Below are 60,948 nucleotides of genomic sequence, written 5' to 3'. Positions count from 1 at the left end.
TTGAATTGTCTTGCATGCATTTACCTTTTCTTTTCTTTTTTTAATATTTTTGTTATTGTCAATTAAGCAGAACTTAAATTGTCTTGCATGCTTTCACCCTTTTTTGTAAATTTTGTATTCTCAATTAAGCTTAAGGTACTCGATGTTGGATTGTCTTGCATGCATTCACCTTTTCTTTTGTTTTAATTCTCAATTAAGCTGAATGTACTAGATGTTACATTTTTTGCATGCATTCACCTTTTCGTTTTTCTTTTTTTTTAATGTGTAATTGTTTTGCTTGCATGCTTTCACCTTGTTATATTTTTATATTTGAATTCTCAATTAGTTAAACTTTTATCGCATGGTTTACTTTTTGTATTACAATGAGCGCATCTATTTACATTGAGTGTATTTCCTATAATATTAAGCACTATTAGATCTACTGGGCATCTCGCTATTGGGTTTCAACTGTATTTAGCTGGTTTTCAACTGGTAACTTAACTGGTATTCTTTTCAACTGTTTTTTAACTGGTAAGTCATCTGGAAATATCAACTGGTCTCAGATGTCAACTGGTTATCCAACTGGTTTTTCAACTGGTCCCAGCTAACATTGTTTCAATTTCCATATTAAAAACCAGTTGAATATATTGGTTTCAACTGGTACCAGTTGACCAGTTGCCTACTGGTTTCAACTGGTTTTACGACCTGGGAATCCGACGAAGGAGCTGAGCAAGGAGGACCGGTAGGCCAGCCGTCTCATCTTACTCCTAACGCCTTTTGTTGAAGAGGTATGTTTCATATGTCTTGTTCTTCTCTCCAATGTCCGCAGGTGTTTCTTGGTCAGGATGTTTACACTTGCTCCACTATCCACCAGGATTTTACTGGTGAATTGTTCTGTGCGTACACCTCATCTCCTGGCTGCAATGAATTAACTACTGCCACCATATGAGTTGCATTATCTCTGACATGCTCCTTTTTGCAGTACTTTGCAGGTTTTAGCTCCTTTGGTGGACCTACTTTGACTATTCTGGGGCCGAGGATGTGCACTAGTTCTGCTTTGATTATGATTGATGCATGCATGGTCCTCTTGATCATGTGGACTGTGGCAGCTGATGTACCACTTCTACTGTTTAATACTGTACGCTTGGAGATGGGACTCGGCTGTCTCGGCATATGTCAATGCAGCTGTTAAGAGTGAGTTTCCTCATTTGTAGGAGACGCCCTCTAGTTTGTGAGTCGTTTATCCCTAGAACTATCTTGTCACTAAGCAGGGTATGAGCCATGCATTGGCAGAAGTTGCATGACTGTGCTAAAGATCTCAGACTGGCAAGAAAAGTTTCAAAGTTCTCATCTTACTCCTAACGCCTTTTGTTGAAGAGGTATGTTTCATATGTCTTGTTCTTCTCTCCAATGGTATAATCTTCAAAGGCAGCGATTATTGTTGCTAGGTGATTACTCTGCTCATTACTGGCAAAGATGAACCTGTTGTAGATTTCAAGTCCTGCCAGCCCGATAGTTTGCAGAAAAATCGCCATTTTAGTATTCCGATGTTTGCTTGCCAAATTGGGCTACGACGCTATAGTTCTGTAACACCTGCCTCCACGTTTTCCATCCATCTATTACCCATCGATTGACAGCTAAAGGGGCGGGCGGATGTATCCTGCTCACTGGAGGCGGTGCAGGTGCTGCTCGATGCGGAGAGGCAATCGGTGTCACTGCAGACGGCTGGCCTACCGGTCCTCCTTGCTCAGCTCCTTCGTCGGATTCCCAGGTCGTAAAACCAGTTGAAACCAGTAGGCAACTGGTCAACTGGTACCAGTTGAAACCAATATATTCAACTGGTTTTTAATATGGAAATTGAAACAATGTTAGCTGGGACCAGTTGAAAAACCAGTTGGATAACCAGTTGACATCTGAGACCAGTTGATATTTCCAGATGACTTACCAGTTAAAAAACAGTTGAAAAGAATACCAGTTAAGTTACCAGTTGAAAACCAGCTAAATACAGTTGAAACCCAGTTGAATACCAGTTTATTATCCAGTAGAGACCAGTAATCAACTGATAATCAATAATCAATATTGGCATTTGGTCACCAACTAAACCATGTATATAAACTCTTGCAATTGCCCCATCACAAAGATCATTTGAAGTGGATTACAGATGAGTATTATATTAAATAAGAAGTTTGGAGTTCGTACATACCTATTACAAAATTATACATGTTGTTTCCTGGTTATTAATTACATATATCAATATATCTATTTTTAGGTCTTAAATTAGATGTAAAACATGATCAGACATATATAATATATTTGTCAATGATTGACTAAGAAAATATAAATCACAAGATTGATTTGCATTAACATTAGCTTGACAGATCATGATAATTATATTTTCTGTGAAAACATGCAAATTAATAATGAATATGCACACGATACATTGAACTGATTTCATTGATTACAACTTCAAAATGTAATGACTTTCTTACTTTTGTACATATTTTCCTCAATTTTTTACTGATCTGTTTCTCTCATTTTGCCTTTGTATTAAAACCAATGGGAATTCATTGTGGACTTTAATTGCATTGTGCTATTTCATATCAGCATTATTTTTGTTTGCATAGATTATCATGTTCTCATCTAAAGTGAAGTATGCATGCATGTTTAACATACTGTAAAGATGTGTATTTGCTGTTCATTTCACATTTGTTGTCTTCTAGATTAAGTCTGCCTTTGAGAAGATTCGTAAATCTTTCAAGAAGAAGCCGTTTGAATGCCATGTGGTCCCCAAGTATTATGCCATTGAAAACAGCTTAGAGGACAAAGATGAAAAGGTACATCACAAATAATCATCAACTATCACAATTTATAATAACCCTGTAGAAATAAAAAAGAGTATTAATGATTATCTATCCAATCCAGTTACATCCAATCCAAAAAGTAAAGTGGCTTTTCCTTGCAGTTACAAAGTGTTGCGAAAATTGCTCCTCATGTTTGAACCACTTCAACAATAATACATCACTTAAAAAAGTTAAGCTGATGCAATCCATTGTTCTGTAGCAAAATGCAATCTACACTTTGTTTCTTAGTTTGGGGCCATTAGGATGAAATGTGATGGATTTTTAGACTTGGGTTCTCCATTACTTTCTGTCTTTATAGTCAGGTGGCTTAGTGAAATTACCGTTACTTGCCGGATTAAAGCACTTTTTTGGTACAGGGCTTCCTTAGGACCTACTTAACGATATTAGGATAGGAGCCCCCGGCAAGAATATCATATAAGGGTGTGGGGCGGGGGCGTCGCCTCGTACCCCCAAATAATTTAGAAGGTAATATAACATTAATTTATTTTTGTACAAATGCCATTTTTGGTACAGGGCTTCCTTCGGACCTACTGAACGATAATAGGGTAGGAGCCCCCTGCAAGAATATCATATAAGGGTGTAGGGCTGGGGCGTCGCCTCGTAGCCAACAAATAATTTATAAGGTAATATAAATTTGAGTTTTTGTTGTACAAACGCCATTTTGGGTACAAGACTGTCTGGAATGTAGGTGTCGGGGCTCCTACCTTTAATCATCGTTCAGTAGGTCCTAAGAGAGCCCTGTACCAAAAACAGGCGGTCGTATAACCACAAACCAATGTGCTCTTACATTCTATATAGCATGGGCCACCGGCACACAGTGGGCCAGGGAGGGACCAAAGTGCGCCAAAACTATTTTTGGGTGATTTATTTTTTTCTATTTTTTTCTTGCCCAGTTGAAAGGTAATACATAGAGGAATACCTCAGTGAAATATTTAATTCCGGTATGCACAATAAGGGTATAAATTTACTACTTCAATCAGCAAAATCCTACATATTCACAGTTTTAGTGCAAAAGTGACCTATTTTATAAATCTTTCAAATCAACATGAAGTTTTTAAGTTATTGATATGAAATTGCTCTCACATATTCCTGATAGTTCATTTCGTTGAATGAATGGGTTAAAATTAATAGAAACACAATCTTCATGATATATTATAGGGTAATTCACTGAAAAATGGACTAATTATCCATGTTTTTTATAAATCCAGAAGAAATGTTTAGATCTCCGCGGTGTACCGCTTAAATTTTAATACCACCCTTTCCTCTGATGTCTAAGCTTCAAGTTGATACCAAATTTGGCTGCCCAAACTTGCCCATTGTTATGTTAGAGCCGATTTCCCTTGCCACATTGCCCCAAAAATGTGGGTTTTTGGGGTCCGCGGATGAATCATGAAGGATTCGTGGTCATAAATCACGGCGCGTGGGGGCGCGTGACACTTGTTCTGACACCGCAGACCAAAATAAACACATTTTTCGGGGCAATGTTGCAAGGAAACAGCTCTAACATAATAACGGGCAGAATCGGGCAGCCAAATCTGGTATCAACTTAAAGCTTAGACATCAGAGAAAATGTTGGTAATACAATTTAAGCGAAAATCCCTGGAAATCTAAACATTTCCTCTGGATTTATAAAAAAGAAATCCCCAAACATGAGTTTTGGCGCACTTTGGTCCCTCCCTGGCCCACTGTGCGGCACAACGCCCCACCCCTAATCACACATATATGAATATTTATGCCGGGGGCTCCTACCCTACCATCATTCAGCTGGTCCTAATGAAGTCCTTTCCCTTCCACAAGGCTTAAAGCCATGTGGAAGAGAAATGTCACTTTATTACCTATTTACGATTCTTCTCCACATTTATGTGCTACATCTGTACAATTAATCCCTCTCTTACTCTAAAAAAGTGATATTTTTGTGCAATAAAGCTATTCCTAAACATGCTCAATTGAATTTATTGTTGAATATTTAATGACATTGCCTCAATTGTTTTGATAACTATTTATCCACATCTTTGATACATTTTTCTAAAAAAAAATATATTGCTGTGTGATGTTTCTATCATTATGTTGTGATATTGTTTTTGTATTTTTATAATGATGTAAATATCTGATCACTTCGTAAACCAGACAATATCAGCCTTGATATGCATGCCACGTTGTTGAGTTTTAAAAATAATAAACCAACCAATACTTACTTTCCTTTGTAGCTGGTCGCCTTGAGGGGACATATTGAGAAAGTAGCGATGGAAGAGCCTTACATGGGAGAAGAGATTCCACACAGATGGCTCTTATTTGAGAAAGCTATAGCTGCAGAAGAAATCAATCACATGTCATTAGCTCAGGTAGGACTGCAATGTTATGTTTATTCTTGCCATTTTCAAATAATTTGTGTTTAGGTATTGTAGAGGAAGAAAATTAGTGAGCAATTGTATATACCGGTACATGTACAGTAGTTCAAGTTTTAACATTCAAATTGGGTTTTATTTCTTTGAAACCATTTTCCTCCTTCAAATTTGCTCTTTTTATGTACTGAATTTTTTAACAAATCAATTTTTATGTATATGATTTCCAAGCAAAATCAAGTTTAGTCCTTAATTCATTTCTTCATAGCTATGTACAACTCTCCTGGTATTGTTTGGAATATGTAATGCTATATTATTAAAGTGCATCAATGATACCCTTTCAATTTTGTAAATTGCTCAGATTATACCTGTCTTTAATAGGATGTAGTGCCTTTAAAAATATTGGCACAAAATTAAGGCTACGTGTTTCCTACTGTAAATGTATTGCTCCATTACTATATCTATATTCTATTTATGCTCTGTGTTAATGAAATGTAATGTTACTGTTATGATAATGTATTCATTTGATACATACTATTTTGTAATGTTTTTCACCAATCATATGATGATTTGAGGGCCATTTTATTTGTATTCTCCCAGACCAAGGAACTGACGGAGCCATTCGGGATTGAACCTGAGCGTGAACTTCTCACGATGCTGACCTTCTACCACGACCTGGGTTATGTAGTCTACTACGGAGGCAATGAAGACCTGCAGTCTCTCCTACGAGACACAGTGATCCTGAATCCTCAGTGGCTTATTGATGTCTTCAAGAAGGTCATTACCATTCTCGATCCCGATGAGAGGGTGAGAAACCTCCTCCATTAAATTATGCTGCTGTAAGCTGCAACAGGTTTTTTTATATACTAAATGAAAGGAAAGTGGAAAATTCTCAAAAAAGTTGTTGCATACAACAAACGTCCTATGGGTATGCAGTCTCTCCTACGAGACATCATAGGAGATGTGACTGATTGATGTCTTCGAGCAGGTCATTACCATCCTGGATCTCTCGGAGAGTCTTTGGGTGATGCTAATGTCAGATAAGGACTTTACATATGGAGAAAAGACAGAACATTTCATAAAGCTTGTCAGTCATAAAACTGAAGGCTGACCCCGGTGATTGACCCATGAGAGCCCACTTCTTTGTGTTTTTAATTCTAGGATGGGAATATGAGTGATGCCTGGACTACTCTTGAGGAGGATGGTATCTTAGAGGATAAGTTGATTCAGCATATGTGGCGACAATTTTCGGAGCAGAAGGAGTTCTTAATCGAGCTCATGGCCAAGTTTGATCTCGTCTGTGAGGCTCCCGTACAACAACTCCAGCAAGAGCAACAGGATGGCGTAGACACTGAGGTAAATCTCCAGCCAAACGGTGCTCCGACCCGTGCTCCGGCAGCAATGCCCCATGTTTTATTTTATGTAAAGTATAGGGTTAGGGTTATGGTTGCAATTGGTTTTCGGTTTAGGGTAAGGGTATATTGTTTGGTCCAGTGCTGAAGTTCAGTAGGAATTTGGTTAGGGTAGGCAATTACCACAAAGAGATTTTTGCAGGTGCTAAACATCTTGTTTCATGTTAGCTTCAGTGTTTCATGTTAACCTCAAAACATTGTGACTAGAGCTATACAGACAATAAAGAAGCAAAACAAGGGACATATACCAAGTATTGTATACATGCAATATATTTGTAAAGCGCTTATAGAGACATTGTATTTAGCACTATGTAAAAGCTTATTATTATTATTATTATTATTATGCATATGTTGCAAATATTGACTCAAGGTTGAAAATGCATAATTTTGGATACCGTAATTTTTTTAATCTTTGCAAACACGTTACTTTAAAAAATTGTTTTGTTAAGTCAAATGTAGGGATTAAGTAGAGTTTTGCAAGCTTTACAAATGGTACAAAATGTCTATTTCTGAAATTGTTGATGTGATACTTGCAACAATGTTGCGGCAGGAGTGGGATGTGTGAAATTTAAAAAGTGAGTGAAATATGAATTGCTTTGTTTTTGCTTCGATTTCTTGAAATCATTTCTGTTTATATCTTGGTATATTCTGTTTTGTATTTATGGTTTAAGTTTTCGGATATGTTTTGTTATTTTAGGTATCAAATGAAACGGAGAAAGTGGTAAAGAAGCGCTACTATGTTCCCTCCAGGATTACGTCACATTGCTCTCAAGAAGAGATTGGAGAGATCAAAGGTTCTTTAGACTGTTATGTGGACTTCGGAGGCTTTTTACCAGGTGAGGATGAATTCATCATATGTTTACAGCCAGAAAGGTGTTAACACATGTAATGTATCGTAGAGTTAATGCCCTTCTTGCTCCAAAGAGACTTCATGGCAATTAGATTGCAACAAGGTTTGTATAAAGTTAAACCTGTTTAAGTGGCCAGCTCTCTGTAAATGCCACCTGTCTAGAAAGGCCATGCATTTTGTGTCCCTTGAGAAAGAAATGTGTGTCCTGAAAGACCACCTGTCTACAGTGGCCACTTGTTCTATTTTCATTGAGTGGCCTCAATAGACAAGTTTGACTGACCTTTATAGGTACTTGCCATGGATGGCCCATGCAAGAAGTTTACTATGTCCAACTCATGTATTGATTTGAAAATTTTAGGATTGGCTTCAACCTTGAGTAGAAATCAGATGGTAAGCTACAGACTATTTATGATACTTTTTTATGCCTCCGTTACGAAGTATCCGGAGGCATTATGTTTTTGGGTTGTCCGTCCGTCCGTCCGTCCGTACGTCCCGTTCTCGTGATGGCGTTATCTCAAGAACCGACTGATTGATTCCTGCCAAACTTTGGTCATGTATGTAACTTGCAGAGCCAATGAATTGATTAGATTTTGAGGTCACGAGGTCAAAGGTCAAAGGTCACATGGCTCATTATGTATGCAAAATTAGCTCGTGATGGCGTTATCTCAAGAACCGACTGATGGATTCCTGCCAAACTTTGGTCATGTATGTAACTTGCAGAGCCAATGAATTACTTAGATTTTGAGGACACGAGGTCAAAGGTCAAAGGTCACATGGCTCATTATGTATGCAAAAATAGCTCGTGATGGCGTAAACTCAAGAATTGATTGATGGATTCCTGCCCTACTTCGGTCATGTTTGTATCTTGCAGAGCCAATGAATTGATTAGATTTTTGGGATAAAGGGTCAAAGGTCACAGGGCTCATTATGTAGGCTGAAAAAGCTTGTGATCGCTATATTTTTTAAAGTAGCTTGGCGAAGAAATTTCACATAATCACTCAAAATGGGCAAATTATACATGTCCGGATAGCGTAGACCAATTTGAACACACACATTCTGCTCTAAAATCTTGTAAATGTAAATGAAACAAGGTAAGAAGCAGTATAGGCCGATAATGACGTCACTGGTTGGGCACGATCGCAATTCTAGGCCTCAAGCTCGCCTCTCGCACAGCTCGCGTTCGGTATTTTGCATAAGCCTATACGTATACATTATCCAGACTTTGCATGCTTCATATCCTGACCAGAAAATGGAATAACAATCTCTAGAAATCATGTAATTACATATAATATTAAGCAAATGTATGTAATATAATACGAAGGGTGAATTGTGCAATTCGATATGTCCAAATACCCTTCCGTTCTGTGTAATTTGCTGAGATGTTTTGTATTTGTTCGGTCATCATGCCTTGGCGTGATAGTGATTGCTGTTGATTATATACGGAGACCATGATGGGAATCGCGAGCGTCCCTTTGCATATTTATGATGTCCTGCAGTTGCGGGTCTATTTATGAATGGTGCATATTTGTAATTGATTTTCGCCAAATATAATCTCACGTCTAATCGTCTTTGTTTTGTTATCCGTGAAATGTACCAAAAACTTGGAAAGCCCTACACATCCCGAAAAATTAGAAAATGGCTCGCCCAGTCACCCCATGTGCCCATCATGTGCCCAACCTCATACGTCACAATTCATACGTCACAATAACGGGCAGATCAAGGGTGGAATAATTGGGTAGTAATTTCACCACTTTTAATAGCAGATAAGTCAATTCTGTAACAATTTAAAAAAAAAAAAAAATATGAACCATTAGAAAGATTGTAACATTAACTTTGCAATGATACCAACATTATTAAGGTTAAAAGCCTTTTGAAACCTTCGCTCAGCTACTTTAAGAACTGATTGATGGATTCCTGCCCTACCTAGGTCATGAATGTATCTTGCAGGGCCAATTAATTGATTAGATTTTGGGGTCACGAGGTCAAAGGTCATGGCTCATTATGTATGCAAAAATAGCTTGTGATCACATTATCATTAGAACAGATAGACAAATTACCATGAAACTCAGGACTTGTTTGCATCTTGCTGAAGCAATGAACTGAATAGATTTGGGGTCATGAGGTCAAGTTCAAAGGTCATGGGGCTCATTATGTACCGTATGCAAAAGTAGCTTGTGATCACATCATTAGAACCGATGGATGGATTACCATCTTGCAGAGCCAATGAACTGAGTAGATGTTGGGGTCACAAGGTCAAAGATCAAAGGGTCATACATGTATATCAGAAATAGCTTGTAATCACAATATTCTGAGAACCTGTCAATGGATCACATTCAAACTTGAATTTGAAAAATTGCTTCTGTTTTGGTTTGTAAAATTGCTCTATGACGGAGGCATCATTTTCAACTGCGCACAATCGAAGTTCCATCTAGTTTTTGTATCAGATTGGTCTCCAATATTCTTTTTATTTGCCTTTAATAATGATAATAACAATATTGGATAACTTCAGAGTGCACATATCGACCACGCAAGGTGCTCAAGGTGCTCTAATACTTACCCAAGGTCTTCTGGGCTCCTGGTTGTAATGTGCTCCCAGCAAATCAAGGAATTCCTCCCTACCAGTACCCATTTAACATCTGGGTGTAGAGTGGCAAATGTAGATTAATGTCTTGCCAAAAGACGTGTCAGGGCGGTCAGGTGTACAAACAACTATACATAGTTATGATTATGTTGATAGTCAGAGTTTAATCCATCTTGTTAGAAACTCTTTTTTGTTTCTCAGAAATATATAATTGTCTTGAAGTATTATTGCAGCTAATATATCTTTTTGAGCTGGCTTTCAAAATGTAACTAGCCATAATCTGTTGGTCGTATCTCTTGTTTGCCATTTCCAAAGATGGGCTGTTTCATCGGTTGATGGCGAGAGCAGTCAGATGGATGGGTGAAAGAGATGGAGAACCAGTCAATCTTTTCTATCGTCACATCAGTCTAATGGTTGATGAAGAGCATCATGCCTTACTACAGATGTCAACCCCTTGTGAAGCAACTATCAAGGTCTGTGTCAAGTGTCAGCGATACCTTTTTTGTCATGGTGGAGATACTGAGCTGTAGGTAAAGTTTTTGAGGCCGCGCATTGGATCCCTTGATAGGCAATGAATAGCCGACACCACGCAATGTAATAGTCATTCTCCTGAAGACGATTAGACCGTACTGTCGATAATTAGAGAACCAAGAGCTCTTCAGGTCTCTTATTTCTTTGAAAGAATTACATTGTGTAACCCTGAAAACTTTACCAATAATTCAGTATTGCAAGGTTCTTAGTGCTCTAATCTGAAAAATGGGACCTCATAATATCTCACCTTTGGTGGGTTTTTTAAATTGGTTTTAAATACACAAACATTCTTAGCTGATAAGTGTATTTAAGATGTGATCACAAGCCCACTAATTGTTTCTATTTTCAATGTAACTTTTGTTCTTGTTTTGTTTTACATTATATTTTAATTGTATAATGTATTAAGTGCTCTCTTGCAAATCAGTTTATGTGTGCTGAGAAGCATAATCTGTAAAACGAATACAGAATAAATAAATGTATAAATATATTGATTTATATACCTCTCTTTAGAAATCTAGCCATCTGATTGGTCGAAATTGCAGTCGTGATTTTAGCCATTCCCCTCATACCCGCGTACCAGTCAATAGTCTTTTGAAAAATGACCTCGTACTCGCCTATCAGTCAATAGTCTTTTTAAAGATGCCTGTCGCCCCGGGTAACAGGCCGCATAAATCAGATCCCCATTAGTTTACGTGTAAAATTTTCTTTGTGCGAGCGCGGACACCATACAGTGCTTTTTGTCTGCGATTCACTTTCAGTCATTTTTCCAGCGAAGATAAACAGACAGTTTCTCAGATTTTCTGTGATGTTTAAACCAATCTTTACTAAACTAAAGGATAAGGTAAGAATTCTTGGTAGATTTTTGTTTTAATTCGGCATATTAAAGACATATCGACTGCTTTAAAAATCGAGGTCTGGCTGTTTTATAGACTCTCGGGAACTTGCACATCTTGCCCTGACCCCTCGTCGCGCCTCGGGGTCATGGCAAGATTTGCGCCTGTTCCCTTGAGCCTATGAAACAACCAGGCCTCTCAAAGCAGTCGATATGTCTATAACACTCACAAAATTGAGGGAAACTGTACACAAATACACACCATCATATTATTAATTTCTTAATCTTGTCCCCTTTACCTTTGATACTGAACATGTCAGGTCACTGTATTCCGAGGAGCAGTTGCTGATTCTGATCATGATGGGGATAGTCGTAAACCTCCAGCCCCAAGTGCTGTCAAAAAGGTAGGTAGCTCAACACGATTGTTTCAATTATTACACAATAGAAATGAACAGAGACAGAGGCGCATACCAGTACTCTCCATTACTATGCTCGTTCACAAAATCATTTTTTTTTTGTTCGATTGGAAAACTGGTAGCTTGCTTTAGTCTGCCTGTACACAACTGAGAAAGGTCTCTGAACCATAGAATTCAAACTGTCACTAGTAAACAGTTTTGGGATTTGTCATGGAACATATGTATCTAATAGAAAGTACAGCTAACCGATCTGCATAAGTCAAATCGGTTGGGACCTCCAAAAAAATTAAGAAGTGTAAATAACACATGATTCGGGAATGTGAGAATCCAATAGTCAACAAGGTAATTAAGAGACGATAAGCCAGTGTGACCTGTGATTAATGCACTATCCCAATAACATTTTCAATTTGAGATGTAAATTTGAATCAAAATTAATTATGCTTAAAGTACCCCCCCCCCCCCCCCAAGTCCAATTAAAATATCTATCTTGATGTTGTTTGTGTGTTTATGGCAGGTAATGGACTTTGTAAAGAGAACCCTTGAAAGCCTTAGGCAGCACTGGGCTGAAAGAATCAAATATGATTTCTGCTTTCTGTGCCCAAAGTGCAGTAAGAAGAAGTCGTTCCAAAACTGCTTGAAGCGAAAATCACTCCAGTGTGGACTACATAGTATCCCTACGGCTGCAGTGAAGTCAAAGTTTGGTAGGTTTATAAAATTTGTTTCCCAGTAGTTTAAATTTGGAGTGATGGTCTATTCAATAAGCTCATAAATTTCTTGCCATTCTATGTGAGTTAATATAGAATATTATGTCTTGAGTCAATCAAGAGGGGGGTTATTGTTCTTTTATTTGTTGTTAGGAGTGGGGTTAGGTACACACTAATTGTACCTTTTTATGGATAAAGAATCGTTGTCTTGATTTTTCCAAACATTTTTAGATCAGTGTAAAGAAACTCCAAAGTCACGAACCCCCAAAATGTAGATTTATATCTTGCCAGTGGATAGTATTGCCGTGGCAGGGATTTGAATCCGGTACCTTGTAGTACACAACGCTCTGATTTGTTCACTCGACCTTAGTTGGTAGGTTGGTTTGTTTTATCTGACTGCTGAGAAAGCATGTGTGTGCTTGTAAGTAAGCAACCAGGGGACCGACGGCGTTAAGTCCTCTCCAAGGGACTAATTGGTAACAAAGATTAATGCCTTACCAAAGGGCGTAGCTAACACATCTTTCGAATCCGGGACCTCCCGATTATGAGAAAACTGCTCTACCACTGAGCCATCATGCTTCCAGACCTCTTTCACTTTGAATTCATTTCTTCATGTATGTTGATGCAGGTATGAGTGAGGAAGGAGTGGAGTCCTGGAACGAGAGTCCAATGATGTGTAGAAGATCAAGTAAGTATCTAATCACTTCATCCACTCTATCTCATCATTTTTGTTTTGAATCATGTAATGTTGTAAGGAGAAGGATTTGATTTTCTTAGTTTGAATCTAGAGTGTCTATTCAATTGGCTCCCAAGTATCTTACCATTTTATGTAAGTTAGTATAGAATATCACGTCTTGTGTCAACCAAGAGGGGATTGGTGTCAGGAGTGGGATTAGATACTCAATGTCAATGAATGTATGATCCTCTGCAGACAGAATGGTGTTGTGTTGTTATTGCAGAGACACCATACTTGTGTTGAATCACTCCAAGTGTTGAGCAGCGAATCAATTTAGCATGTTATAAGTGTTAATCTGACACTGCTCTGTCCTTTCAAGTGGTGATTTAGCATTTTATTTTTTAGATTGTACAAAACATATTGGTTTGCTGCCTGCTAAGATAATGTTATATAATTCTCTATTTTATTAAAAACAAGAGTAACAGAGCAGTTCTTATACATGAAAAAAAAGTGTGTAGCACACAAACTATGAATTTACAAGGGTACATCGGAGATGAACCTATCAGGGAAAAAATAGGAGAGAGGAGAAGAAGCCCAAGGTTCTGATATAATTTAGGTCTACAATATACATATCATTGTAATTCACATTCTGGGATATTGCATTGAGAATTATCATGATTACATCTTTGGACTACACTCAATCACACATTTCGTTTGTCTATACCACAGGCGAAGCGGCTATGAACACGGGGCAAGCTAGCAGAAGTGCAACACTCTCTGGTAAACAAAAAGTATTTTAAAAAAAGAAAACAAATATGCATTGATATATCTTCCCTCTGATATTAAAAGATTGGAAGGGAAACAAATTAGTAAGGCTCATCAGTCTGCGTCAACGATACCATGAAAATTACAAAAATGATTTTACGATTCCTGATGATTAATATGATTTTGCGTATATATTCGTACAATATATATTGATTGTCATGATGGTAAATCGGTAATTGTTGTACCCTCCAGAAACGTTAAAAGTGTAAATCTAACTGTACGGGTGTTTTTGTACTGATCATTATTTTCAAACCCTCTGTAAACTTTAACATTCTGTAATAATAAAAGGAAGTATCTCAAGTATTTTCAAAATGATTTATTTTTATTATAATGTGCGTCAAGTTTATAATGCCTAATTTAGTATAACCTATTTAACACAGAGTTAAAGATAAAGTTGAGTTCTGGTCATGCGAATGCATTGTGAAAGAAAACTGTGGAATAGATCAGAAAAATTGATCATGTAGCATGCAAGTATTGGTGTGTACTGCAAGGTTCTGGAGTCATCAAAATCATAATAAATTTTACCCATTCTTGGTTAAGTAACAAGCACTGTGTACAGATGTATATGGGACTACTCAAATGGTGTCGGGGTTACTTACCTTGATTTCCTTATCTTTCTAAGCTCAATACTCAGCCAGTATACATTTTCTACCTTTCTACATGTATTTGTAATCTTGAACATTCAGTGTAAGTTTTGTTTGATTCTGTGAGAATTTATTTTCTTTTTTTACCAGAACTCAAGTTGCCTCTGTGCCGGAATTGCACGTTTTGACTTAACTTCCAAGGAGCCAATTTTAATTGGGATTTGGGTACTAAATTTGTCGTAAAAATAATGGGGATTTCTAATTTTCAAGTTACTAATCAGATAAAGTAATCATGTACATGTATTTCAATTTTTATATGATAAGATACCGGTAATATATATGAATGTTTCTGATGTTTTAACACTTTTGTCAACAACAGAGCAACTGCATACACAGACTCAGACTGGCGGCAACACCATTAATGCTTCGGGGGCCAGTAATGTGTCAGGGAACAATGTGATTGGTCAACAGACACACGTTCACAACAGGTATAGAACTCATTACAAGTACTTAATTTGTATGCCTCCGCTACAAAGTAGCCGGAGGCATTATGTTTTCTGGTTGTTTTCCGTCCGTACATACGTCCCATTCTCGTGATCACGTTATCTCAAGAACCAACTGATGGATTACCACCAAACTTGAGTCATGTATGTAACTTGCAGAGCTAATTATTATGTTCTTATAAAAGACCAGTTGGAGAGCTTTGATTGAACTAATAAGTTGTATAGCTTTATTGAGGCTCTATGTCAGTCAGACATCTTTGTAGCATCTCCTGTACAAGTACTCATTGTTTCATAACATGACCTGGCATGAGTCATGGGTTGCAGGTCATTCTATATTTAGTTATACATGCTAGTCTGTATTTGCAGACTCTGTTAGACTACATGTAGCTATCACTACACCTCCCTTCTTTAAAAGAGGTTTACATATACATATATAAAACTTCTTAAACTGTACAGAGTGACAGGGTGGACTACCTGTACACTCGCGACTGTACTAGGGCATTATTCTGTCCCTTAAAGCTGGAGTACTGTCGCTTTCAAATATATAACTTATTACGCGACAGTCCATATCTTTCAAGGTTGCGATTCGCGAAACTGGAATTCTCCGTTGAGGTTGAGTGATATCTGTTGATTTTTGTAATCAAAGTGACTGATTAAATCCGGTTATATTTTTAAACTATAACATGCAAATATATATATCATGCTCATGCAATCCTGCAGTTATGTTTTAAAGTCCAAGTTGAACTCTGTAACTATAAACTATTTACAAAACGCGAAAGTCTTTCTCTGTAGTTCGCTTTCATTTATTTACAAGTTCAAGCGATCTGGCGGTTTAATAACTCGTCCGCTTCTGGTTCTGGTTGATGACGTAGTTAAGCTTTCTTCAGATGCTGATTGCTCTGTAGCTTCTGCAGTGTCATCTAGCTCGAAGTCATCCTGTGTTGGTAGTGGAATAGACTCGGCTTGTTGTTGACGTGGGACTGGCCTGAGGTGACGTCTGTTTCTGCGACGCATCTCTCCTGTTTCTGTCTCGATCTGGTATGATCTGTTTCGATCCTGGACAGACCTGACAATACCACGTTTCGACCAGGTGTTGGTTTTCATGTCTTGGAGTATGACATGATCTCCAGGCTTTAGCTTTGACAAGTCTCGAGCATGTTTATCGAATCGCTCTTTTTGCTTCACCTTATGATCCTCCTTTCTTCCCCTCACCAATCGAGTATTGACCTGTTGGTTGTCGAGTAAACTGTCGAAGTCGACGATTGTAGAGGAGTTCTGCCAGAGACTTTCCGCATGCTAGTGGTGAACTGCGATAGACTTGTAGAGCTCTGTGGATATCCTGTCCACTGTGCTGTGACTTCAATATGAGTTTTTTTACAATCTTCACAGCATTCTCTGCGAGGCCATTGGATTGCGGATAATATGGACTCGATGTAGTATGGCGAAAATCCCATTCTTTTGCAAAGCTCTGGAACTCTTGGCTTGCAAATTGAGGACCATTATCCGACATCAGTTCACATGGCGTTCCATGGCGAGCAAATACTGCTTTCATGTGGTTGATCACGGCCTTGCTACTAGTTGAAGTCATAGTACATACTTCAATGAACTGTGAATAGTAGTCGACGATGACCATGTACTCTCTATTGTTCAGCGTGGACAAATCAACAGCAACTTTTTCCCACGGGCGGTTCGGCACGTCATGAGGATGTAGACTTTCAGCTTGCTGTTTTGGTCTGTACATTAGGCATGAAGTACAACTTTGGACCATTTCAGTGATGTCTGTGTTGATTCTGGGCCAATAGATGACTTCTCTAGCACGTTTCTTACACTTCTCAATGCCTAAGTGTCCTTCATGGATTTTGTTTAGCATGAACCTTCTCATAGTAGTGGGAACCACTATTTTGCTGCCTTTGAAGATGATGCCATCTGCTTCAGAGAGTTCACTCCTGATGTTCCAGTATTCCCTGACTCGAACTGGACATTGCTGCTTCGTTTCCGGCCAACCATCTCTGATGATGCCTAGCAGCTCTTGCAGTTGATCATCTTTCTTTGTCTCTTCGACAATCTAATTTCGTTTGTTCGATGTAACTGGCATGCTCTTGACAATAGCATCTACGTAGACTCTGATATCTTCCTCAGTTTCAGCATTCAACTCAGCCTTTGGATCTACTGCTCTGGACAACGTATCAGCAGTATCATGTACTTTCCAGGCGTGTACAAGACCTTGAGATCATATCTCTGTACCCTGATGAGTAACCTTTGAATGCGTAGGGGACAGTCACCCAGTGACTTTACAAACAGTGGAATAAGTGGCTTGTGATCAGTCTCCACTTCTACTTGTTGTCCATAGATGTATTGATGGAATCTTTCACATGCGTATGTGATTGCCAGCAATTCTTTCTCGATCTGTGCATATCTAGTCTCTGCATCAGTCATTGATCTAGATGCATATGCGATCGGAACCCAATCTTGATCATATTGCTGTAGTAGCACTGCACCAATACCATCCTTTGACGCGTCTGCTGACAGCTTGGTTGATTTCTTGCTGTCATAGAAATGTAGGACTGGCTCTTGTATCAGAGCTTGTTTCAGCTGATTCCATGCATCCTCTTGTGCATGATCCCATGTCCATACATTCTTTTTGTCTAGTAGATGTCTCAGCGCTGCTGACTTGGTCGACAGATCTGGAATGAACTTCCCTTGGTAATTGATCATACCCAAGAACCGTTGGACATCTTTCCGACATTTCGGTCTCTCAATGTTCAAGATAGCAGACACTTTCTTTGGATCAGGTTGGACTCCTTGATCACTGATCAAGTCACCTATGAATGTGAGCTTCTTGACATTGAACTCGCATTTGTCTTTGTTCAACTTGAGATTCATTTTTCTCACAATGCTGAGAACCTCTCTCAACCTGTCATCATGCTCCTGTTGGGTAGTTCCCCATACGATCACATCATCCATCATTGTGTTAACTCCCGGAATGTGTGCAAACAGTTGGTGCACTATCTTGTGATAGACTTCCGGAGCACTACAAATACCAAAAGGTAGTCTCAAGAACTTGTACCTTCCGTATGGCGTGATAAACGTACAAAGTTTGGAGCTTTCGTCATCTAGTTGGATCTGCCAAAAACCACTAGATGCATCTAACTTGCTGAAGTATTTGGCTCCTGCAAAATGTGCAGTTATTTCAGCTCTTGATGGCAATTGATAGTGTTCTCTTTTGATTGCTCGGTTCAGGTCTCTTGGATCTAGACAGACCCTGAGCTGACTGTTCTTTTTCATCACCACCACGAGAGAAGAAACCCAATCAGTTGGCTCATCAACTCGTGTGATTACGTCCATTCGTTCCATCTTATCTAACTCGTCTTTGAGTTTATCTTGAAGTGGAAATGGAACTTTGCGACATGCATGTTGAACAGGATGTGCGTCCTCTCTCAATGTGATGTGGTGTTTACCAGGAAGACAACCTAGACCTACAAACACATCTTGATAGTCTTGAACTACACTTTTACCCGTTCCGTGTTCAGTTTGTTTCTCAACATGATACACCCGTTTCACCAGATACAAGTCTTCACTCGTCCGTAATCCTAACAAAGGCTGACGATTTCCAGGAATGACTAGACACGGCACATTGCGTTTGATCCCTTTGTACTCAACTTGTACACAACAACGACCTTTGACCGGGATATCTGTCTCATAATAACCTGTCAACATCACTTTGGCTTTTTGTAGCTTTAGTTTTGGTTTCAATTTGTGAAATACTGTCTCAGGAAGAAGATTCGCCTGAGCACCAGTATCAACCTTGAAGTCAACCGGCTGGTTATTGACTAGTAGATTAACTATCCATTCATCCTTGGATTCTTTTGATTCAACAGAGCAAATCATGAAACCTTCTGAATCTACCTCCAAGTGCTGCAGTTCATTGACCTTGGCTACTGGGGTTTTACAACATTTAGCAAAATGATTCTGCTTACCGCACTTCTTGCATGTTTGACCTTGTGCGGGACATTTGTCTTTGCTATGTCGGTTTCCGCACCTGCTACATGCATCACTTTTAGTACGACCTTGAGGTTCTGACCGTTTTGCTTTGAACCAGGAAATTTCTTCTTAGTCTTTCTGAAAGAATCTACCGGAATTGAGGCGTTTTCCCCTGCAGAACTCAACGCTTGTGCCTGCGTTCGAGTTTGTTCAGCCGCACGACATACTTGCAACGTTTTAACCAATGTAAGATCATCTTGCCTCAACAAACGTTCTCTTAGACCATCGTCTAAAATACCACAGATAATTCTGTCCTGGATAAGACTCTCTTTCAACATGGAAAACTCACATGACTGAGCACGACTCCGCAATTCTGTTGCGTACTGATCAACACTCTCATGCACTAACTGAGATCTTGTGAAAAATCTATGTCTCTCATACGTTAGATTACGTTTCGGCATGCAATATTCCTCATATTTGTTCAACACTTTCTCAAGCTTCATGCTCTCACCCTCAGCAAATACAAACGTATTATACAATTCCAAGGCAGCATCGCCAATCACGTGTAGAAGCATTGATGTTTGTAACTTTTCATCTTTTTCAGACATTCCTGAGGCAACATTGTATAGAGTGAATTTCTGTTTAAATCTTCTCCAGTTCTCGGAAATATTTCCCTTTAAGTCGAGTGAACGAGGTTGACTGAGATTTGCCATTTTGTTTCTTTTTGTTTCTTAGCCTAGTGTAGTCACTCACATGAACAGCATAACAATTAGCTTTTTCTTTTTGTATCTTTGCAACAATTACTTTAAGCTCAACTATTAACTTTCACTGAGTTATTCTGTATGTTCATGTCCCATATATGTCACGCTTACTGCCCGTTATACTGGAACTGGCCCGGCACAAAACTATGCACTCCAATCCATACAACGACAGCGCTAACTATTATGGACATAACTACATTCACTGGACATACACTTAGACTCTAAGCCCTCTAGCTCTCATCATCTCTCACATCACAAAGAATTGGATTGAACTGGCCGGATTTCAATGATTCCTCCATACATATATACTGTAGGCTGGGTTGCTCAGCACAAACACTGGCTGCTAAGTTCTGACATCATATTATGTTCTTATAAAAGACCAGTTGGAGAGCTTTGATTGAACTAATAAGTTGTATAGCTTTATTGAGGCTCTATGTCAGTCAGACATCTTTGTAGCATCTCCTGTACAAGTACTCATTGTTTCATAACATGACCTGGCATGAGTCATGGGTTGCAGGTCATTCTATATTTAGTTATACATGCTAGTCTGTATTTGCAGACTCTGTTAGACTACATGTAGCTATCACTACACTAATGAATTGATTAGATTTGTGGGTCACGTGGTCAAAGGTCAAAGGGCTCCTTATACATGTATGTATTCAAAAATAGCTTGTGATCACGTTATCTCAAGAACCAATTGAAGTATTACCGCCAAACTTTGGTCATGTATGTATCTTGCAGAGCTAATGAACTGATTAGATTTTGGGTCCTGAGGTAAAAGGTCAAAAGTCATAGGGCTCATTATTTATGCAAAACTATCTTGTGAATGCATTGTCAATACTGACAGGTGGATTACTATCAAACTCAGGACATATATGTATCTTTCAGAGCCAATGAACTGATTAGATTTTAGGGTCATGAGGTCAAAGTTCAAAGGGTCATACATGTAAGATGATAAATAGCTTTTAAACTTGAATTTGAAAAATTGCTTCTGTTTTGGTTTGTGAAATCGCTCTATGGCGGAGGCATCATGTCAGCTTTCACCAAGAATGCTTCCATTCAGGTTATCTTTATATCAAACAGAGTGGTTGTGTGAAAGCCAAGGTTTTCTATAGTGGCATTAAGAGTATAAAAGCTATATCTTACTACAAGATTCAAAACAGATTTTTTCCTACCTAATTACTGAAAGTAATGCCTATACTGCTCATAACCTTGATGCATTCTGTTTTTTTTCCCTTCATCTTTTTTCTCCTTAAGCACCCCATCAACAACGGTTGTGCAACATTTTCATATCACAACCAACGTGAATCAAGCCCAGCTATGAAATGACAAAAGGTGACGGAATCAAGACCATCTACATCGAAGGGGACCACCTTCAAGCCAAAGAAAAGTGCTACTACTCAGCATATATCAAAAGCCAAATCTCCTGGAAATCTTCCACACTCCTCCAAGAAGCCTGCAGCACCTAAAGCATCCAGGAAAAAGAAGGCAAAAATGCTTTACAGGCACCCAAGAAGAAGGCGCCAAAGACAGCGAAAAATCCCAAAGTAACACAAAAGAAACCTTCTAAAGCGGAACAACCAAAGACACAAAAGTCTAAACTTCTCAACATGTGCGACCTAAGAAAAAGTCAAAAAAATAAAAAGAGAAATAGGTTGTTGGAGATTTGATACCTGTCACTGTCAATACTTTCCAAGACAGCTTATTAATATTTCTAATGTGCGTTGTTCCAGAATCTTGTTAAGATGAAAAACAAATTAAATGAAACTTTACTTGTATTTCAAAGACACCAATATACAGAAAAGTGTTTTTATGCCTCCGTTACGAAGTAGCCGGAGGCATTATGTTTTCGGGTGTCCGTCCGTCCGTCCGTACGTCCCGTTCTCGTGATCGCGTTATCTGAAGAACCAATTGATGGGATTCCTGCCAAACTCTGGTCATGTATGTATCTTGCAAAGCCGCGATGAACTGATTAGATTTTGGGGTCTCGAGGTCAAAGGTCAAAGGTCAGAAGGCTCATTATGTATGCGAAAATAGCTTGTGATCGCATTATCATTAGAACCGATTGATGGATTCCTGCCAAACTTAGATCATGTATGTATCTTGCAGAGCCAATAAACTGAGTAGATTCTTGGGTCATGAGGTCAAAGGTCAAAGGTCATGGGCTCATTATGTATGCAAAAATAGCTTGTGAACGCATTAACATTAGAACCGACAGATGGATTACTATTTAACTCGGGACATCTTGCAGAGCCAATGAACTGAGTAGATGTTAGGGTCATGAGGTCAAAGATCAAAGGGTCATATATGTATATGAGAAATTGCTTGTAATCACGATATTCTGAGAAACTGTCAATGGATTACAATTGAACTTGAATTTGAAAAATTCCTTCTGTTTTGGTTTCTAAAATTGCTCTATGACGGAGCAGGGACGTGATAGAGAAGGACTGGAATCAAGCCGCTCTCCTTTGACCCCATGCTCCAAGCCGCCGAAAAGTTATGCGCTAATCTGCAACTGTTGACCAGATGGTGAGATAAAAGAGCGCATGAATTTCAGGATTTAGAATTCCTACATCAGAAAATGGTATCACAGCAACTGTTCGCTGTCCCTGTCAATGATTTATCATCCATTGTTGAATGTGTAAAGAGGAGAACAAGCGAACACAAACTTGTGTAATTTCATCCTTTTTTAAACAAACAAAAAACACGCAAAAACATGCATTAGCAAACTTAATGTTATTGAAGATTGCAAATCATGAATCAAATAACGGGACATTAAAGCATGCATAAATTAGCGCATTATCCTAAACTATTGAGTTTTTGTCAGGATGTAATTTTTCTTTTACCAACTCTGGCACACAAATTATAGGAAGGACAGAGTTCTAAATTTGGAAATGTGTTTAATTCACTATATTCCCAATAAAATCCCCATATAAAGTTTTTGATTTACACTGAAATTTTGCCTGTAATTCAATATTTTGTAATAAATGTGAAACTGGTGCCTGGCTTCCGAAAGTCCCCGCAGTGGAAGCGCGGTTCGGAGCATGGAACCTCAAAGCCAAGTGGAATGTTTCACATCCCATTGTTACACTTTTACTCACGAATGCGTTTGAATAATGAACAAAGTAATCATTGAGATGGACGTGTTTTTCGCGAGCTCCTGAAAAATGCACTTTTCTGCAGCCAAATAATGGACTCAAGGAAACTTTTTATACCAAACTGACGACGAAAGGACAGTGGTGAGATTTGTGTAATTCATTTTTCACAAATTTTTAGACTTTTAAAGATTTTGGCCATTTTATACTGTTATTTTGGTCAATTTTTTAAATATTTATTTTCTTGATTTTTGAACATTAAGCGCAATATAAACACTTTACGCAGAATTCATCTTGGATACAGCGCAAGTGAGCGCAAAGATACAACGCAAGTGTGCGCTAGTGAGTTATCTCAGTATATTACGCACTGATGTTAACGCAGTACTTTTCAGCAAACAGGTGAACAATTATTTTAAATGACGTCACAATGACCATCGTTAACGTAAGAAGTCTCCGTGTGAAGGAACTCAAAGCTGAACTGCAGAAACGTGGTCTAAATAAAAATGGTGTAAAAGAAACTTTGGTTAATAGGCTGCAAAGTGCAATCAATGACAATATCCATCAAGCGAGTAATGACAAAAGAAATCAGGAGACGAATACTGAGCAAGCTGATCTCTATGACCTATTCAATCTAGTTTTGTCGTCAGTTAATGAACTAGCCGACAGGCTTATCCATCTTGAAGCTAAGTTCGATAGTGCTGATCTGGTAATGGAGAAAACAGATCTCAATGAGATAGTGGGAACTATCTCAAAAGTTGTTTATACCGTCCCGACGAAGAATATGTTCGATGTCCTTGCGGATAATCATGTCACTGACGCTGAGCCTGCTACTTCGATGTCGACTAGTGACCAGATGAAAGAGTACCGAGATGGGCATCGCCAGCGCCGCTTATCTGAGCTACATGAATCTGTCCTTGAAGGCACAGACGTCGAGCCTCCTACTCCGATGTCGTGGAGCGACCAGATGAAACAGTACCGAGATGGGCATCGCCAGCGCCGCCTGTTGGAGGTACCTGCTGCTGTTTTCGAAGGCACTGACGCAAAGCCTTCGACTTCGATGTCGACGAGCGACCAAACCAATGAGTTCCGACAAGGGCATCGCCAACGCCGCTTGTCTGAGCTACCAGATGTTGTCATCGAAGGCGACTCGATGATCAAGCACATCGAGGGCGGACTCCTGAGCCGAAAACATAGAGTAGTCTGCCATCCGAACCCAGGGGCAACGGTGGCTGATATCTCCTCTAAGAAGGCTACTGAGGGAGTAAAGGCGAAAGGAGACGTCATTTTACATGTCGGGTCAAATGACTTGTCGAAAGGTAATGGTAGTACATCAACCGCCAATGACATCATAGCATTAGCAGACGTGATTGCAGCGAAAGGCTGTGATGTATGCTTGTCTGCTGTTATACACCGCAGATGGGAATCGGTTCACCAGAGGCGCAGTGTCGATGGGGTTAATGGGCGATTGAGAAGAGCTGCCCGTGAAAGGAGATGGGGTTTCGTTGACAACGACAACATAGGTGACAGGCACCTTGGCAGAGATGGGGTCCACATCAATAAGGCAGGACAAGCTGTTCTTGCCTCTAATCTACGCCACTTTATTGAGCGACCTCGAGGGCCACCTACACCTACTCAGCAAACGTCCTACGCTGAAGTTGTTGGATCTTCAACGCAGGATTTCGAGATGATTGCTCCGAGAGGGAGGCTAAAGTCTGCACCTGCTCTTCCAATGTTTCCACTGACAAAAGCTCAACAGGGGTGGAACGAGCATCTACGTCTCGTCATGGCAACATGCAGTTAAACTCTGTCTCTGGTACTGGCATACTACATCATAATCTTCAGGATCAATCTCATGAACTGAATAAGAGTAACATTAAACAGTTGGAAGGTGGTTCAGTTCCTCCGTTTAGAAACAGGGGCTTAAAATTTGCCCATTTGAATATTCATAGCTTAGTTGCTAAGATTGACGAACTTAGATTACTTCTGAGAAATGCATCATTTGATGTTATTGGTTTAAATGAAACATTTTGCGACTCCATGATTGATGATTCTGAATTGTATATAGATGATTATATTTTATTACGTAGAGACCGTACGAGACATGGTGGTGGTGTGGCTGTATATATATCCAAGAGGTTCAATTATAAAAGAAGGGATGATTTGATTTCTTCTACTTTAGAATGCCTTTGGTTTGAATTGCATTATCCAAATAAGTCTCCCATCCTGGTTGGAGAGTTTTACAGACCTCCAAATTCTCACGTTGATTTCTTTGAAGAATTAGACGGAAATTTGGACTCTGCTCTCTCGGAAGATATGAGCTGTATTATTTTAGGTGATTTCAATTGTGATTGTATGCCACACCAACTTGATCTGAATGCTGAAAAGTTAATGTTTTATACAAATATGTACGGGTTAAGTCAGCTAATTGATACTGCCACAAGAGTTACAAATACCTCTTCTACTTTAATTGATTTGATATTTGTATCAGACAAGGAACTTTACAATGAATGGGGAATATTTGAAACTAGCATAAGTGATCATTATTTGGTGTATACGGTTCGCGATTTTAGTGCAAAGATCCATAACAAATCCGAATACGCAGAATTTCGCTCGTTTAAAAATCTTGACGAGGAGAAATTTTACAGTGAATTGAGAAGTACTCCTTGGCAGGTCATAAAAGATATAGATAATGTTGATGTTGCGTGGGATATGTGGTTGACTCTATTCAATAATATAATCAACAAGCACATACCAGTATGTAAAAAGCGGATAAGAAAAAAGGCATGTCCATGGATATCTGACGAGATTGTTAAGCTTATGACGGAACGTGATAAAGTTCTCAAAGCTGCTAAAGCTAACAAAAGTGATGATCTTTGGGACACCTACAAATATCTAAAGAATACAGTTATTCATCTCATGAGGAAAAGAAAAAGAGAATATAATGCAGACCAGATCTCGCAAAATCATAACAATAGTAAGCAAATGTGGAGATGTTTGAGAAACCTTGTGCCTAAGTCATTACCTATATCTCCCAATAGCATAAATGTTGATGGTGCTAATGTGTCAGACAAAGCAAATATTGCTGAAGCTTTTAATGACTTTTTCATTTCTAATGCTACTAAGATTACAAAGGACCTGCGAAGGAATAAGTCTCAACTGAGAGTAGACGAGGACAATAATATTGGTCCAACTCATTCGCAATTTAATTTGAATTTGATTACTGAGGATTTTGTATTGAAACAGATTGATAATCTGAGTATAGATAAAGCAACTGGTGAAGATCACATCAGCTGTAAACTTTTAAAGATGACGAAGAATGTTATCGCAGAGTCTCTTTGTGATATCATTAACAAATCCCTGTCTACAGGAGTTGTTCCACGTGAATGGAAAAAGGCTCGGGTAGTACCAATATTCAAATCTGGAGATATTTCTTCTTTGAATAATTACCGTCCCATTTCGATATTACCTATCGTGAGTAAAATTATAGAAAGGGCCGTCCACCAACAACTCAGTGAATTCTTGGACGTGAATAAATTATTACACCCTAATCAGTCTGGTTTTAGACCTAAACATTCAACAGCTACTGCCCTTGCAAAACTTGTAAATCAATGGTCGTTGAATATTGATAACAAAGAAATTTCTGGAGTTGCCTTCATAGATCTTTGTAAGGCTTTTGATACTGTTGACCATGAGCTACTTCTACATAGACTAGCTTGTATAGGTTGTAGTAATAGGACTATTTATTGGTTCAAATCATATTTAGGGGATCGACAACAAGTGACCCAATTCAAAGGAGCCAAGTCGCATCCATCAACCATCAAATTAGGTGTGCCACAAGGTTCAATTCTTGGTCCCCTTTTATTTTCAATATATGTTAATAGTCTACCTGAATGTACTCCTGAAGGTATCATAGATATGTATGCTGACGATACGACACTTACCGTCAGTGCAAATGATGCAACTGTTGTGGAAGAAAAATTAACTGTTGCGTTAAACAGAGTCATGGCATGGATTAAGGAAAATCGTCTTGTTCTTAACACTGAAAAAACTTGTGTCATGTTAATAGGCTCTCCTGCTAATCTCAAGAAAATTGAATCTTTCACCATTTCATTAAACGGCAATTTGATCAAAAGAGTTCAATTCACCAAATGCCTAGGACTTTTGATAGATGAAGAATTGAAATGGTCTAAACAAATCGAAAACGTAAGTAAACTTACCCAGAAAAACATTAGCATGATAAAGAGAGCAAAGAGTTTTTTGCCTCAAAAATCCTTAAAGTTACTTTATAACAGTCTAGTGTTGCCACGATTAGATTACTGCTCTGTTGTATGGTCGAACCGATTTCATTCTCATACAACTAAGCTGCAAAAAATTCAAAAGAGGGCCGCAAGAATAATATTGAACAAGACATATGACACACCGTCGGCTGATTTGTTCACAAGTCTTAAATGGATGACACTAGACAAGCGGTTTGAGTTAAGTCGCGTTATGATGATATATAAATGCGTTCATAACTTAGCACCCTCTTACCTTCAGGTAGGCTTAATCAATCCTAATGATGTACATGAGCATCATACAAGGCAAATAGACAGTGGATGTTTACGTGTGCCTAGATTTCACACTGATTGTTATAAGTGTAGCCCAATTGTTTCTTCCATATTTGAATGGAATAAGCTAGATAATTCGTTGAGAACGGCTTCCTCTGTCAATTCATTTAAGAGATTGTTTAAACAAAGTTGTAATTTGTGAATAGCTCAGCCGTACATACACTACGTGCATGTTCTGTAATATTTACATGTCTTATTCACATAATTGCGACTTAATTAATATTTTCCTATTGACATTACTGCTTACTAGGTTAATGATATATGTTAATTTTGCAAACGAGTATTATTTTTGTAACTGTTCTGTATAAATGTTATAAACGATGTAAATATGTTCATTCAGGGCCCCATGGAAGACCACTACTTGCTGGTGAATGGGCTACCCTGTCAAAAGATCAGAAATAAATAAATAAAAAAATAAATAAATTACAAGAGTTTCGCCGGCTTGATTCCAGTCCTTCTCTATCACGTCCCTGGACGGAGGCATCATCTCGACTGCGCGTAGTCGAAGTTCCATCTAGTTTCCTCTCTTTTTTTCTCTCATGAATATCTTTTTACATAACTTGATAATGTTGGTTTGGAGATGATGGTGATGGGATCATGTTTTTAAAATATTGCAGATTTCTAAAAAAACAGAAACATATGCATCACACAGAAATACCTTTATTGTACATTGTTTTATTATGTAAACTCTGTTAAATTCTCTTTGTAAACATGTCTATGATCTTCAAATTGTACAGGGCCTCTATGAGCAACAGTTTCACTGAGAGGGCTATAATTATATAATTATTATTACTTATAGTAGAAACCATCATAAATTCACAAGCCCTAAACTAGTGACCATGTTGGTCCACTGCTAATGATTTGAAGTTAAATGAGGATAAAACTGAGGTTATACATGTAACATCTTGATTCAGAAAGTCCTCCCATTTGCCATCTATCGAAATTGCTAATGTTTCGATACAACCTGTCAAAAGTGCACATAACCTTGGTGTCATCTTTGAAAATGATCTTAGGATGGATGATTATATAAAAATATTTGTCGCTCAGCTTCATATGCCTTGTACAAGATAGGTCGTATTAGAAAATTTCTTGATAAAAAAATCTATCGAAACGCTATACATACATTTATTACATGCTGACTTGATCAATGCAATAGCCTTCTTTAAGGCCTTTCGGACGCACACATTGCAAAACTCCAGAGAATCCAAAACTCTGCTGCCAGGCTTGTAACACGCACATGTTCTTGTAAACACATCACCCCAGTACTTCGCGAATTGCATTGGTTGCCGGTGACATACCGCATTATATACAAAATCTTAGTTTTAACTTATAAATGCATTCATGAATCGGCACCAATTTATCTGCAAGAACTAATCAAGGAATACAAACCCTCACACAGTTTACGGTCATCTTCACAATTAAACCTCGTATCTACCTCTGTGTCAACTCTTTCTTATGGTAATCGCTCCTTTCGCAAAGCTTCTGCTGAACTTTGGAACAGTTTACCTTTAAATGTAAAAAACTGTCAAACCGTTCAAAACTAGTCTCAAGACACATTTACCGTATTCAAAATTGCGTTCGATGATTAATTAACTCTGTTCACTTTGACGTGTATTCCATATGTATTGTTATTTGTATGTTTATTTGCATTTTTAGTTTTGTATAAGATGTAATTGTATATCAGTCTATTTTGTGTATAGCGCTTAGAGACTTTGGTGATAAGCGCTTTATAGTAACGTTTTTATTATTATTTATTTATTTATTATACACATGCTTTAGCAGTCACGCAAAACCAACACTGGCAAATTATTATTCAATAAAATCAGACAATGTATACTATTATCTAGATCTATTACAAATAAATTATTGTCAAAATGATTCCATAAATTGGGGTAAAAAAAAAAATATTCCAACGTTATGAGCGACAGTGTATATAGGTACCTCTCGGATAGAAACCGAGAATGAACTTTCATGCATGACATGTATCTTTTCCCTGTGATGACATTTACTGTGGAGACGTATTCATATCTTATTTATAAATTTGACTTGGCTTTGTGACATAATATATTGACAGGATTTTATGTCATAAGGTGGTAAATGAAACCCTCAATTATACAGTATAATTCCCTCTCTTATTATTGAATTCTAAATCTCTCAAACTCAATTGCCCATTCAACCCTATGCTTAAGTTTACCCCTCCTCCACCTTGCTTCCTTCCCCCCCCCCCCCTTTCTCTCTCTCTCTCTCTCCTCCCATATTTTCCCACATCCTCTTTCCCTCTCACTGTTCTGTACAGTAATGCCCCGAGTGGGAGATCTCCATAATTTCAGCTGCAAAATTATGATCAGGTTATAATGTCTCATGGTTCAACTGTCATATATGATTGCAAGGAATCTCGATAAATCGACGCGAGGGCAATTTCAATATGCAGTAATTGTACAATCCTTAGAAATGATTCTCTGATTTCATAATACTTCATAATATAATCTAAAGTTGATGGACAACAGCGTTAACTGTCATCTGATAACTTGTGCAATGTGTTTATGGTTTTTAGTTACAGAATCTAAGTCCTATTTTTAATATTGCTAGTTCTGTACATGCATGTATACCTTTAAAAGTGTTATCTATTGTGCCTAATGCTACGGTCACAAAGGTTCGTACAAACGATAATTTCGTATGAATCCCTGTTTTTCCATTGTCTTCCAGAATTTCCATTGTCTGAAAATTGTTCGTATGGCGTTCGTAGCAGTTCGTAATGGCATTTGTGACTGAGGCTTTACATGTAAACATGAATATTCCAGCCATGGCTGTCTTTCATGTAAAATTGTATTTGTATGAACCATGTTTGTACTATAATAAAAATTATTTTTGAATTTTTCTAAATTCTGATCAGATTAGTCTTTTACGCAGTTTCCAGTTTGCATCAAACTCTTTTTCTCCAGTGTACATGGATGTCATGCACAGTATGTAAAATGTTATACTTCGGTAGACCTTTAAGAGAACAGTAAAAAAAAAAATATATATATATATTTTTATATATATATATATATATATATATATATATATATATATATATTCATGAACTTATAATGGTGTGTACACGCAATACGTTGCATTTGTATTCAAGATATTGACAACTCTGGATTTCCTATTTTCTGTAGCTTTTGTTTATGTATTTTTGTATAGATATTCTCTTGAATAATGAAGAGAGAATGCAGAAATAATTAGGTCACATGTATATCATTTTGAATCAATATTTTGTGGTACACCCCGAATATTCTACATAAAGTGATCGTAGGACAAACTCAAAATTGAAGAAAAAAAAATCTAAATAAAAATGTAGAGGTGTTGTGGACTAGTGGATAAGTCACCCGACTGCAGATCACAAGGTACAGGGTTCAAGTCCCGCCGCGGCACTATAATGTCCTTTGGCAAGATGTTAATCTACATTTGCCACTCTCCACCCATCGACGGGGCACCAAAATACGACCTAATCGAGCGTTCGCCGTCGAGCGATTTAGGTCAAAAATCGAAGCCGCTTGGTCAAAGGCTGCCGACCGGTGACCGATTGATCTCCCAGCGGCGAACGGGCGGCAACCGCTCGTCAGCCTTTGACCTAGCTAGCGGCTTCGATTTTTGACCTAAATCGCTCGACGGCGAACGCTCTGTGCCCGGAGTCGACCGCCAGGTCACCGAGCGTACTTTGGGCGGCGAGTAAAAAAGTGAGCAGGCGCCGCCGAATTTTAACTCCGCGCTAATACTTCAGCGGCGACCGAGCGATGCCTTAAAAACATTGGCTTAAAACTCGCCGCCCGGCCGCCGAGCAGGCTACTTTTAGGGGTTGTGACCATAGCTTTCATAAGTTACGCTGGTCGGTGGAAGGTGGAAGGTCGTGTTAACTTAATCATGGGAAGTTGGTCCGAGTAAGAGCGTGTGGACAACTAATGGTGTCAGTGAAATATGAGGTATTTGATTCTGCAGGGATCAACTTACGCCAGGCGCGGATCCAGGATTTCTTAGGGGAGGGGGCCCAACTTTTTTTTTTTTTTTGCTCCCGAAAATTTGAAAAACGCGCCGGCCAAAAATTTGCTCAGTGGGGGGGGGGGGGGGGGGGGGGGGGGGGGGGGGGGGGGGGGGGGGGGGGGGGGGGGGGGGGGGGGAGGTAGTGAGCACATTTTTTTTTTTTTGATCCTCAAAAAATTTCAATTTGCACCCCCCCCCCCCCCCCCCCCTTGAGCGCCAGGGGGGGGGGGGGGGCCCAACCCCCAAAAAAGGTAAAAATCACGTGATTTTACATGATTTTTTTTTCTCAAGGGGGGGGGGGGGGCCAGGGCCCCCCCCCCCCCTGGATCCGCCACTGACTTACGCCGACTAGCAAAACCCCGTCTGAACAAGACTAATATCATGTACAGCTTGCTTCTTGACCATTTACTCAGAATTTTAAAAAAATGTTTCTCTCTCTCTCTCTCTCTCTCTCTTTTTTACACGATTATCAACATTTTATTGGAATATAGTATATTCAAGTTAATGCATTTAATTCTCAAACATAGTTGGCTATTAAGTTTGCCCGATATAGCAACAACTGAGGTTAGCAAGGTTGATAGCATACATAGAGTGGATGACAACACGAGAAGTATGAATCAAAATGTAAATAACTATGTAATTATTTCTAAAGCTTTGAATCACAATTCGGGCATCGATGATTCACCAGTGATCTATCGATATCTCCTACCCTCGCACATCCTGCATTAGACAAAGACGAGATAAAATAAACAAGGAGAAAATTAGTCAAACATGTTATTTAATATGTAAAAATAGGAAATAATAATAAAAGTAATGATAAGTTGATGACTATTTGTTAAGCCCCATATCCATTTCGCAGAAATGCTCAAGTATGCAAGAAAACCATAATTGGATATAAATTGCATTACAGAGTACATGAACAATATAACCAAGAGTAAAATAGAGTACTACAAAAAAAAAGGTGACATAAATATACTCTAAGGAAATAAACATGACTGACGTAGATGAAATGTGGAAATATTGAAGGAATCAAAAGCGGTTTTGAACAGTCGAGCTTAAAAAAAGACTTGAATGAGCTTACAGTTGATATTTCCTTAATAGGATGTGATAATCATTGCAAAAACACTGCAAACCTTTTCTAAGGCAAGTTTTCTTTTTTTCATGTTTTATGAAATACATAGTAGTGTCGATCAACAATCATTTTCATCGCTGAATTTATAGCATGGAACTTTCAAAGGGTCTTGACTAACCTGATAAAGCCATAGCTCTGCTAAACTCATCCTTCAGAATGTCCAAGAGATCTTTCAGCCCGTCTTCACCCTAGAAAATGAATAATGACAAATGACAGTCAATTTATTTTGAAATACCATTAGAAACTATTTATACACTTGAAATGAAAAAGATAATGATGCGTTCATGGGATGGATGCTAGAAATGTATCAGATGCAATTATCAAAAATGTTCAATCATGATGGTTGATAGATGATATGTTACTCATGGATTCAAATACATGTATATAGAAACGGATGTTCTTCCTATACAATTCCCATTGACGAACTTGAAATAAAAAATTGAAAAAAATTATGTGTGCATGACACGGATGCTACAAATATATTTAAGGCATTCATTCAAAATGTTAAATCATATAGTGAGTGATGGACAATGCTACGCATGGATTCAGATATATAGAAACTGATGTTCTTCCTGTAGAATTCCCATCGACGAACTCCTAGAGGTACCTCGTAGTCAGAATCCACAGTGCACATTAGTTGTTGCAATGTCAGGAAATTACCTCGGGCAATCTTTCGGGTAGTCAGGGCAATCAATCATACTACAACTCACCCCCCCCCCCCCAAAAAAAATAATAATAATAAATGGAAGGTTAGGGCTCGTGTTCCTAAAAAGAAAATGAGCATGACTGTTTGAAAACATGAGCTTAACAAAGTATTCATATATTCAATAACAAGAAGAACCAGATGACCCCCCCCCCCCCCCCTCACCCCTCCCATCAACCCTTTTTTTTCTCCTACATACCCCGCACGCTATGCCATAGATAGCGGGCCGACCGATGAATGCTGCCCGAGCGCCCAGGGCGAGCGCTTTGATAATGTCCGTACCAGTCCGTACACCTCCATCTACATAGACCTCGATATTCGTGCCTCGTACTGCTTCGACTACCTCGGGGAGGGCATCCAACTGAAAGAAAATTTTAAAAATATAAACAGACAAACAAATAAATAAATAAAAATATAAACAGACAAACAAATAAATAAATAAAAATATGAACAGACAAACAAATAAATAAATAAATGATTAAATAGGTAGATAATGATTAAATATATACGTGAATCCCCCCAAAAAGGTAAAAATCACGTGATTTTACATGATTTTTTCTCAAGGGGGGGGGGGCCGGGCCCCCCGGGCCCCCCCCCCTGGATCCGCCACTGTGAATAAATAGACAGGTAAATACATAGATAACAAAAATCATAAATAAATGTTATAGTACATATCAAAACTACAGAGGACAGTGGTATTTGAATTTTTGTTTAATTTTAAATTTAAAAAATTAAAAAAAAATGTTTTTAGACAGGAGCAAATATATATTCATAGGTTAATACAAAAAAGTATCGTAACAAGCAAATACATATCAATTTCTGGAGAATATGGGGGTCTAAAATTTAAAGTGGCACAAAAGCACATTATTGAGGCACGTTAATTTTGGAGTGAAAGTAAGGAACTGTTATACCACTTACGAAAAGTACTTTGTATCAAGTGGAAAGGGACCTCTTTATATTGCAATTAACATTAAAGGGTACTTGTGCGGCCCAAGACCCTTTTAGATTTTTTTCTTTACCGGTTCAATTCAATGAACTGAATTAAATGAATGTGAGAGTTTTCTATTTTACCGGGGCGATGGCTGTGTCGAGTTGTCGTCCGCCATGTGCCGATACCATGATACCATCTACACCGGCCCTGACAGCCTCCCGGGCCATCTCACCTGGTATATGTTATCAGGGTGAGAGAGGGGAGGGATAAAGAAAGAGAAAGAAAGAGAGAGAGAGAGAGGAGTAAGAAAAGGGATGAGAGAGAGAGAAAGAGAGGGGGGTGAGAAATAGAAATAGGTCGATAGATAAACATATATAGAGAGAGAGAGAGAGAAAGATGCAGAGAGAGAGAGGGGGGGGAGGGGATAGGGGAATGGAGTAGGAGAAAGAGGATAGATGAATGACAGATTTGTAAAACATTTTAATACCATCAAATCTCAATCAACCCCTTAGTCATCAAGTGGGATATATTACCAAATCACTTCTTCGTCATCCAGTAGAGATACCATCAAAATAACTTCGTCGTCATCCAGTAGATATACCATCAAAATCATTTCTTCGTCATCCAGTAGAGATACCATCAAAATAACTTCTTCGTCATCCAGTAGATATACCATCAAAATCACTTCTTCGTCATCCAGTAGATATACCATCAAAATCACTTCTTCGTCATCAGTAGATATCACACCTTTGTCATTCAATAGATATCCTATCACAATAACACATTCGTCATTCGATAGATTTCCCATCAAAATTCACTTTTTCGGCTTCCAGTAAATATACAATAAAAAGCACTTCAGCCATTATTATCATGCAGTCGCGCGTCAATTACAAGACTCTCATCCTCAGATTTGTTTGAGTTGAAGTGTGAAAAAGTGTTGCCAATTTTCTTCTTGCTTTTCTGCAAGATGCATGTGTAACGTAACAGGCAGATTCTGTCGTTTTAAAGTTACTTTGAATCAATCTATGTACATTTAGAGCCCTCTTCCTAAACTTGGTCATTTTTTTTAAAAGCACAGACACCGAATTTGCACAAATCGTTCATGAAGCAATGACATACCTGTTAATATCCCTTTCACGACGATGGGGATGGAGGATATTTTCTTGAGCCATCGGATGTCGTCCCAAGTTGATGCACCATTTTTATCATCAGTGTAGTTCCAGAGGAGCGTGTCCCCGGCTGCTCTGGCTTGTTCTGCCCCTTCCTTCATCATCTCCATGTTAACACATCTATAGTCACAAGAGGAAAGTATGCATTATCCATCTTTGTTTATAATACACGACTGCAACTAATATCTAAAAATCTACCCAAGGTATTTTCAGTAGCGTTGTGCGTCAACTCTTGAAATGTGGGAACGTGACTAGTATAACGTAGTCCTAACATGACTTCTATGGGATGTACGATAGAGTATTAAAATTGCTCTTGAATTTTTTTCGAAAATGGTTGCAATCTTGTACAGAACACCCCCCCCCCTTTAATATCACATCCACTATTTCCCCCGTTCTTTTAATGAGGAACCAACGCTTGATTCTCCTCCACTTTCAATATTAAGTTAATAAATGAACGAATTGATAATTAATTAATTAATAAAAGACGAATGAGTTGATAGATCAATAGATTGATAGATCGATAGGTAGATAACTATATATATATATATATATATATATATATATATATATATATATATAGAAATATAAATAAATACATAATAAATAAATAGATAAATAGATAAATAAATAAATAAATAAATGATTGGCCCAAATAATAAGGACAGGATTTGTTTTGTCTTCTCTTTCAAGCGTGCCAGATTTTGTTAACTGTGAACGATTATACCGGAAAGGGGTTGGATCTCTTTGTTATACATCAAGAAGAACGGTCTGTCAGCAAAAAAATTATGGGTGTAATAATAATATAATAATAATAATATTCTTGTTTACCCAGGGAAGTCTCATCAGCAATTGCTGTTCTCCCCGAGGGACCTGCAATTTGTATTACCCCAGCAATTGCTAGGTACCAATTTACACCTGGGTGGAGAGTAGCCAATATGGATTACTGTCTTGCCATATGACGTTAGTGTCGGGCTGGGATTCGAACCCTAAACCCTTTGACTGAGAGTCAAGTGAATGAACCACTTTACCACGACACATCTAAGTCACGTAGGCCAAAATACTGGACTTGTGCCCTTCTTCCTCTCATGAATTATGCAGTAAGTCAGCTAGTAATTCAACCATGTCACAAACGCCACCCCCCCCCCCCAAAAAAAAAGGAAATCTGTACATTAGCATGATTATGTGATGGTGGTTATTTTACCTGACTGCTAAGAAAGCATAAATTCTTGTAAGTAAGCAACCAGACGGCCGACGGTTTTAGGTCCTCTCCGAGGGACCTGGTAATGAGAATTAATGCCTTACCAAAGGGCACTAGCGCATCTCCTTGGTTTCGAACCTGGGTCACCGGATCACGAGACCACTGCTCTACCGACTGAGCTATCGCGCCTTCTCTACGGCGATATACCGGGAGGAGATCGATGATGATGATGATGTTGATAACAATGATGGTTTATAGTGGAGTTGGTGGTAGTGATTGTGATAATGATATTGAATTTAGATGACGACCATATTTTGATTATAATGATAATGTTAAATATAATTTTACAACTTTTTTTTTAACATCTTGAAATATTATCCAATCGGTATGTCAGTTACTCTTACTTTAGTTGATGATAAGCAGGATTTCTTCGCACTGTTTCATACAGATTAAACTCTTTTTCGTTTCTGCGAAGCCCGTAGGAAGCAACGTCCACGGTTACCAACAAAGCTGTGCAATACAGAAAAAGAATAGGGATATGAAAATTATAATGATAGTTATAGTAAAAAGTAAATATGATAATAATAACAATATTTAAAACTTTAATAATTATAATAATAATAATTAAAGTAAAAGTAAAAATAATTTTAAAGTAATCTGCGCCCCCCCCCCCCCCCCCCCCCCCCCTGATTACAAAATCCTCGATCTGCCGCTGGCGATAGTGTACTTCTTCTTTTTACCTTTAAAGCCAGCTTTCTCGGCCCGTCTCAACAAAAGTTCTGTGATTTTTTTTATTCTTGTAGATGTATGTCTGCATCATCCGCAGTCCTCCTGGAGCAGAGTTGGCTATGTCTTCGATCGTAACATTTGCTCCACAGCTTAAAGACATGAACACACCAGCGGCTGCAGCACCTACATATTTGAAAGAACAAAAAAACACGCACGTAAATATCGAAATATCATTCGTGAAACAAAGATTATTAACGTGCTTTTGGGGAAATGATAGGAGATCATCATATTTGACCTCGTACTGACAGTGGTGTGGAACCAGAAATGTAAATGTGTGTGTGTGTGTGTGTGCGCGTGCGTGTGTTTTTGTGTGTATGTGGGAGGAGTGCAAAACTGAGGATAAGGAGAAAATGGGAGGGAGTAGATATTTACTTGACTCAGAAACGAAATATGAATCAAACTTTTACAAAGTAGTTGAACAATTCAAGCGTAAACGATATCATATATTGATCAAATATATTTATTCAAAATAATAGTACACTGTAGTAACAATAATTACGATATGAACAAATAGTACAGTCATTTCACGAAAATGGCTCCATCTAATTGCAACAGAAAATAGTAAACGCTTTTAGTATCGTTACAAAATGCACTGAATAACCTGTACACAGTTCTAAGGATTCCAAGCGCTGGAAAGTGTTAGGGAAGAGTGTTTGATTCTTATTCACAAAGGGGTAGATTCAGGATGGTTTTATTGGGAAGGGGGGAAGGGACAACAATTTTTTCTTCCTTTTTTTTTTCTTCCAGGGGACATCATTCCATCCGGGAGGCCCCAATGGCCTTCCGGGGAGGGGGCTTGACTTGAAGAATACGATGTTTTACTCCCGACATGAACACCCCGGAAAAAGACTTTGGGGATATCGTCGTCCTTCCCCAGCCCCAAAAGGGGGAAGGGAACGTTCTTTCCGGAAGACTTCAAATTTGATGGAAGGGGGGGGGGCACACCATCGACGCCCATTATAGATATAAATCTAAATGCATATCAACACAACACATTTTACCCCCCTCGAGTTGCCCTATATGACTTCAAATCTTGTATTTCGAGCTGATGGTGAAATCAGACCCTCCCCCAATATAAGGGTCTTTAAAATTATGTTTTTAAAATCCCTTAAGACACAGTTACTGTGGTATATTAAGAAAGCTAGGGTTTTGAATCTCGTTCGAGAGGTCCCAGTTGCGAACCTCGCTCTGTGCTCACCACATTGGCCCGAATTCACAAAGCAAGGTTTGAGCTCAGACCAAGGTTTGAGCTCAAACCTCCTTTTGTTTCGCCAAACCTCCTTTTGTTCTTTACAAACCAGGTTTGTAAAAAAAAACGCGTAAAACGCGTAATATGACATACGAAAACCAAGGTTTGTCGACAAACCTCCTTTGTGAATTCGGGCCATTATGTTCATGTGTTTTTTCCCTCCATACAAGTTGTCCGTCTCGACGGGTGTAAATGTATCACTCTCGTGACAGCTGAATAATTTCTGTTTAAATCAAAAGCTATCCAATAATTTTGAACCCGAAACCGTCAATTTGACTAGAAATCAAGTCATCATTAATGTCGTACATGCACACTGTTAAATAATATGAATAGAATTTACTAATTTTGAATAGATTTTCGTTAGTGTCCCTTGGGCGAGAATTTCTATTAAAACTTAAAATGAAACTATTCATATATTTGAATTGACATTTTTGATAGTGTATAACCTAGCAATGTTGTGATTATATAGAAACAGTTTCAAAGACAAAGACCAAATCCTATTCATTACCTCTGGCCGTAGCAATTTCTCCATCTGGATGCGCTCCCTTGTGGATGGCGGTGGGTGAGATGCCACAAGGGAAGGAGACCCTGTGGCCTAAGATGGTGGTCGAAAGGTCTCTCTTGGAGACGTCACGTAAGACCTTTGGCCTCAGATGGTACCTACAATAACATGATGGAGGAACGAGAGAAGCGAATATTAGTCAGTGATTCGACTTGGTGGCGTAGCTCCAGAGGGGGGGGGGGCACGGGGGTACTTGCCCCCAATCGAGTGGCGAATTGAGCTTAGAATAATTATATCCACCAAACTACAAATGCACAATACACAGTAAGCCATATATTCATGCATGTACCTCTATACCTGGATGATGATACAGACATATAGCTTTTATCACTGTACCTATCACCAAGACTTGGCGGCAAGTTATCAAAAAGACAATTTGCATAATATGTTTACGCTACCCGTCGACAAAATGATCCATTTTCGTATAGCATAATCAAACAGGCCACTTTAATGTGTTCAACTTTAATGCCTAATATTATTGTGAAGTGACTCGATTATTGTCATTCATCCGTGACAAATCATTTTATTTTCATTCATTCATTTGATTTATTGTGTATCAATAATCAGAATGCAAATTTCTTTCATTTGTTATTGCTAGGTGCCTAGGACTGAAACAACATTATGGCTTGCCCGGCATGACAACCCGTAATAATATGCAATAAGCATTCCGACTATTGAAATACAGTTAGTCGTAACAGGTGAATGCATTTATTCGTATGAAGGCACTTCACAAAGACGTATACTTTAAATTTGGTTACATTTCGAAAATCGCTATTTGATGGATACGTCTTTGTTCAGTGCCTCATTACAAAGAATTTCATTAACCTGTAATAAATAATTTTATATACCTCTCTTTAGAAATCTAGCCATTTGATTGGTCGAAATTGGAGTCATGATTTTAGCCATTCCCGTAAAGAAACGAACAATGCCAGTAACGGTCAATAGTTCATGAATGAGATTCCGTAAAGATTCTGGGTACCGGGAAAATAGTAAATTTTTATGAGATCCCAATTGGTTTACATGCTAAAAGTTACTTTGTGCGAGCGCGGCTACCATACGATGCCTTTTGATCTTTACTCAAGAAAAGGATAAGGTAAGAATTTTTGATAAATTTTAGGGTCAAATTCGGTATATAAAAGATATATCGACTGCTTTAATATTCGAAGCCCGGCTGTTTCTATACTGGCTCTCGATGACATTGCATCCTGCCATGACCCCGAGGCGCGCCTATAAAACAGCCAGGCCTCTCATAGCAGTCGATATATCTATTATATTTCATTTACTCATTATGCCTCACTTAACTTATTGTAATGTTGCATGGGGAAATACGTATAGGAGCCATATAAACAAGTTAATAGTCCTTCAGAAGAAAGCTATCAGGCTCATTACAAATTCAAATTACAGAAGTCCAAGTAATCCTTTATTTGTGCAACTTCAGATGTTGCCTCTTGATGAATTAGTCTCCATGAATTGTTTGATATTCATGTACAAATCTCAATCTGCTCAAAATAATTCATTTTTAAAAGATGCGTTTATTGTTAATTCGACTGTCCATTCGTACAACACACGTCAGAGAAATCTTATCCATCAGCCGTTTGCGAGAACACAAACTGCTTCGAACTCTTTTGTAATTAATTGTATCAAAGAATGGAATAAGTTGCCACAAAACATCAGTTCCAGTCCAACACTACCTATGTTTAAACATACATGTCGAGAATATCTTTTTGAGAGATTACAAAATATGTTAAAGTAAATCCTGGAAAGCCATGTGTGTATGTGTGTATGTGGGTGTGTGTGTGTGTGTGTGTGCGTGGGTGTGTATGTGTATGTGTGTTATTTTTTTTTTTTTTTTCTGTTCCCATATTTACTCATTAGTTATCATTGTAAATATGTTTTTGTCATCGGTTATTCTAAATACTGTTATTTTGTTTTTGTTTATGTACCTTTTAAGGGCTCCTTATCACAAGCTCTGCTTCTCCGGGGTCCCAAACCTATCATGTTTTTTATTTCTTTTGTGTCAATTGATTGTAAAATGTTGTGTTTGATTGGTTTGAATAAACTTGAACTTGAACTTGAACTTGAACTACTCTAAAGTAAATTGCCAATATATTTTGTTAGGTTATAGGGCTAGCTATAACGCTCGTTTGACCTAGCTACAAATAATGCAATAATATTAACAGGTCGTAAACGTGTACAACAGAATTCAAGTAAATTTGTAGGAGGTGGGGGGGGGGGGGTAGGGGCTGCAGCCATTTGATACTTTGTTTAATATGAGGGCAACTGTCACTTTATATATTAATGCAGAGAGGTGATCGATTTGTAGTTTTCATTATCTAGTAAAATACTTGTCGTTTTACACTTATAAATGTACAAGCTTATATTTAATGACATAACTTTTTCACAATCAAATATTTATGATGAAGTAACGAAATATTACTTGTTCGCTTGCTCTCTAGCATAAGTCTGCATAACTAGAACCGGGACTCGGGTGATCGATGTTTTGGTAAGAACACCACCACCCCCCCCCCCCCCCCCCCCCCGTGCATGAGTAGGTTGTTCGATACTTGCTCCAGCGACTAACCGAATTCCTAATTTCAGTAGTGGATTCATGCCATCACTACAGGCCTGATAGTGATAGGCCTAGGCCTACAATTATCTAACCCCTTATATAACCCTAACTCTAAACCCTAATGACAAAATAAACCCCGGAGAAAACGTGGGAGCACCGGACTCCACCATATTTCCCACCCACCCACCTACCTCATATATGCAGCGTGACTGTCTCGGAGAGTGACTTCTTCGTCGGCCCCGCCCCGGTAGAAATTCCACAACATTGGGTCGAGGCATCCTTTAGCTTCTTCCTCAAAGTCGTCCAAACAAATCCTCTTCTTGGAGGCCATGGTTCTCAGCTTGCTGTTGTGTCCCTGGTTGTAAGCGCACGATATTATTATATAGAGAGCTAAATACTTATTCGTTATTACGGTATAGTGATAACAAGATTTCAGTATTTTATAACCTGACTAGAAAACGTTTATTACAAAGCAAATAACCAAAACTTGCATAGTACCAAAAGTATTGTTTTCAAAGCAATATGTATAGACTCTCGTCAATCATTGATGTTCACTGATTCCCAATCTTTCCAGAGGAAGGGGGATGTTACGAAATGCGATATCCGGTATTCATGGTAGTTGAATAAATAACATGTCTACCATCACAAACCAGTCTACCGACTCTCTATTAATCCTGAGTTATTTACCATGGCATTACCCATGCAGACCCTCAAACTCAGATCAGTCAACCGTATTACCCTTCAGCTTTGCCGGGTTTGCACTTTGTCCTCTACAAAATGTGTACAGTTATTGATCCATCGCTCAGTTTTGTTTCCTCTGTGCATGTGTTGCGTGCCTTTTGCTGTATATACTGTTATCAATATACCCAGGGATATGACCTCCCTGATATACCGCTGAATAATATGTTTGTACTGTGTTGCATGATAAAGGCTTAACGCATGGATTTAGCACATGTGTTATTATCTGGCCCCTTTTACCAACCAATAATCATTTCTCTTCTTGTATGTAGAGGATATTGGACTTACCCGTTCATGTGTTATCGCTTACTTTGTAGACCGTGTACGTTGTGATATCCAGCTAATAGTCAACCAAGTCGTCAGCTGGTGTAAACAAATAGACAGGTAATTATTTATGAACACGGTATGTACTACTTCTAGCCTGACGACAAACGCCCCTCGTCGAATGCCCCATCCCTGGTCGCGACTACGTTACGCCACCCTGGACGCGACATTGTTAAACATAACCTAGCCATTCTTGCGCTGCATATTAATATTTGAATATACAGAGTGAGTCCAAAAAAAGTTTACACCTAGAAAATTGCTAATTATTAAAAAAATCAGCTATGAACACTAAACTGTTATATGTCTTATGAAAGAGTGTTTTATCCCAAATCATTTGGTACCATTTTTGTGTGGTATGTGTACTGTACACGCTTGGATGAACAGGAGGCATTGTTTGTGAAAGTGCAAAAATCGACTTGCGCCAAAGTTGCCTATGTGATGTTTGAATAAAACAATTGGGATTTGGGTATTAATTCGGTCTTTGCAGATCCAAATAACACCCCTAACAAAATTAATCATGCCACACATATCAAATATTGAATATCAAATATCAACGAACATTTTTGCGCGTGTGTGTGGGTGTGTGTGACTTTGCCTTTTGCAAAAAACATATTCATTTGATACTTTCAATCCATTCTGTCACTCCGCTAATCCCAACATAATACATATACCGTAGGCATCACTTTGGCGCAAGTCGATTTTTGCACTCTCGCAAACAATGCCACCTGTTCATCCAAGCGTGAACACATACCACACAAAAATGGTACCAAATGATTTGGGATAAAACACTCTTTCATAAGATGTATAATAATTTACTGTTCATAGATGATTTTAAAAATAATTAGCAATTTTCTAGGTGTAAACTTTTTTTTGACTCACACGGGTATGAATATTTGCGTTGGTACGGTGCATGTGGTGGAGAACAAAATTAAATCGTCAGATTCTGGACTAACCCACTCCAGCAATTAAAGCATAGAGATTCAATGCTAATGCGTATATTGACCTCTGTCGCTGTACTACGTGCTAATAGGCAGCAATTGCACACATGAATAGTCAAACACATTGTCACTAATAAAGCACCGATTTTGAGTAAAATCAGTTGAGTTTTGTACAGTGGTGTTTGAAATGTTGATAATGAGAATCAATAGAACAGCCTTTAATACACAGCCAGGATAGTGATGCAGCTTTTTCTTCTGCACTCTAAGAAAAAAGGGTGCACAAAAGGGTGCAAAATAAGAGTTTGCACCCTTTACATAAAAATGAACCCTATTGAAGGAAAAGGGGTTAAAAAAAGGGTGCAATATAATATTTTGCACCCTTCCCACAAAATGAACCCTATCGACCAAAAAAGGGTGCAAAATAAAAGTTTGCATATTGCATGCATATTCATGATTACTTTTCACGTGTTCACATAAAAATATATTTATCATGATTTGTTAAGCAAATTATGACAATGCACATCAATTTTGTGTTTTGTATTTTCCTTCGGCAATCATTAAACAATAGATTATTTTGTCTGATCATGTTACAATTACATTCACGTTTTAGCAATAGATATATTGATTATATGATTACTAAGCAAGAAACATCATGTATGTTTAATATGTATTTGTGTACGAGCAAATTTCATGAGTATTCCTCGATGATGGGTGCAGGATTGCACCTTTTAAAGGGTGCAGGATTGAACCCCTAAAGGTGCTGCTATTGCATCAGTTTGCACCCCTACTGGAGCAGGATTGAACCATTAGGGTACTAACATGTCTCCTAAAAGGTACAATCTGGCACCCTCTTAAAGGGTGCAGGATTGAACCTATAAAGGAAACAGAACTGAGCGATGGACAACTGCCCCGGATAACTGCACCGGATAACTGCACAAATTTTGCAGAGGGCACTAAGGGCAAAGGGCGATTGACTGATGAGTTTGAGGGTCTTGGTTATATGGTAGTAATAACTCGTGATAAAAAGAGAGTCGGCAGACTGCATGGTTTGTTTAGCAACTGCCGACTTACCTTTTCCTTTTTCTTTCCTTTTCTCGTCTGTAGCTAGCTTTCAGCTTCATTACACTCTAAGAAAAAGGGTGCAAAATAAGAGTTTGCACCCTTTACATAAAAATGAACCCTATTGAAGGAAAGGGGTTAAAAAAAGGGTGCAATATAAGATTTTGCACCGTTCCCACAAAAATAACCCTATCGACTAAAAAAGGGTGCAAAATAAAAGTTTGCATATTGCATGCATATTCATGATTACTTTACACGTGTTCACGTAAAAATACGTTTATCGTGATTTGTTAAGCAAATTATGACAATGCACATCAATTTCGTGATTTCATTCGGCAATCATTAACCAATCGATTATTCTATTTTGTCTGATCACGTTACAATCACGTTTTAGCAATAGATATATTGATTATATGATTACTAACCAAGAAACATCATGCATGTTTAATATGTATTTGTGTACGAGCAAATTACTCGAGTATTCCTCGAGTATAGGTGCAGGATTGAACCCCTAAATGTGCCGCTATTGCATCGGATTGCACTCATAATGGAGCAGGATTGAACCATTAAGGGTACTAACATGTCTCCTAAAAGGTGCAATCTGGCACCCTCTTGAAGGGTGCAATCTGGCATCTTTAAAAAGGGTGTAGGATTTAACCCCTAAAGGTGCTGCCAGTGTTGCATCGGTTTGCACCCTTAAAGGTGCATACTTGCACCATTTTTTCTTAGTGTGTATAGTGAAAGTATGTCCATCTTTCTTTCTCCCCCCCCCCCCCTCTCTCTCTCTCTCCCTCCCGCCCCCTCTCTCCATTTCTATATCCCACGTTATTATCACTCTTATCACCCCCTTTTGTACAAAGTCTCTTTTCCCCACCCTTTTATTATTTATTACTCAGTTAAACCATGTTTATAATCATATGGTTATAGTTTATAGTTCTTTGTTTTAGTACTTTAGCGCCTTTGACGAACATTTTCTTGTAAGTTGTATTAATCTATTATATAACCAGGCTGTGTTTTATTGTTGTTATCATTTTGAGGGAGTCTTGACCCCTACAATCTAAACTTTTCTTAGGTCTCCTCGTCTTTCTTCTTTTTTCTCACTTAAATGCATTATATGGACTTGTTCCTTTTAAGGGTTCCTTTCATATACTTTGCATGTTATAAATTTGTTAAATTGTATTACATTCATGTTAGAAGAAAGACAAATAAACTTGAACTTGAACTTGTTATGGTAGACATGTTATTTATTCAACTACCACGTATCTTTCTTTTTTTTACCTTTCTTTCTTTTTGCCTTTTACTATTTTCTTCCATTTTTCCCTCCCATTTATTTTTTCTATTTATTGATTTTCTAAGTATACTTTGTTCATGTTACATTGTAAAACAGCATCCGAGGAACTAACACTTCAACAAGCTCTGCTTCTAGTAAGTTCCTCTTTTCTCGTGCTGTTTCTATCATATTTGTCGTTTCATTGCATATTTTTGTTGGTAATATATCTATTCATTTTATTATGTTTTGCATGACAAATAAAATCATTTGAATACCGGATATTCGGATATCGCATATCGTAACATCACCCTTCTTCTGGAAAGATTGAGAATCAGTGAACATCGATGATTGACGAGTATTGCTTTGAAAACAAAACTTTTGGTACTAGTATGCACGTTTAGGTTATTTGCTTTGTAATAAGCTTTTCAATACATTTCTTTTGTATTGTACTATCGAATAAGTATTTAGCTTTCTATATAATAATATTGTGCGCTTACAACCAGGGAAACAACGTCAAGCTGAAAATCATGGCTTCCAAGAAGAGGATTTGTTTGGACGACTTTGAGGAGGAAGCTAAAGGATGCCTCGACCCAATGATGTGGAATTACTACCGGGGCGGGGCCGATGAAGAAGTCACTCTCCGAGACAGTCACGCTGCATATTTGAGGTAGGTGGGTGGGTAATAGGAACTTTTAGATTTGCACGTCGACATAGTGGACGTCACATTAGGGACTTTTAGATTTGAGTGGACCTGGACTTGTGACGTCCTTTTAAGGCACTGGCAGTGACTTAAAAGGATGTCACACGTTGCAGTCCACGTTCTCGTCGTGTAAATCTAAAAGTCCCTATTGCCTTGAAAGGACGTCACACGTAGCAGTCCACTGTGTCGACGTGCAAATCTAAAAGTCCCTATTGGCTGGGGTGCTCCCACGTTTGTTCTGGGGTTCGTTTTGCCATTAGGGTTTAGGGTTACGGTTATATAGGGGGTTAGAGATTGTAGGCCTATCACTATCGACCTGTTAATAGCATTGCATTATTTGTTGCTAGGTCGGACGAGCGTTATAGCTAGCCCTAAACCTAACAAAACGTGTTGGCAATTTGCTTTAGAGTAAATGAAATATTATAGATATATCGACTGCTATGAGAGGCCTGGCTGTTTTTAAAGACTCAAAGGGAGATGCAGCGTCCCCGAGAGCCAGTATAGAAACAGTGTGGCCTCGAATATTAAAGCAGTCGATATATCTTTTATAAACCGAATTGACACAAAAATCTACCAATAATTCTCACCTTATCCTTTTATTGAGTAAAGATTGGTTAAAACATTTTAAAAAATCTGAGACACTGTCTGTTAATCTTCGCTGGAAAGATGACTGAATGTAACAATCATTTGGGAATCACAGACAAAAAACACTTTATGGTATCCGCGCTCTCACAAAACTTTTAACACATAAACCAATGGGGATCTCATCCAAATTTTTACTATTTTCCCGTTACCCGGAATCTTTAGGGAATCTCACTCATGAACTATTGACCGTTATTGGCATTGTTCGTTTCTTTACGGGAATGGCTAAATCACGACTCCAATTCCGACCAATAACCCATGTGCCCAGCCCCCCCCCCCCCTCCCCCTCTTGAGCTACGCCACCAAGTCGAACCACTAACATTCACTTTTCTCATTCCTCCATCATGCCATTGTAGGTACCGTCTGAGGCCAAAGGTCTTACGTGACGTCTCCAAGAGAGACCTTTCGACCACCATCTTAGGTCACAGGGTCTCCTTCCCTTGCGGCATCTCACCCACCGCCTTCCACAAGGGAGCGCATCCAGATGGGGAAATCGCTACGGCGAGAGGTAATGATTAGGATTTGGACCCAGGGTGTCACATTGTTATTAACATCGTTTCTTTTTGCGGGCCCTGCAATGTACTCTCCAAATAAGAAAGTTTCCACTTGATCATCACACAGCCTCCGATGTATTAAGCCCCACTTCCCCCCCCCCCCCCTTCTCTCTCTCTCTCTCTCTCCCACTAACTTTATATCTTTCCATCTGTTCTGTTTGTATCGCCCTCTCTCCTCTCCCTATTTTCTCTTTCTTGTATGTTAATAAACCTAGTTAATTTTTTTCACCTAGTGTAACATCGTTAAGTACATGTACTATATTTTGTATTTGCTTTAATCAGAGGATGTCTTTGTAAGCTATATTGCTTGACATCATTTTATGTTGTGTAAGTTGGACCAAATCACACCTTGCGGTGTGAGGCTATACTATATATAGCACACAACTAAACCCGAGTTGGCCCAACTATGTGTATAATCGGCTCTGTTGATAAGTAGCCTAATACTTCCTTTTCCCCCAACACTTTCCAACGCTTGGAATCCTTAGAACTGTACTATTTATTCATATCGTAATTATTGTTACTACAGTGTACCATTATTTTCAATAAAGGTGATATTGTCCCAGAAACGAAATATAAATAAAACTTTTACAAAGTAGCTGAACAATCCAAGCGCAAGTAATATTTGTTCAGCTACTTTGTAAAAGTTTTATTCATATTTCGTTTCTGGGACAAGAAAATGTCTGCCCCCTCCCATTTTCCCTTATCCTGAGTTTTGCACTCCTCTCACATACACACACGCACACACACACACACGCGCGCGCGCACACACACACACACACACACACACGCGTGCACACGCACACACACGCACACACACACACACACGCACACACACACATTTACACTTCTGGTTCCACACCACTGTTAGTACGAGGTCAAATATGATAATCTCCTATATCATTTCTCCTAAAACAAGTTAATATCTTTGTTTCACCAATAATATTTTTATATTTGCGTGTATGTATTTTTTTCCTTTCAAATATGTAGCTGCTGCAGCCGCTGGTGTGTTCATGTCTTTAAGCTGTGGAGCAAACGTTACGATCGAAGACATAGCCGACTCTGCTCCAGGAGGACTGCGGATGATGCAGACATACATCTACAAGAATCCAAAAATCACAGAACTTTTGTTGAGACGGGCCGAGAAAGCTGGCTTCAAAGGTAAAAAGAAGAATTGCACTTTCGCCAGCGGCAGATCTAGGATTTTTAATCGGGGGGGGGGGCAGAATACTTTATAATTATCATTTTTATTATTATTATAGTAATACATTTTATCATTATTATTATTATCTTTTATTTTTATAATAATTATCATTGTTATTATTAGTATTATCATGATAGTTATTATTATTATTATTATTATTACTATTATCATTGCAATTGTTATTATTAGTAGTATCGTAGTAGTAGTAGTAATACTATCATCCATATTGTTGTTGTCGTTGTGGATTTTGTTGTTGTTATTATTACAATTCTGAAACTATATTTAATTATAAAGGGGACATATTTTGGTGTGCAGTTTGGTTTCAAAGGGAGGGGGCACGGGCCAGTTGTGACCACTTAAATCAACAGTTTTTTCAGTTGTTGGAATGTTTTAATGATCGTGACAGACAGGAGCGTCACTAGCTGCGGGGAGAAGGCACGAATGAGCACAGATCGAGTGCCCATCTCCACTCTCTATCCCAGCCCCCCCCCCCCCCCCCAAAAAAAAGTACTAAAAAGGAGAGAGATAAGGAAGAAAAAGAAAAAAAAAGATAACAGATAAAAGAAGACAATACAACCCCTCAAGCCCGCTTATTTTCCTCTCCCCTCTTTCGCCAAAGTGCTCAGCTACATCACATTGTATCCGCACAATAAGACCATTGCCCCCAATGACACAAGTGCCCCCTCCCCTCCCATCGTTAATGGCTTGACCATAACTCTCGAAGTTAGAGTACAGGGTACTTCAAAATACTGGGGAAAGGTTTGTGCTTACAACAGTGTTCGGGTTTTGCGGTCACAATAATAATAGACTTAAGTGTATTGACGATAAATATTTTTCTGCTGAATTATGAAATTAACTATCTTCATTTATTTACATAAAATGACAAAATTTTATCAGCTGTAAAATGTTATTATGAATGGAAACATTATATCAAACGAATCTCAACGAAAGGGAATTATTAAAGAAATAGTTACATTTTTTAAATAGAAAATGTTAAGAGAGTGTCGGCAGCGTGACAAACGATCACCATTGTTCTACACATTGCTTTAAAATATGCAATTTTTTTTGTGTGTGTTTCTCCGTCCTAAAGTCTGGGCTGTGAGGATTTATTGTTTAGTCATCGTTTACTCGTTAAATTGCATTACCTTATTTTCTAATGTATATGACCGAAATAGTCGAATTTGCATTTAAAATAAATAACCAAGAACTTAGAACCCTACGAAAGGGGAAAAACTGTGCAACTCGTTTTTGATATCCCTATTCTTTTTCTGTATTCCACAGCTTTGTTGGTAACCGTGGACGTTGCTGTCTACGGGTATCGCAGAAACGAAAAGGAGTTTGATCTGTATGAAACAGTGCGAACAAATCCTGCTTATCATCAACTAAAGTAAGAGTGACTGACATACCGATTGAATAATATTTCAAGATGTGAAAAAAAAGTTGTAAAATTATATTTAACATTATCATTATAATCAAAATATAGTCATCATTTAAATTCAATATCATTATCACCATCACCACTATAGACTGTCATCATCATCAACATCATCATCATCATCATCATCATCGATCTCCTCCCGGTATCGCTGATAATCATGATAATGTACAGATTTCCCAGTGTATTTTTGTTTGGGGGGGGGGGGTGGTGTTGGTGACATGGTTGAATTACCAGCTGACATATTGCATAATTCATGAGAGGAAAAAGGGCACAAGTCCAGTATTTTGGCCTAAGTGACTTAGAGGTGTCGTGGTATAGTGACTCATTCACTTGACCCACAATCAAAGGGTTTAGGTTCGAATCCCGGCCCGACACTAACGTCATATGGCAAGACAGTAATCCATATTGACCATTCTCTACCCAGGTGTAAATAGGTACCTAGCAATTGCTGGGGTAATAATAATTTCAGGTCCCTCAGGAAGAACAACAATTGCTGATGAGGCTTCCCTGGGTAAACAAGATTATTATTATTATTATATTATTATTAGACCCAGCATTTTGTTGCTGACAGACCGTTCCTCTTTGTGTTTAATCGCAACTATTTTCGAAAAAAAATCAAGGGCAATTTCAATACTCTATCGTACATCCCATAGAAATCATGTTAGGATTACGTAATACCTCACAGTCACGTTCGCACATTTCAAGAGTTGACGCACAACCAGGCGCGGATCTACGGGGGGGGGGTTAGGGGGTTTAAACTCCCCCCCCCCCCTTGGGCGGCCCCCCCCCCTAAAAAAAAAAAAAAAAAAAAAAAACGCTGGAGAAAAACCCTTTCAAGTGCAAATATTGTGAGAAGATATTCAACTCATCTGGTAACTTAACCAAACACATGATAACTCTGGATATAACTGTGTATTTAACTGGTACTTGATTTAAAAAGACGTTATCATGCACTGCTTTTTATGGTCTCCATTGTGTTAATAGATGCCAGGAAAACATCACTTACGGGGTTCAAATAAACACCCCAAAAAAAATCGGCTCGCCGCTTCGCGGCTCGTGGACGATGCTCTGCATCATCATTATTTTGGTCAACCCCCCCCCCCCCCTTAGCAAAAAGCTAGATCCGCCCCTGCAAAACGCTACTGAAAATGCTTTACTAGGTAGATTTTTCGATTTTAGTTGCGATCGTGTATTATAAATAAAAATGGATAATGTATAGTTTCCTCTTGTGACCGTAGATGGGTTAACATGGAGATGATGAAGGAAGAGGCCGATCAAGCAAGAGCTGCCGGGGACCCGCTCCTCTGGGACTTGGCTGATACCATCGATGATGCACCTACTTGGGACGACATCCGATGGCTCAAGAAAATCTCCTCCATCCCCGTCATCGTCAAAGGGATACTAACAGGTATGTCATTGATTCATGAACGATTTGTGCAAATTCAGGATTTGTGCTTTATGAAAATGACCCCGTTTTTGAGGGGGCTCTAAATGTCACGTCTTCGCTTGATTTAAAGTAGTGTTACAAGGTCAGGATCTACCTATGTCACTGTAACGTTACACATACATCTTGGTGAAAAGAAAGATGAAAGGTTGACGCGCTTATTCACTCTTCAACTGAACAAAATGATGTGGAGGGTCTTGTTATTGATGCGCCTAAGTGATTTTAATGATATATCCACTATAATACGAATTAGTAATTTGATTGTATATCCACTGGATGACGAAGATGTCATTTTGATAGTATATCTACTGGATGTCGAAGAAGTAATATTGATGGTACATGAAAATTAACTGGATGTCGAAGAGGTAATATTGATGGTAAATGAATATCTACATGGTGACGAAGAAGTTATAATGATGGTATGTCTACTGGATGACGAAGAAGTGATTTTGATGGAATAACTACAGGATGACGAAGATGAGATTTTGATGGTATAACTACAGGATGACGAAGATGTGATTTTGATGGTTTGACTACGGGATGATGAAGATGAGATTTTGATGGTATATCTACTCGATGACGTAGAAGTAATATTGATGGTACATGAATATTAACTGAATGTCGAAGAGGTTTTAATGATGGTAAATGAATATCTACAGGATGACGAAGAAGTTATAATGATAGTAAGTCTATTGGATGGCGAAGATGTGATTTTGATGGTATATGTACTGGATGACGAAGATGTGATTTTAATGGTATAACTACGGAATGACGAAGATGTGATTTTGATGGTATAACTACGGGATGAGGAAGATGTGATTTTGATGGTACAGTATATATTCTACTGGATGATGAAGAATGGACTACTGGCGGCGAAGAAGTGACTCGACTACTGAAGAAGTGACGTGTCTACTGGATGACGAAGCGTTTATTATGATGGTATATCTATTGGAAGACGAAGATGTGATTTTGATGGTACAGTTCACTACTGGATAACGAAGCAGTGAATACGATGGTATATAAACTGGATGACGAAGAAGTGACTTTAATGGTATAGTATATTCGACTGGACGATGAAGAATGGACTACTGGCGGCGAAGAAGTGACTCGTCTACTGAAGAAGTGACGTGTCTACTGGATGACGAAGCGGTGATTATGATGGTATATCTATTGGAAGACGAAGAAGTGACTTTGATGGTACAGTATATTCCACTGGATGACGAAGCGGTGATTATGATGGTATATCTACTGGATGTTGAAGATGTTATTTTCATGGTTATTTTATAATGGATGACGAATTAGAAGTGACTTTGATTGTACAGTATATCTATTGGATGACGAAGAAGTGATTTCAATTATATATCTACTGAATGATGAAGCGGTGAATACAATCATATTGATGACGAAGATGTGATTTTTGATGGTATAAACTAGTGGATAGCGAAGAAGTGATTTTGATGGTATATTTACTGGATGACGAAGAAGTTATTTTTATGGTATATCTACTGAATGACCAAGGGGTTGATTGCAAAGTGGTAGTATATGAACAACAACAAAATTATCATTCATCTCCACTATTTCTGTTACTCCATCCCTTCCCCCTTGAATCTCTCTCATCCTTTTTCTTACTCCTCTCTCTCTCTCTTTCTTTCTCTTTCTTTATCCCTCCCCTCTCTCACCCTGATAACATATACCAGGTGAGATGGCTCGGGAGGCTGTCGGGGCTGGTGTAGATGGTATCATGGTATCGGCACATGGCGGACGACAACTCGACACATCCATCGCCCCGGTAAAATAGAAAACTCTCACATTCATTTAATTCAGTTCATTGAATTGAACCGGTAAAAAACAAATATCTAAACGGGACTTGGACCGACCAAGCTCCGCTTTGATATAGAGGACCCTTTTCACTAGATACAAAGTACTTTTCGTAAGTGGTATACTTGTTCCTTACGTTCACTCCTAAATTAATGTGCCTCAATAATGTGATTTTGTGCCCCTTAAAATTTAGACCCCCATATTCTCCAGAAATCGATATGTATTTGCTTGTTACGATACTTGTTTGTATTAAGCTATGAATATGTATTTGATCCTGTCTAAAATCGTTACTTTTTGTAAACTGAGTTCCCTCATACTAGCGATTTTACAAACCAAAACAGAAGCAATTTTGTTAAAGTTCAAATACCACTGCCCTCTGTAGTTTTGATTTGTAGGCCTATACTATCACATTTAATTATAGTTTTTGTAATCTATGTATTTATGTATCTATTTATTCACTTTATATGTTTAATCTATCTATCTTTCTATTCATTAATTTATTTATTTGTTTGATTGTCTGTTTATATTTTTATCTTTTATTTTTCTTCTTTCAGTTGGATGCACTCCCCGAGGTAGTAGAAGCAGTACGAGACACCAATATCGAGGTCTATGTAGATGGAGGTGTACGGACTGGTACGGACATCATCAAAGCACTCGCCCTGGGCGCTCGGGCAGCATTCATCGGTCGGCCCGCTATCTATGGCATAGCGTGCGGGGTATGTAGGATAAATCAGAGGGGCGTTAGAGAGGGGGGGGGGGGGTATTCAAAAATCTCATTCTCATTTTCTGTTATAGCAACGTGAGCCCCAACCTTCCATTTATCTCGGGGGGGGGGGGAGTTGAGTTGTAGTATGATTGATTGCCCTGTCTGGCCGACAGAATGCCCGAGGTAATTTCCTGACATCGCAACAAATAATGTGCACTGTGGATTCTGACTACACGAGTTGCTAGAGAAGTTCGTCAAAGGAAATTCTATAGAAAGAACATCAGTTTCTATATATCTGAATTCCCGAATGGCATTGGCCATCAATCATTATGATTTAACATTTTGAATAAATGCCTTAAATACATTCGTAGCGTCCGTGTCATGCACACATCATTTGTTTATGTCAAGTGTATTAATAATAGGCTCTGAGGTATTTCAAAATAAATTTACCGACTTTCATTAATTTTGTCATTAATCATTTCCTAGGGTGAAGAAGGGCTGACAGATCTCCTGGACATTTTGAAGGATGAGTTTAGCAGAGCTATGGCTTTATCAGGTTAGTCAAGGCTCTTAGCAAGTTCATGCTATAACTTCAGCGATGAAAGGAAGTGTCTACACTACATTGTATTTCTTCAAAATGAAAAAAGACAACTTGCCCTAAAAAAGTTAGGCAATATTGTTGTTATAATGGTGGTCAAAATATGTTAAAAGGGCCGAGTGGAAAAAATTATTATAATTAAATTATTAATATTGTATTAATGAAGGGGTCAGTTTGTGTCCTCTTCTGTGAGTCTTTGAAATGATCGTCTGGGGGTAGTTGTCCGGGGTAGTGTTGTCCTAGAGGATACTTAGCTGGGGGGGGGGGTAATCATCCTAGAGGGTGATTGTCCCGGGGGTAGTCGTCCTAGAGAGTGGTTGCCCTAGGCAAGGGGGTAGTCGTCCTAGGCGATAGTACCGTAATTGTCCCAGAGGGTGGTTAACCAAGGGGTGGTTGTCCGGAGGGTGGATGTCCAGGGGTTAGGTTTCCTAGAACTGTGAACAATTTCTGTCCACCTCTCCGCCTCCGTTGATCCTCGCCGCATCCGTTCATCTTCGCCGTATTTTCCAATTTAATAGCTGAGCTGCTTATTTTGTTACTTGTTTTTCATTATTTGCAATTCCGCATGATACTTGCCCCAAGTACAACTCAGATCTTAAACTCTTCTTTTCTTGTAGTCCTAAAACACAAAATTCATGGGGGTGATCTTTTGCACTTGCTTGATCAGTTCTATGGAATCATGATAGCAACCGTATAAACTCAATCAAGTCTTCTTTCAAAACTCGACTGTTCAAAAAAAGCTTTTGATTAATTACTTCAATATTTCCACATTTCATCTACGTCATTCATGAATATTTCCATAGAGTATATTTACGTCACCTTCTTTTTTCGATGTCCTCTATTTTACTCTTAGTTATATTGTCCATGTACTCTGTATTGCAATTACATCTAATTATAGCTTTTAAAAATTCTCATCGCGGCTTTGAGCATTTCTGCGAAATGGATATGGCACTGTACAAATAGTCATTATTATTATCATGTTTGTTATTCATTTATTCAATTTCCTTTCGTTACCTGACATATTGAAAAACAAGTTTTGACTGATTTTCTCCTTGTTTATTTTATATTGTCTTTGTTAATTATGCAGGATGTGCGAGGGTAGAAGACATCGATAGATCACTGGTGAACCATCGATGCTCGTGTTGTGATTCAAAGCTTTAGAAATAATGAATTAATTATTTACATTTTGATTCATATTTCTCGTGTTGTCATTCACTCGATGTATGTTATCTTGCTTACCTCAGTTTTTGCTACATCGGGCAAGCTTTTGTGTAATTAATAGCCAATAATGTTTGAGAGATTTATATGCATTAACTTGAATATACTATCTTCCAATAATGATATATGGTGCTAATCGTGTAAGATAAGAGAGAAGAAAAAATATCACTTCCTGAAATTCAATAATAATTCCTTCTTTCCAATTTTATTCTGAGTAAAATGGTCAAAACCTAGCTGTATTGAAATAAAACACAAACATCTAACATTGAAGCAAGCTGTACACAATAATGTAAGTCAAATGACATTTATACAATGATGTATGCACACTGACAAAGTTTCTGGGCCTATCATTCCTTATTCAGAAATGAATCAGTAAATCGCGGCTGATTTTTGTTTGTTTTCATAATTTGTATGCTCCATATTTCTGTAACTTATGACAGACAGCTTAATAGTGAATAGACATAGATCCTATGCATAGGACTATCATGCCACACAGTTGCCATTCATTTAATACAATTTATTTTTAATGTCACAGTTCACCCCTTATCTGAACGAGCCTTAAAATATATAAAATTGTATATACATTGTATAAAAAGTGTAATACATGTACAATCAAGTTCCAGTGAATGCAGATTCTGCACACATTAATGTCATAACTGCTATGATTTTCATCATTCTACTTCATTGTTACCACACACAAATAGTACTGGTTTGTTTACTTTGTGGTAAGTTGGTTCTACTTTAATTAACACAGTATTTTAGTATACAGTATTTACTCTATGCGGTACACTCATGAAAATGAAAGATTTTATAAAATGTGAAATGTGTAAAAACGTTTTCAAAATATAAAGATCAAAGGCCTTTGGCAGCATTGTTCATTAAATTTGTATTTCAATGACAAAAAGATGCTCTTTAATTGTACAATGTAGTCTTATTGTTTAAGGTTTCACTAAAAAATTCACAAACATTTTATTACTGGTATATTGGTATTACGTTGCTATGAAAGACTATGGAGTGAATATAATAATTTCTTTAGACAGAGATGTAATACTTTTCTGTACTGTATAATATGAGCAGCATTTGTTCATCTTGTTTATGAGAGCTTAATTTCATTTAGCATGATGTTATTGACAAATTTAAATAGTGTATCATAATCTCAATTTTATATCTTGCAGTATTCATACAATTATGTGTTTATAAAAGCTGGATTACAATGACAAACCAATCTTTTGAATTGTACAACATAGTATAACTGTATAATTGTTCATAATAAATTCACAAACATTTTATTACCGGTTTATTGATATTGCATTACTATGAAAGACTATAGAGTATATTACTAGTGAATAAAATATATTCTTAAGATAGAGATGTGAATAAAGTACTGTATAAAATGAGCAGGATGTTAACAACTTGTTCAGGAGTGCTTAATTTCATTTACCATGATGTTATTTAAAATTTACAATAGTGTATCATAATCTCAATTGTTATATCTTGCGGTATTCAAACAATTATGTGATCAGAATGAGCAGTTTTTCTGTTACATCTTGCAATTTGAACAGTGAAATTAATGTTGACTCAGTCATATATGTACCATTCAAAGTAAAACATTTAGTTCAATTCAAATTCATATTATATTGGTATGAAAGACTCTTAAATATATAAATTTATGATGATATATTATCTGATTAAAAAACATGGTTTTAATAAAATCCTTTCATAAAACTACCATATAAAAATAAACATGATATTTCTACTTCTGAAAAATGATGAATATAATTTAAAAAAATTAAACTATCAGATTTATCATTCTTGTTTACGCAAAAAAAAAAAAATATATACATCATAAACAAATGCCTATCAGCATTGTATTTAAATTGTCTTATCAAAAGGCATACAGTCATATACTCATGACATTAGCCAGGCGATTTGTGCAATTATGCAACACAAAAGGAAGACATACCATGCAATCGATCTCGACAATCTTTCAACTTATGCAGTTTGTGCATTTATGCAACACAAAACAAAGACATATCATTCAATCAAATCTCAACAAAATTTCAGGAAATATAATAGGAACAATGCATGTTAAATCCCTCTGAATGAAGAATTGATTTATATAAACATTCTATTCAATACAAAGTTAATTAATCACAGATTTATCTTCCTCTACAAGTTCTCGAGCAGAACTGGTCGTTGTGCTATGTTATTCTCCTGATCAGCTCAATATTATTTTCTTAAAACATAATGAGGATTCTTATCATGATTTCTCCAATCTTTTCTAATCTGTTATCTTCTAAAAGTTCCAACTCCCTTCCCTAAGTCCATTAGCCTATATATATATAAAACGCATACATGTACCTGCTCTTAAACTAGACCTTCCAGGGTAGGGTTGGAGGGAGCTAAATTGATCACATGCTGTTCTTCAAAATTGGCAACAATAATATTTCTTTTCATGATGCACTGTTCTAATGAAAATGCAATGTCTCCACAAAAAACAATATTTACATGGATAGCAAATTTGATGAAAAGTTGAAACAAATTGCCAATTGCAATTGAAAAAACATGATTGGTCCTCTCAATATGTTGCCAATTTAAAGATTTTAAACACACTTTCCTACTTAAATTTCCCGGCGTCAAACTCAATGTAGTCATGCAATAAAATAGACACAGTATGTGCAGAAATTTATGCCTTTTCTTTTCATGCATCTGGTTTATCTTTAGGGCTTCGAACAACATGTAAATATGCCTCTATACTGGGATGACCTCTGATTTTGACATGCTGTAACGATTGCATTGGATTATTTGAACGGTGCATTTTTGGCATATGACACAAAATTAATACATGTACATGTATATGCAACTCTCTTAATTTTTTTTGTGTTGTATGATACAGGGGTGTCTCCATACACTTTACACATAATAGAAATGAAACTTGATTATTCTACCGGTACTACAAAAGAAGCGTTAAACCAGTAAAGTACAGGATAACATGTCAAAATGGAATAACATGTAAAATAGCATATGGTATGACTTCTGAGTGTATAACATATATTTGGGGCCAGAAGGGTGCTAGCCCTGAGTGAGTTGTAATTGGCCACTTCATGATTCTATCATCTTAATCGTCCTACCTCACCTTTGGCTCACCTTTGATCCGAGAACCATTCGGGCTTGGAATTTACTCCCCCCCCCCCCCCCCCCCCCCCCCAGCATCGTTGCCTGCAACTCAGTTGAAACCTTCAAAATCAGACTCTGGGAATCAATCCAAAGGGGTATTATAAGCTTAGTCCCTCCCAAAAACTGCAATACGGTGATGGGACTCAATTCCAAAATGCTTTAGATGCAACAAACACTCTCTCTTGAACTATAACGTTCTTATTGGTCATCGATATATCCCTCTTGAGGATCAGGACCAGGATCAGAACATAACCAGAAAAGGTCACCAGCTATATCCCACACACTGGGTATAGATCTCACTCTGAGCTTCACCATGCCTCCATATCATCTCTTTTGCTTCAAAACTGTTGGAATCTGATTTTTACTCCTCTTTCTCCTGCTATCATCTGAATCGACCTCCTTCCAGGTCATGAGCTAGTTCCATACACTGGATATTGCGTAAGTGATTGGCCAGGTTCTCCCTCATGTTAGAATCGCCGTGCTGCGCACTTCGCCACTCCACCATAAGACGGTAGAACACCTTGGATACATCGTGTGGACTATCGTACATCAGCTGGGAGATTCTTTGAGAGCTGTACCCTAGTTCAAGGCCGAAGAGTTCGATGACTCCAGCATTAAAGTGCCTGGACAGTTGACAGAGCTCTAACTCCGTTATCTCAGGCCTTCGTGGAGGACGTCTGTGGATGCATTAAGACAAATAATAAAATTATCACTAGGCGCATTTACACTGTCAAATACCTCATTTCCTAAAATCACGATGTTTCGCGCACCCGTTTAGACTTGTGCTGAAACATCACCGACTGAAAAGCTCAGTGATGGTTTAGCGTGTTTCAATTGGTAATGCGCATGCGCGGCACTCCGGTGCAAAAACCTCCTTTGGTCAGCTGTTTTATGCTGTGGCTGCTGCAGTACAGTGAACTTTTTGTTTCTTTCGTTATATCATCTTTTTCCTACCATTCCTTATGTTATTCCTTGTTTTTCCTTCTTTTATCTTCTCTATCTTTCCATTATCTATTCTTTATCATTTTTCTTTCTGTCTTAATTTCCATATATTACCAGTATTCTTTGTTTCTTCCTTCTTTTACCTTCTTTTATGTTATTCTTTGTTTTTACTATTCTTTGTTTCTTCTTTCTATCACCTTGTCTTATGTTATTCTTTGTTTTTATCATTCTATCACTTTCTCTTTCTGTCGGCCATCTGGTTGCTTACTTACAAGCATTTATGCTTTCTTAGCAGTCAGGTAAAATAACCACCACC

At 38.1% G+C, this 60,948-nt stretch overlaps 4 protein-coding genes and 1 pseudogene across 4 annotated transcripts in view; 2 read left to right on the top strand and 3 right to left on the bottom strand.

Moving 5' to 3' along the window:
- Positions 1 to 1,091: 1,091 nt before the first annotated feature.
- Positions 1,092 to 13,276, top strand: LOC100891028. The gene is made up of 11 exons (XM_030989846.1): positions 1,092 to 1,173; positions 1,617 to 1,750; positions 2,700 to 2,813; positions 5,048 to 5,182; positions 5,783 to 5,989; positions 6,344 to 6,538; positions 7,292 to 7,430; positions 10,341 to 10,498; positions 11,709 to 11,792; positions 12,319 to 12,505; positions 13,137 to 13,276. Exons 1-11 carry the CDS (start codon positions 1,092 to 1,094, stop codon positions 13,274 to 13,276), a joined length of 1,575 nt encoding a protein of 524 aa, XP_030845706.1.
- Positions 13,277 to 16,282: 3,006 nt separating this feature from the next.
- LOC115925844 (uncharacterized protein K02A2.6-like) lies at positions 16,283 to 16,837 on the bottom strand. Its single transcript, XM_030989845.1, has one exon. The coding sequence runs from the start codon at positions 16,835 to 16,837 to the stop codon at positions 16,283 to 16,285; it is 555 nt and encodes a 184-aa protein (XP_030845705.1).
- Positions 16,838 to 32,020: 15,183 nt separating this feature from the next.
- Positions 32,021 to 42,589, bottom strand: LOC100888966 (annotated as a pseudogene).
- Positions 42,590 to 42,625: 36 nt separating this feature from the next.
- On the top strand, positions 42,626 to 57,899 carry LOC584105 (hydroxyacid oxidase 1). Its single transcript, XM_783984.4, has 10 exons — positions 42,626 to 42,987; positions 46,698 to 46,861; positions 47,893 to 48,044; positions 49,078 to 49,248; positions 50,573 to 50,678; positions 51,968 to 52,137; positions 53,871 to 53,962; positions 54,546 to 54,707; positions 55,184 to 55,253; positions 56,383 to 57,899. The coding sequence occupies exons 2-10, from the start codon at positions 46,722 to 46,724 to the stop codon at positions 56,454 to 56,456; spliced, it is 1,137 nt and encodes a 378-aa protein (XP_789077.2). The 5' UTR covers positions 42,626 to 42,987; positions 46,698 to 46,721; the 3' UTR covers positions 56,457 to 57,899.
- Positions 57,900 to 59,725: 1,826 nt separating this feature from the next.
- LOC100893649 overlaps positions 59,726 to 60,948 on the bottom strand; it is a 4,952-nt gene continuing 3,729 nt past the window's right edge. The window contains exon 4 of the mRNA XM_003725063.3: positions 59,726 to 60,367. Within this exon, the coding sequence (XP_003725111.2) occupies positions 60,073 to 60,367 (295 nt within the window). The 3' untranslated portion in view covers positions 59,726 to 60,072. The remainder of the gene's footprint in view (positions 60,368 to 60,948) is intronic.

This window comes from Strongylocentrotus purpuratus, unplaced genomic scaffold (assembly GCF_000002235.5).
Source record: "Strongylocentrotus purpuratus isolate Spur 01 unplaced genomic scaffold, Spur_5.0 spur5_scaffold_19, whole genome shotgun sequence".
Taxonomy (NCBI): Eukaryota; Metazoa; Echinodermata; class Echinoidea; order Camarodonta; family Strongylocentrotidae; genus Strongylocentrotus; species Strongylocentrotus purpuratus.
The sequence above is the reverse complement of the archived record's forward strand: the minus strand, read 5'-3'. Positions and strand labels throughout refer to the sequence as shown.

Excerpts from the sequence above, each read along its gene's own strand:
- LOC100891028 (XM_030989846.1), top strand. The coding sequence starts at position 1,092 with ATGTACCACTTCTACTGTTTAATACTGTACGCTTGGAGATGGGACTCG. Across the intron at positions 1,174-1,616 it reads TGTCAATGCAGCTGTTAAGA|CTAAAGGGGCGGGCGGATGT; the intron begins GTGAGTTTCCTC and ends ATCGATTGACAG. Across the intron at positions 11,793-12,318 it reads CCCCAAGTGCTGTCAAAAAG|GTAATGGACTTTGTAAAGAG; the intron begins GTAGGTAGCTCA and ends TGTTTATGGCAG.
- LOC115925844 (XM_030989845.1), bottom strand. The coding sequence starts at position 16,837 with ATGTACAGACCAAAACAGCAAGCTGAAAGTCTACATCCTCATGACGTG.
- LOC584105 (XM_783984.4), top strand. The coding sequence starts at position 46,722 with ATGGCTTCCAAGAAGAGGATTTGTTTGGACGACTTTGAGGAGGAAGCT. Across the intron at positions 53,963-54,545 it reads TCGACACATCCATCGCCCCG|TTGGATGCACTCCCCGAGGT; the intron begins GTAAAATAGAAA and ends TTCTTCTTTCAG. Across the intron at positions 54,708-55,183 it reads TCTATGGCATAGCGTGCGGG|GGTGAAGAAGGGCTGACAGA; the intron begins GTATGTAGGATA and ends ATCATTTCCTAG.